Raw genomic sequence first — 72,089 nt, forward strand, 5'->3', positions numbered from 1 at the left:
ATTTGCCTCGACAACATCATCCTTGTCTAGGATAATCTTGTTTTGATTTTTCAATCTCAAGATTTGTTCCTTCAACATAAAGCATTTCTCTATTGGATGGCTGACTATGTGATGATATTTACAAAATTTTGGGTATTCGACCCTGTGCTTTTCATCTCTACACTTGGGCACCGGTAGCTCTATGAGTTTGGCTTTCAAGAGCTGGTCCAAAATGTTCGGTACGTTAGAGTCTGGGAACGGATATTTTTTTTTGCTCCAATTATTGCATCATTGTCCTTGGCTTCTCTTGCCATTTTGGTGGATCGGGCAAGATTGGATTATTTGCCTTCGTCTTTGCACCGACCTTGATGGGTGTGGCGTTGATGATCATTGTTTCCTTGCCCTTGGTGGGCTTTTTGGTCCTTTTGACCTCCTTCTTTTCTTGACATTGGTCCACGTGGAGTACTGGGTCTTTGGCCCCAGATATGGCAATGCTTATCCCCATGTCATGAGCTCGGGTTGCAAGTTCCTCAAAGGTGCGAGGCTTGATACCTTGGCGAATGTAGAGCAACTCCCAATGCATCCCTTGGATGCACATCTCCATAGCGGAAGTCTCTGTTAGGCCATCTTTGCAGTCTAAGCTCAGCGTGTGCCATCTATTGATGTACTTGACAACTGGATCGCCTTTTCTTTGCTTGGTGTTGGTGAGCTCCATCATGCTCACAATACGTCGGGTGCTGAAGAATCTGTTCAGGAAATCTCTCTCAAGTTGTTCCCAATTATCAATGGATTATGGTTCGAGATCAACGAACCATTCGAATGTATTGTCCTTTGGAGACCGAATGAACTATTTCACCAATAGATCATCGTATGTCCCCACATTGTTGCAAGTTTTGACGAAATGGGCTATATGCTATTTTGGATTACCTCTTTTGTTGAATTATTGAAATTTGGGTGGTTGATAACCCAATGGCATCCTTATCTTCCTGATCCTTTGTGAATGAGGCTTCGCATAGGTTTCGGAGCCTTGGTTGAGCCCACCTTGTTGTAGTTTGATGGTATTAGCTATCATATCCTGTAGCTGTTGGACTAATAGTGAGGCGACGGAGGTGGACGATGCGATATACGCTGATTCAGCTTGAAGTCTTTCTATCGTAGGAAGTGTTGGCCGGTACGGCATGTGGAGCGAAACCAGGAGGATGCGGTTGTTCTTCGCCAGATTCAGGATCAATTTGGGTCTTCTCTTTTAAGAAAGCAATCTATCGATCCTTGTCTTCGAGAGCTTTAGCTAGCATTGCTAGCTTATTTTCCAACTCAGCAATCCTTTCATCTGTGTTTATCGCATTTGTAGTCATTACTGCGACGTTGGCATCAACAGATGATCCTGCGTGGAAGATTGGGGTAGTTGGTTCTGTGGTGCCATATTTGCTTTACCTAGTAGAGTGATTTAGGTTTTGCTGTTAAGGGGGGATTAGAGGCAAGTAGTTTCCCCAAAGCTCGAAGTCAGTTGGTGTAGACAATTGTCTTCTCCATGCTTTGAGAGAGTCAGGTGACAGTTCTGGATCTTAAGGGAACCGTCTGTCTTCTACATTCATAGGTGTCATAGAGGCGAGAACTTGGGTTCACCTACGGGTCTCCGGGCCAATGTAACTAGGTAAGATTGTGGCGGCTAGCAATGGAGTGTTGACCTTTCCTTTGTTGGTGCCAGCGGTGACATTCTTCCTTGGTGCCATGTGTTCACCAACTACAACTTTTTTTTTTTTTTTTGTTTTTCAAGGCCCCCCCCCCCCTTTTATGGCCTTTTCTTTTCTTTCCTTTTCTCTTTTTTTAGCCTTTTTTTTTTTTTTTTGAGACCCTTTTTTTTCGAGGCTTTTTTTTAGCCTCCCTTTTTTTTTCGAGGTTTTTTTTTTTTTAAGCCTTCCATTTTTTATTTTTTTTTTAGGCTCTTTCCTTTTTTTTTAACCCACCCTTTTTCTTCAAAGAAAAAGAGATGAGAGGCAAAGTCGTCCCACCGAGCGTGCCAAGAATTTGTTCACTACAAATCTCGCACCCTTTGGACTTTGTAGGGTGGTGAAAAATACAAAAAGAAATAAAAGAAAATACAAACTACAAAATAACACAGTAGAATGTAAATTAAAATTTTACAGGTACAGCCTTTGGTTTTTTCTCAGATTAATCCTCCTTTGAGTTTTCGCCGAGGGTTGTAGTAGTTTGATCTCTGGCGGAGCGATTCTTGTCCAAGTCTTCACCTCTGTGGCCAAAATAATCTTGTAGGCGATGCTTTGATTGTGAAGTTGAACTCTTTTTTTTTTTTTTTTTTTTATTAGCAAAGTAATGGTGATGTTTTGGAGGAGTGGAGGAATGTGAGAGGGAGATAGTGGAGAGAAATAAAAAAGAGTGTGATGATGGAAAGGAAGTGATGGAGAGAGAGAGAGAGAGAGAGAGAGAGAGAGAGAGAGAGAGAGAGAGTGATGAAGGAAGAGAAATGATAGAGAGAGACAGAGAGAGAGAAAGTGTGTGTGGGATAGCCACCAAATTATAGTTGCTACATGGAGGGAGTTATTATTATTATTATTATTATTATTATTTTCTCTTGCTTGCTTTTTTCTTTGGTGTCGGAGAAGATGCAAGTCTTGTGCTTTTGTTGGAGCTGGAAGAGACTTTGGCGGAGTTGTTGGAAGACACTTTCATGGCTGATTGGTTCAGGGTAGTTTTGTGAGGATGAAATCGAAGGCTCTGAAGAATTATAGAGATCTCAAGCAGGCGAAGCAACTGAATTTTCCTAACGATAAGCTTGCAAGCTTTTCTCAATTCTCTCTTTTTTTTTCTCTTTTTTTTATGCTCTCTCTCTCTCTCTCTCTCTCTCTCTCTCTCTCTCTCTCTCTCTCTCTCTCTCTCTCTCTCTTTTGCTCATTGTGTGTTGTGATGCCTTGGCTTGGCAAGAGGCCCGAGTATTTATAGGCGAGATCCAATCTCGCCGTAGTTGCAAATCTGATGAATTTTCAATTTTGGCGATGACTTTCTCAACTTCGGCGGCGGTACTTTTGACGAAAGTTGCAGGTCCGATGAATTTTTAGTTTTGGCGACAAATTTCTCAACTTCGGCGGTGGTACTTTTGATGAAAGTTGCAAGTCTAGTAAATTTTCAATTTTGGCGATGACTTTCTCAACTTCAGCAACGGTGCTTTTGATGAAATTTGCAAATCGGGCGAATTTTCAATTTTGGTGACGGCTTTCTCAACTTCAGCGGCGGTGCTTTTGACGAAAGTTGCAAATTCGGCGCCGAGTGTGATCTTCCTTGAATTTTGTATCTTTGTATTTTTGTATGCTTAGAGGGCGTATTTTTATAAATATGTATTTTTGTCACTTGTACTCCTACAAAGTGTATACATATATAAATTTATTTATTTATTCTTTCTTTTCTTCTTTTTTTTTTTCAAAATAGTAGTGTTTACACCTTGTGCTACAGTCTTACCAATGGTGTGTCCAATTTCATTAAAGACTGTGAACAATAACCTTATATTCTATAAGAACCGATGATCTAATCTTCTGTGTATAAGTCATCACCTAATATATAGAATAAAATGCACACAAGTATAATCATTAAATAAATAATGTCAGGAAAGTATTACTCACAAAGATTCTCATTAAAATGAAATAACTGAAGTTATTAATAAATATTAAAACTGATTGCATAAAACATGTTTTTTAGTATAAATCCCTAACAATGTATACACTATGGCAGTGTTACCAATTATCCCATTATCAATCACTAAGGTAGAGTATATAGCAGTGACACGAGGCTGAAAAGAAAGCTATGTGGTTAAAAAGATTGGTAACTGAACTTGGTGTAGATCAACTAACCATTCACTTGCATTGTAATAGTCAAAGTTTCATTTACTTAGCAATGAATGGGGTATATCATACCAAGACAAAGCACATTGTGGTTAGATATGATAAGAGTTGGTAAGTACTAATGAATTCAATTGGTTAAGGTGGCTACACAAGAAAATGCAATCGATATTTTGACGAAGGTTTTTACTAAGGATAAGTTATTGCATTGCTTGAACTTATTCCACATTACTAGTTGTTGAATCAGTTATGTGTAACTCCAGGTGAAGCTACAATTGCCTACATTCTTATCATTAAAAGTCTTGTGTATGCTCAGTTATAAAAAATAATTCTCATTTTTAATTTTAGTATTTTACATGACTACAAAACCATAACATTATTTTAAATTTTTTTTTTAAATATGTAAAATTTATAATTCAATTAAAAGATATTTTCAAAGTTTCCTATACAAAACAAGAAAATAAGGTGACAATTTCAGATATTGCAAAATTTCAAAATTCAAAATATTTTTTATTAGAGAAATATCTACACTTTCCATTTTTTATTTATTGTGTAATTATTATAGACCATATATTTAGTAGTTATTTAGGATCTTGTTCCTTGACTCATGTATATAAATACACCCTTGTATTGTTGAATAATGAACAATAAAAAATGCCTTTATTCAAATTTTAACATGGTATCAGAGCCAGGTTACGTTCAAAACCTAATTTTTTTTCCCTAACCTTCCTTGTCTCTTCCAATCATCTCAATCTCAGCCTTTCTCTCATCATCTCCAGCTTCTCTGGTTCTTCTTTGTTCCAGCATCGTTCTCTTGGCTCTTTATTTTTTTTTCGTAGTCATCTAGTAGTTTCTCAACTTTGAAGCTTTCAGTCATCTCAGTGCTTCTCCGTTTGTCTTCTCTGGCAACTCTCCGCCTCTCAGTTCATCCTCACATCTCTCTATTCGATTCTCCCATCTTCTCCAGCAATATTCTTCAGCTAGTGCAACTCTGGCATTCGCGTTTTGGTTCGGTGTCAATTCTCAATCCTGGCTCGTGCATCTCCAGCACTATCTATCTCCAACGTCATTTCAGTAGGTTCTTGATTTTCCTGCGGCATTTTTTCGGCGTCATCTCTCTCTCTCCTTCTAATTGTCATCTTCGAAATGCTCATCATCCCTGGTCATCTTCTCCAATGAGAGCAGCAACAACCGTCCCTCACAGAGATTGGATTTGACCTGATTCGGTAGTTTGGTTCATCTGAACTGACCTAACGTTATGTCCAACATCACATCGGCGGAGGTCTCCTCCTCCAATCCACCATCCCTGGATGTGTTTTCTCCATATTTTCTCCATTCTGCTGATCACCCAGGTGCCATCCTCGTCTCCTCTCAATGGTGACAATTATCCTACGTGGAAAAGGGCTATGAAAATGGCCTTGAATGCCAAAAATGAATTTGGTTTTGTTAATGGTACTCTTCCCAAACCAACATCCTCCCCAGTAGAAACTCAATTGTGGGAACGTTGCAGTGATATGGTCTTATCATGGATCCTCAACTTCATTGATCCGTCCATTGTTCACAGTTTGATCTATCATGAATGTCCCCGTGATGTGTGGTTGGATCTTGAGAATCGTTTCTCTCAAAGCAACAATCCTGGAATTTTCAAATTGAAGCGTGACATTGCTACTCTTATCCAAGGCTCCATGACCATCTCTATGTATTTTACAACACTTAAAGGTTATTGGGATGAACTCGCCATGCTTGCCTCCGCACCGCAATGCACTTGTGGTGTCTTAACCAAATTAATCTGAATACAAGACACTGAGCGAGTTTTTCAGTTTTTGATGGGGCTACATGACTTATATGCTTCCATCCGCAACCAAATTTTGGCCATGGATCCTTTACCTTCCATCACCAAATTCTATTCAATTTTGCATCAAGAAGAGAAGCAGCGCCTTTTTCATATCTCTAGTGTTCCAACAAAATCTGCTACCATGGCGGTTCCTCGTAATTTTTCTCATTCTTCTGATAGCAAGGGGTGAGGGCATGGTCATCCAAAATGTGACCATTGTGGTTGTAATGGTCATTGGAAAGCACAATGTTATAAGCTGCATGGTTATCCCAACAACAAGTTTCCATCTCGTGGAACACCTGATAAAAAATTTGGTTCTTCAATGGCTACAAATAATGTCACAGGTTCTTCAACTTCTTCTAAGATTACTGTCCCTGGTCTCATCAGCCAACAATATTGTTAACTCTTGGATCTCTTATCACCCTCAAACACCAACTCTGCCAACTTTGCTAGTAACCATCCCTCTTGTCATTCGGCTTCTTTTTCTAATACTGAATGGATTGCTGATTCAGGTGCATCAGATCATATGACTTCCAATTTGTCTTCTCTTGACAATATTCAACTCCTTAATCGGCCATGCCCCATTAAGCTTCCTAGTGGTGATCTTGTTCCTATAACTCATATCGGCACTATGTGTTTTTCTCCTAATCTCTCTCTTTCTAATGTTCTTTATGTGCCTTCATTTAAAATTAATTTATTTTCCATCAGCAAACTCACCACTGATTTTAATTGTGTTGCTCTCTTCTTTCCTACCTTTTGTGTTTTTTAGGACCTATAAATGAGGGGGCTGATTGGAATGGGTGAAGTACAGGATAGACTTTACCACTACAAACCTCTCTCCGCCTCAATTTTGCACTCTCGGCGTGTTTCTGACACCACTCTTTGGCATCAACGTCTTGGTCACCCTTTTATTTCATGTCTTCCAAAAACTTTAAATATTTCTTGTTCTCATTTGGCTTGTGATGTTTGTGCTAGAGCAAAGCACACTCTTTTACCTTTTTTTCTTTGAATACAGATAAGAGCATGTTTTGTTTTAATCGGATTTATTGTGACATATGGGATGGTTATACTACAGCCTCACTTTCTGGTGCACATTATTTTTTAACAATCGTGGATGACAACTTATGTGCTACATGGGTTTATCTTATGCACATGAAATCTGATACTTTTACTTGCCTTACAAATTTTTGCGCCATGATTAAAAATCAATTCAATTGCACCATTAAGGGCGTGAGCATTGATAATGGTAAAGAATTTCTATCCAATCCACTTCAAACTTTTTTTCATGATCAAGGCATTCTTCATGAGCACACATGTGTGGATACCCCTCAACAGAATGGTGTTGCCGAGCATAAACATCGCTATCTTCTTAATGTGGCTCGGTGTTTACATTTTCAAGCTAATTTTCCCATCTCTTTTTGGGGTGAATGCATTCTCACAACCACTTATTTAATTAACTGCACTCCTTCACTCAGCCTCATTCATAAGTCCCCTTATGAACTTTTTTTTCAAAAACCACCATCATATACACATTTGCGAGTGTTTGGGTGCTTGTGTTATGCCCAAACCGCTCACCAACATCACGATAAATTCTCTCCTCATGCTCGTTGATGTGTTTTCTTAGGTTATCATGCTCATCATAAGGCTTATCGTGTATATGATCTTGAAAACAAAAAAAATTTCATCTCACGTGATGTCACTTTTGAAGAAAATATTTTTCCCTATCATCTCATACCACCAACTCCTACATCTTCTCCCGTCCTTCCACTTCCTATTCCTGATATACACCCATCCTACACTTTACCTACCCAACCAACCATACCTAACCATAGTCCCTCATCTAACCCTCCTTCTCCCTTGGTATCCTCCCCAACACCCTCACCCTCATCCCCTTCCCCACCACCCCCTCCACCTATCTCCTCACAGCCCAAATGAGTTGTCACACATCCTTTTTACTTGGATGATTATATCTGCCCTATTTTACCAAAGTCCCCAACGGCTTCACAAATTTCAAGATTTTCCTCAGGTACGGTTCATTGTCTCTCCTCTTTTTTATCTTATCATCATTTTTCTAATCCACATTTGGCTTTTCTTTCTTTTATGTCCCAACATCCCGAACCCACCTCATATTCTCAAGATGTGCTACACCCACATTGGTGTGATGTCATGGCTTCTGAACTCCAAGCCTTAGAAACCAATCATACATGGGTTCTTCAACACCTTCCACCTAGAAAAAAACCAATTGGCTGTAAATGGGTTTTCAAAACAAAAATTTGGGCTGATGGATCCATAAAGCGACACAAGGCTCGCTTGGTGGCCAAACACTCAGGTAGAAGGTTTGGATTATCATGATACTTTTGCTCTTGTTGCTAAACTAGTTACTATTAGGTGTGTTCTTGCAGTGGCTGCAGCTCGAAATTCTCATCCCCTTCAATTGGACATCAACAACACCTTTCTCCATGGTGACCTCGATGAGGAGGTTTATATGACCCCTCCACTGAGTTATTGCAAATAGGGGGAGACTCGAACCTATCGTCTTCAAAAATCCCTTTATGGCCTTAAACAAGCCTCTCGCAATTGGTTCCCTACATTATCTTTTGTTTTACTTGTTGAGGGTTTCACCCAATCTCAGGTCGATCACTTTCTCTTCACCTGTTCTTGAGGTCAGTCTTTTATTCTCATACTTGTTTATATTGATGACATTCTCATGATAGGCAATGATCTCTCCGATATTAGCACTTTCAAAGTCAAGCTTGCTTAAAAATTCAAACTAAAGGATCTTAGCAAACTAAAATATTTCTTTGACCTTGAAGTTGCTCGCTCTCCCATTGGCATATTTCTTAATCAATGAAAATACACTCTTGACATCCTCACTGATAGCGGTCATCTTGGTGCTTGTCCTACCAATTTTCCTATGGAACAAAATCTTAAGCTCAGTAATACTAATGGTGATCTTTTCTTTGATCCAAGCACGTTTCGGCGACTAGTTGGATGTTTGATATATCTCACCATAACTCGTCCTGACATTATATTTCCAATCAACATTCTTAGTCAATTTATGCACCAGCCCAAACAACCACATTATGATGTTGTTGTACGTGTTCTTAGATACATTAAGGCATCTCCATGTCAGGGCTTATTTTTTCCTACTGCCAACACTCTTCAAGTCTACGTCTATTCTGATTCGGATTGGGCTAGTTGTCCCCTCACACGCCACTCCACCACTGGTTTTTTCATTCAGCTGGGCACTAGTCCAATTTTCTGGCGCACTAAGAAACAACCTATAGTGTCTCCCTCCTTCGCCAAAACTGAGTACTAGGCGCTTACTTCCACTACTTGTGAACTTACATGGCTCAAAACTCTTTTAAATGATCTTGGTGCACCACATTTCTAGCCTATGCTCTTATATTGTGACAACCAAGCAGCTCTTCACATTGCCTTCAATCCTGTTTTCCACGAACGTACAAAACATGTAGAAATCGATTGTCATATTGTTCGTGAAAAGTTATAGGCCTCTTCTTCACTAAGCATATTCCTACCCACAGTCAGCTTGCTGATATCTTCACCAAAGTTTTGGGTCATGAACATTTTCTAGACTTATCACGTAAGTTGGGCATTACGGATCTCCATGCTCCAACTTGAGGGGGAGTATTAGAGAAATATATACACTATCCATTTTTCATTTATTGTGTAATTATTATAGAGCAGATATTTAAAAGTAATTTAGGATCTTGTTCCTTGACTCATGTATATATATACACACTTGTATTGTTGAATAATGAATAATAAAAAATGCATTTATTCAAATTTTAACATTTTTGTTAGACAATTTCCATAAGAAGGATCTTTAGTTAATTTTATGAATCATAACCAACTAAAGATATAAAAAAATAATTCATAATATATCTTATGTCATTTCCACTGAAACAACTGAGCTTTGATGTAAGTACCTTTTTTTTTTCTACTATTCCTTTTGATCAAGTATTAATTATGTGGAAACTACTTGATCTTCTCTTTCATACTCACTCTTATATTTGGTTTAGTGATGAAAATTTTTACCAAACTTGGTTGAGTGGTGAGAGCGAGAGCTCAATCCATCAAAGAGTTACAAATGTATGCATGAAAGGCCTTCATTCAAAGTGAATGTACCTTTAATCTCCTTAATTTAATGTGATACATTCCTTAATGATACATTTTTTTTTTATTGAAATCCATGTCTCTGGTCAATATATCTCTATTGCTCCAAATGAATCTTAAGAGTAGTGTCATAAAATGTGGGTCCGTGACACATTTGCATTTTTTCATTTTAGGAGACTTTTTATTAACCATTAAGGATAGATGATTTTGATCATTATATCTTGCAAAACTGATAAATGTGATACATGAATTTGGTCAATGTACAATTATCAATTCATGAATTAACTAAACTCTTAATTATTTATTTATGCATATACACACCCTATGCAATTATGAAGGTCGCACACATATACATATAAAAATCCAACATTTTAATCTTGTTTTGTGTTTGGATTGTTATTTATAGAAGGTATGTTAATCATTTAAAAGATCAAAATATGCTTGATAAAAAGAATAACATAAAAAATAAAAGATTGTCCCATCCTTTTCATTTTTTTCAGTTATTGTTATTATTTAAACCACTATTTAAACTTGTGTCATGTAAATGGGTTAGAACCTTTCTCTTGGTCCAATTTTATTCTGCACCTTTGTCCACCAAATAAGTTGAGGGAGCATATCCTACTCTAATACTATAGATACCAAACCTAAGTGGTCTATTTATTGCCAACGAGTTTAGTGACCATTTTGAAAAAAAAAAAAAAAAACGAGTAAAGTTTGGAAAATCAAACCATTAGCTTTCTAAGTTGCATCACTTATTTTTGTAAAATAATGGAACACCCTTTTCAAAAAGTTTAGGTTTGAGAGTATCATTATGAATAGGGAAGGTAACTTATTAATTCCTTTAAACGAGAATTAAGAGGCCAACGCCCTATAACACCCATTTTAAAAACAGTTACTACATTTATATTGTGTGTGTGTGTGTGTGTGTGTGTGTTTACAAATATTTAATTTTCTAAAATCAAAATTTTAAAAATTTTTACCAAAAAATCAGAGAAGGTAAGGATCGGTCAACCTCCCATAGAGGCCGATTGATTGTATCTTGCTATCAAGTAAGGCCAATCGACTGTGCCTTGCTCTCTAGTAAGCCTAGTTGACCGTCTCCTTTTAAATAGTCGACCGATGGCAGTAGGCTACCACCCTTCTATTTTTTATTTCAAAAAATTATGTGATCACCCTAACTATTTGAAAACCCATGAAGACCCTACTACTTATTGCCTCTTCAAATCACAAAGGAAATAAAGTAAAACAAAAATGCAAGTAGCACAAACAATACTTCTTCTTTTTAAAGTTATAGTTGCACCTATATAAACATAGATTGCCTAAATACCCTCCTAAAAGAAGGAACAAGCCATTTGTAGTTACCTAAAACATTTTTAAATTTTACTTAAAGATATGTTGGGTTTAAAGAGAAACCTTGAATTTTTTAACAAAAAGGTGATTTTCTATATAAAAAAAAATCTCTAAATTTTCCAAGCCTTGAAATCACTAAAATTTAGAAAAGAAAAATCCACTTTTTCCACCCTAAAGCCGCATCATGGATGATCATTTTGAGAAAAATATTTATTTTCTAATATAAATTTGAATTTTTGGTCTTTTTTGTAGAAGAACCACAAACCTACCTTGAAGACATTGAATATAACCAAGAAAATAACCAAAAAAAAAATTAAAAAGGCTAAAAATGGCCTCAAGTCTGGACGATTGACTGCGCCTCAAAGGTGAGTCGACCATTTACAGACAAATGACTAGTTTGTAATGGCCCAAAAAAATTTATTATAGGAGGATATAGTGGATCCTAAAAAAATAAAATAATAATAATAATAATAATAATAATAATAAATAAATAAATAAATAAAAATAAATAATTTAATTAATTTAAATAAATTATTATTATTATTATTATTATTATATTATATTATATATCAATTTGCAGAGGAGAGCTGCGCCCCCCTCCCCTTGAGTCTCTCTTGTCTTCCCTCCGTCTCTCTCTCCCACTTCCTTCAATTTTACGACTGATTTTTGCCCGATCGAAAATCAGAAAATACCGCTGGACTCCATTTTCCGCCACCGTCATTTCTATCGAAGCGGATTTGTCATAGGAGTGGCGTATGTATATCTCTTGGGGTAAGCTAAATTTCCACTCTTACCTCAATTTCTCGTAAATCTTAAGCCTAATTGACGATCGGACACCATAACGAGAATTTAGGGATAATTCTCTACAAGTCTAGAGGAGCGGATTTCTCGTGGAGTCGTCGTAGGCATAACCCCAAAATTAGGATAAATGAGTTATTAAAGGGCTAATTATTATTTTATTAATGTAGATTTAGAAATGATAGGATATTGGGTATTATGAGGTTGAATTTGGATTATTGAATTCAGGACTCAAGTAAGCGTCGTGGGTGTAATTGCAAGACCCTGCAGGCATAGTTTAGGAAACCAGGCAAGAGTGTTAAATATTAGTTTAAATATTGATTTGGAGTATTTGGACCCTAGGGAAGGTTATATGGGTATTATTTTGAGAAATGAGTTAATTAATCTGGGAAAAACGCAGATTGCAGGATTTGAGTTTCGGGCGTCAGGAGCGTAGGATCTGGATTTTAATGAGACTCTCAATAAGTCAGGTAATGAGAATATATTATAGCAGTTTTGTTAAGAACTGCTGGTTGGAAATTTATGTGAAAATGAATTACAGTATTTTACCTGAAATTATTATGATATAAATATCAGATGAGAAATTATGTGGCTTATGATGTATGCTGAAAATTATACCTGATGATGAGTGTTTTCTGAGAAAGTGATGAAATGAGAACTATCGATGTGTTTACTAGAAAAGATGAAAATGATATTAAAATACGTGTATAGAAATGATTTTTTATGAAAATGGGAAAGTATGCATACTGATTTGAGTATGTTGAGAAGTATTGAAAAATGTGAAATAAGTTATATGCTAGCATGAGAATGAAATGAACGTGAAGTGAGATATATGTGTATTATTATGAATTGAATTTTGAAATGTGAACTCTAAGATATGTAAATTTTGCAATATGAATACTGAATTGTGAGAATTGAAATATGAATATTGAAATATGAGCATTGAAATGAGTATATTGAAATGTGATTTTAGCAAAATGTATGTTGAATTGAGAATGAGAAAATGAGAATATTGCAACGTGAATAATGCAATATGGGAATTGAAATACAATGATTGAGATGAGAATACTAATGATAAACGTTGAGAAATGTGAACATTGCAAAGTGCAAAAGTTATAATGGGATCGTTGATATGTGATTGATGAAATGCCAGTACCGCATAATGATTGCAGGTATGTGGTAATGATAATCCTAATGAATGGATATGGAAGCCCTAATGATGGGTTGTGATATTAAGCACGGTACCATTATTAGTGGTGTAATGCAACCACACAGACTCTTGGAGTGTGTGGCGTGGTAGTCGACTGAACTGTATAGTAGATTTGTTGTGCCCCCTAAGTCCTTCGTACTACAAACGCGAGTTGTGTGATATGATATTTTGATCTAATCGGGTCAACCAAACGCGGTTAGATCCACTTTTCGGGCTACACAACCCTGACTATAGGAGGAAGCATCGTGTGGAAAGAAAGATCCTCAAGGTAGCCATGAGGTACAGACGCAATGTTGGTACTAGATACTAAGGATACTCATAAGCTGGATAGTGAAATGGAAATGGAAAGTGAAAGAATGATAAAATTGGCTAAAATAAGAAATGAACGAAATAATGGACAATGAGAAATAGAGAATGATAAAATTGAAAAATGGATCTGTGTGAGTTAATAATATAAATAATTGAGGCGTAGTGAAACTCTCCACCTAAGAGCTTACTGAGAAAGGTGAGTGCTCTGATAGGTATCAGATGTGATCATACCTGGCTGCATAACGTGTTAGGGCAAAGGGAAGCTACCTATATGAGCGGATAATCTTCCTATTCTCAGGAACTTCATAGGTAAATACGTGTTGAAAATGAATGAACTTGAGAAATGATTTTAAATATTATAAAAACTTGTGTTGTATATCTATATGATTATGAGGATATGTATATCAGTGTATTTTCTCAAATGAAATGATGATTTAAAAAGTAAAGTGTGTTATAACTGAACTCATATGGCCACACACTGTAAATAATTTATTCCTTCTTATTAAGATGTGTCTCACCCAAATTATCTAAACTTTTCAGGAAATAGAGATAGGCCAGGTGATAGAGCTCCGAGATCGTAGGGAGTTGAGATCCTGATACACAGGGTGAGTTTTTGGATTAGGGAGGTGTAATTCCCCTAGAGTTGTGTTGTTTTTGGGTATGTGATGGTAATGTATATATGTGTATGTTTATACTCTGGGTATTGTATTATGATAGTTATGTATATACTATCTTCTACTATTTGGTTGTATAAATGAAATGACTATTTACCCAGTACCCAATGCGGATCGGGTCATATGAATGGTAATGGGGTTGTTGACATGGCTGATTTGTGAATATTGTTGATGATGTGTGAATATTTATTATTGTTTATAAAAAAAATTGGTAAGAAAATTGAGGCATCACATTTTGGTATCAGAGCCTAGGTTTCTTGGTTCTGCAAACTTTAATAGACAGTGAAATACAATACCAGAGTATAGGAGTGGATTTCAACCAAAATAGGAGATAGGTAGAAAGAAATATGAGTTAGTGATTGTTAGATGATGAGGTGAGAATTTAGGGTTCTATCTTACGGCCTAAAGACAGGAGTACTGGGGTTGTTTCTGTGTTTTTCCTGGGGTGACGATTTTAGAAAAACCATGGATACTATCACTAGGTCTTATTTTTGAGTGGTAGGAATGAATCTCAAATAGGAATTAAGTGGAGATAAATGGTCATATAAGAGTAATTTATGAGTTATAGCAGTGTATTGGTCGTGTGATAATAATTGTATGCTAAGACTAGTTGTTAGCTTTGCAGGATGGATCCAGGGAACAATAACACAAGTGCGGGAGGTGATGGAGTAGGACCTTCCAATATGGGTGGCGGAGACCCTGATGCAGTATTGCATAGTGTCATCCAACAAGTGATGGCTGAGATAGCCAGGAGCTCGAGGGAACAGAGCTACACGATCGAATAGTTCACGCATATGCGACCCCCATCTTTTGTTGGAGGAGCAGACCCACTAGTAACAGAGAACTAGGTCCAAGACATAGAGGATATACTAGCAGTTATCTTATGTACAGACGAGCAGAGGGTGTTATTTTCCACATTTAAATTGACTAGGGAAGCAAAGCACTGGTGGAGGTCAGTGAGATTACTGGAGGATCACAGGCCTAACCCTATAACGATGACGTGGAGTCGCTTTAGGGAGATTTTCTTTAAGCGGTACTTTGCCACTATGGTTAGGAGTGCAAAGGTATCAAAGTTTCTATATCTGACACAGAGGCCTTTGATGGTGCAGCAGTATACAGCGAGATTTATTGGGCTATCCCGATTCGCCCTGTATCTAGTGTTAGATGAGGAAAGGAAGGCGAGAAAGTTTGAGGAGGGAATGAGGTAGAACCTGTATGAGCAGGTGGTAGGCTTCCGGGCTCAGACCTTCTTAGAGATAGTAGACAAGGTTGTAGTGATTGAGAGTGGCCTATAGAGAGGCGCAACAGCACAGATTAAGAGGAAGAGACTCGAGCCTCCTGATTTTCAAGTAGAGTCCAGTCGAGGGCTGTGGAGGAGATGTGATAGAAGAGGGGGATGAGGACAGGGAGGAGGAGATCGAGCAATACAGGATAGATAGATGTCCCCTCCTTGTCCTTGATGTTTCAGGAGGCACCTAAAAGAGTGTCAAGTGAGGGAGGTTGTCTATTATCAGTGCAACCATCCTAGACATATCGCAAGAAACTATCAAGCACCGCCAGCGATAGTGGCTGCTCCTCAACTATATAGAGGAGGCTATTAGGCACCTCGAGGCAGACAACAAAGGAATATTGCTTTGGTGCGAGTTTACACACTAACACCGGGAGATATTAAGGCGGCAAGAGATGTGGTGACAGGTACTATTTCAATACTCTCATTTAAAGCTATTGTCTTATTTGATTCAAAGGCGACTCATTCTTTTATCACCCGGGAATATGTTCAGTTGTGTGGGTTTGAACCTTAGCAGTTAGATATTAGTTTGTCTATTATTACACCGACTGAGGTTGTAGGGATATGCAGAATAGTACTCAGGGACTGTCCAGTGGGTATTCAGTGGAGCTCTTTATCAACTAATCTGATGGTTTTAGATATGCATGGATTTGAAGTAATCTTGGGGATGGACTGACTAGCTGCCCACTATGCTGGCATAGACTGCCATCAGAGAGTGGTAGTGTTTAGACCTCTAGAGGGACAGGAGTACAGATTCGTGGGATCATGTGTGCGCACCCCACCTCATTTATTATCTGCCATTCAGGCAAGAAGAATGTCGCTAGAAGGCTGTCATGGATTCTTGGCCTATGTGAAGGCAGTATCAGAAAGGGAGCTGAGGGTAAAGGATATCTTAGTGGTGAGAGATTTTCCTAATGTATTCCCCAAGGATTTACTAAGACTACCTCCTAATTATGAGGTAGAGTTTTATATTGATCTAGTTCCGGGGACAGCACCAATTTCGAAGGCATCGTATAGAATGGCACCGGCAGAGCTGAAAGAATTAAAAGAACAGTTGCAGGAATTGTTTGATAAGGGGTTTATTCAGTCCAGTGTGTCACCTTGGGGAGCATTGATTTTGTTTGTGAGGAAGAAGGATGGATCGATGAGGTTATGCATTGACTACAGGGAAATAAATAAAGTAACTATAAAAAATAAATACTCGCTTCCTCATATCGACGATTTGTTTGATCGGCTACAAAGGACCCAAATATTTTCAAAGATAGACTTACGCTCCGGGTACCATCAGGTGAGAGTCAGGACATAAGATGTTTCCAATATGACATTTAGAACACGGTATGGTCACTATGAATTTCTGGTTATGCCGCTTGATTTGACGATTACTCCTGTAGTGTTTATGGATTTGATAAATAGGGTCTTCCACCAGTATTTAGACCAGTTTGTTGTAGTATTTATTGATGATATACTGGTATATTTGAAAAGCCCAGTGGAGCATGAGGAACATCTGAGGATAGTGCTTCAGGTGTTGCGAGAGAAGAAGTTGTATGTGAAGCTCAAGAAGTGCGAGTTATGGTTGGAGCAGGTTACCTTCCTTAGACACGTTATATTCAGGGGTGGTATTTCTGTTGATTCGAGTAAGATTGAGGCGGTAATAGACTGAGTATGACCAAAGAATGTGCACGAGATTAGGAGTTTTCTAAGATTGGTTAGGTACCACCGTAGGTTTGTTGAGGGCTTCTCTAAACTGTCAAGCCCAATGACCAGATTGACTAGGAAGGGAGTGAAGTTTGAGTGGTCTGACAAATGTGAACAGATCTTCCAGGAGTTGAAGCAGCGACTTATCACTACGCCTATGTTGACAATTCCTTTAGGAGAAGAGGGATTCATAATTTACAGTGAGGCATCCCATAAAGGGCTCAGATGCGTATTGATGTAGCGAGGGAGAGTGATAGCCTATGCCTTACGAGAGTTGAAAGAATATGAGAAGAACTACCCTACCCATGATCTGGAGTTGGCAACGGTTGTTTACGCGCTGAAGATTTGGAGACATTATCTTTATGGGTGTAGGTGTGAGATTTTCATTGACCATGAGATTTTAAAATACTTTTTCACACAAAAAAGTTAAATATGAGGCAGAGGAGATGGTTAGAGCTGATAAATGATTATGACTGCACTATCAACTACCACCCAAGAAAGGATAATGTGGTCGATGATGCTTTGAGCCAAAAATTAGTGGATTCATCTGTATCTGTAGTGGAGATTCAGCATCCGATCCAGATGGATCTATAGAGGCTCGGTGTGGAGCTGGTAAAGGGTAATCACCAAATATTTATTGCTAACCTAGTTTTGCAGCCAACTCTACAAGAGAGAATTAAAACAATTTAGAGGAATAATGCAGAACTAGTAGAGCTTATGGAGAAGGTACATGATAGTCAGGAGACAGAGTTCAGCATCTCAAATAATGGAGCCTTGAGGTTCCGTACCAGGTTATGCATTCTAGCCGACCCTAAGATTAAGAGGGTTATTTTGGAGGAAGCACATCAGTCCCTGTATACTGTACATCCGGGTAGCACTAAAATGTATAGGGATCTTCGGGAATCTTTCTAGTGAAGCAACATCAAGAGGGAGATAACCTAATATATGGATCAGTGTTTGATATGCCAGCAGGTGAAAGCTGAGCATCAAAGATCGACGGGATCATTGCAGCCACTCCACAATCCTGAGTGCAAGTGGGAGCATATAGCCATGGATTTCGTCATAGGAATACCACCGACTTTGCATGGACAGGATGCTATTTGGGTAGTGGTGGATCGATTGACGAGGACTGCCCACTTTTTGCTAATCAGAATTAACTACTCCATGGATAGATTAGCTGAGTTATATATCCAGGAGATAGTTAGACTCCATAATGTCCTAGTGTCCATAGTTTCAGATAGAGACCCACGGTTCACATCTCGTTTTTGGAGGAGTTTGCAAAGGGCCATGGGTTCTCAATTGTCGTTCAACACAGCTTTTCATCCTCAAATAGATGGGCAAATAGAGAGGACGATATAATTCTAGAGAATATGTTGCGAGCATGTGTACTAGACTTTAGAGGTCTTTGGATGTAGTTTTGCCACTGGTCGAGTTTGCGTATAACGACAACTACTAGGCCAGTATTGGGATGGCACCATATGAGGCATTATATGGCAGGAGGTGCCGATCCCCGTTGTATTAGTATGAGATCGGGGAGAGATAGATATTGGGGCCAGAGCTGATACAACAGACTCAAGATAAAGTTAGACTCATCATAGACAAGATCAGGACAACATAGATTCGGCAGAAGAATTATATAGATACTCGCTGGTGAGAATTAGAGTTTGAAGTAGGAGATCACGTGTTCTTGAAGGTGGCGCCGCTAAAAGGAGTTATAAGGTTCAGGATGAAGGATAAGTTGAGCCCTAAGAATATTGGACCATTCGAGATTCTTAAACAAGTGGGTCCAACTGCCTACAGGTTGGCATTACCACCAGTCCTATTTAGGATCCATGACATATTCCACATTTCTATACTGAGGAAATACATCCCAAACCCCTCCCATGTGATCAGCTATAAAGCACTGGAGTTGGATGATACCTTAGCTTATGAAGAGGTGTCAATGCAGATTTTAGATTGGAAGGAACAGGAACTACACACAAAGAATATTCCACTGGTAAAAGTTTTATAGCGCAATCATGTCATTAAGGAGGTTTCTTGGGAATTAGAGGATCGGATGCGCTAGAGATGTCCATATTTATTCAGTGGAGTTTAGAGTTGAGCCTGTTAAGATAAGAGTGAATAATAATGTTGTATTTTGATTTGTATAGTGTAGCGTAGGATAGATAGAGTTTTTAGTTTTGGATGTGAATGACTTTGGGAAAATTTTGAATAGTTGTAATTTCCCAGAACCCTCTTTGTAACTACGGTGTTCCTCCGCCATAAGTGTGGGTAAATAATAAAATTATGCTGTTTTTCTTTAAGGATGAAAATGTGATGAATAGCAAATTTCGAGAACTAAATTTTTTATAAGGAGTGGAGAATGTAATGGCCAAAAAATAATTATTACAGGAGGATGTAGTGAATCCTAAAAAAAATAAAATAATAATAATAATAAATAAAAATTAATTAATTAATTAATTTAAATAAATAAATAATATTAATTAAATAATATAATATAATATAATATAATATAAATTATAATATTTTATATATATATATATACACACTTCAGGATTGAATTTCAGTTACAGAGGAGAGTTGCACCCCCCCTGAGTCTCTCTCGTCTTCCCTCCATCTCTCTCTCCCACTTCCTTCAATTTCTCGACTGATTTTCGTCTGATCGAAAATCAAAAAATACCACTGGACTCCATTTTCCGCCACTGTCATTTCTATCGGAACGGATTTGTCATAGGATCGGGGTAGACATATCTCCTGAGGTAAGCTAAATTTCTACTCTTACCTCAATTTCTCGTAAATCTTAAGCCTAATTGACAATCGGACACCACCACGAGAATTTAGGGATAATTCTCTACAAGTCTAGCGAAGCAGATTTCTCATGAGGTCGTCGAAGGCATAACCCCAAAATTAGGATAAGGGGGTTATTAAGGGGCTAATTCTTATTTAATTAATGTAAATTTAGAAATCCTAGAATATTAGGTACTATGAGATTGAATTTGGGTTATTGAATTCAAGGCTCGGGTAAGCGCCACGGGTGTAATTTTGGGACCCTGCAAGCATAGTTTAGGTAGCATATGTGTTGTGATTCAATTTAAATTTTGCATTTTAAGAAAGTTGATTTTTTGCATTTAAAAAATATTTCTATGATTTATTAATTTTATTTATAACATATTTATAAAATAATAATATGTGCATAACACCATGTCTATGATACTATTTAAATTATGGAATAATTAAGACAAATCAATATATACAGCAAACATTCCATGTTTATTTTCAATATGCATGCATTGTCTTCTTCACCATATATTTTCTTTTTATGAAACTTGCTTTGAATTAGTGTGTGCCACCGTTCATATTGAAACATATCCACTTTATGTTTGGAGAGGTTTTAGATTTGGATTTGGATAAAATGTAATGCAAAATTGTATTAAGATTTTTTCAAATCCACCTAAATCCAAATTTAAGGTTTGACATTCGTCCTGCTAAATGCAGCATTACAAAAAATGAACAGGGTTTGAACATTTTTCACTGTAGGGGTTTTCACTTGCTATCTATGGGCTTAAATTGGAGTTGCTCTCTTGGGCTTGTGCCTCAGTTTCTTGGGCTCTCTCTCTTTCTTGCGCGCGCGTGCGCGTGCGTGCATGGGTTCTATTCATCGTCATCTTCTTCTTCTTCTTCTTCTTCTTCTTCTTCTTCTTCTTCGATCTTATTCCTCCTCCTCCTCCTCCTCCTCCTCTCTTCTCCTTCTTCCTTCTCTTTTCTCTTCTGATTCTGCCTCTCACCTTTGTTTTGGTCTATTCTTTCCTTTATCTATTCTTCTTTTTCTATTTCACCTCCCTACTACTATTGCTGCTTCTCTTCGTCTTCTTCTCTTCTTTTTATCTTCTTCTTCTTCTTCGTCTTCTTCTTCTTCTTCTTCTCTCAATTCTATCAATATATATAAATTATAATATTTGTCCTACATCAGGAACTTCCTTTCTTTCCTTTCTTTTCTCCCAAAGACCCAAACAAATTCAAGGATTCTTGTTTCTTCAGCCCTAACATCATGAAAAAAGCAATAAAGATTTTATGGGTTGAGAAATCTTGTTTTTTCAATATTCTTGGATTTTGAATCTTGAATTTAGATTGAAGAATTCTTGCAATCTCTCATTGCTTAAATATTCTTTAGTTGATTTTCGTTAGCTGCATCAAATTTCTTGTAGTAGAGATGAGAATATAGCAGTTGAAGCCATAGAAAATCAAATCCTGGTTGACCCAAAACTTTATAATTCATTTTTCGATCCAACTCCTATTTTGGGCAGATTGAAGAATTCTTGCAATTCCTCGTTGCTTAAATATTCTTCAATTGATTCTCATTACTAGCATAATTTTTCCTATATCAAAGGGTATTTTGAGTTTTAGCCACCGTTGAGATTTTCTCCTCTCTTGTTATTTATTTTTTTATCTTATTACTATTTTTTTTGTTCAATAGTTGGTTAGTTGTGGTGATTTTGTGCCTAGGATTTGTAGGCTTAATATTTTTTTTTTGTGCTTTCATTTGTAAGTCTTGGAATATAAAATTTTTTTTTTTTTTTTAAAAGTACCATTGTGTGGATTTTAACCTAACTTGGATGCACACTCAAAATTGTATGCTTTAAACAAAATTATAATGCATTGTATTGTATGAGTAGTTTCTACTATTTGTAGGGTGTAACTTAGAAAATTGTCTTTGTGAAATAAGTTTGATAAGAAAAGAACGCAAACTTGTGCTTCACCTATGCAAGTCTTTGTACATACAATCGGTCCCAAGCCTAGATAAAGGAGCAAGCTTGTGTTAGGTAACTGACAGCCAACATAAAACTTTATCAGATCTTTTTATCATGAATTTTCCAAAATTACCTAGATCAAGGGAGTAGACTGGGTCAGTATAAAAGGGAGAGGGTTAATAAATTAGTACAAGAAACTAAGATAAGATTAGCAACTTAAAATATAGGGACTCTTATAGGAAAAAGTATGGAAATAGTGGAAATAATTTTTAGAAGGAAAATTAATTTAGTCTACTTTTAAGAGACGAAATGGCTAGGAGAGAAAGTCCAGAAAATTGAAAAATTAGGATTTAAACTTTAGTATAGTCGCAAAGAGAAACATAAAAATGGGGTGGGTATTATTGTAAATAGAGATATAAAAGATAATGTGGTAGATTTTAAAAGAGTAGGAGATAGGATCATTACAATCAAGTTAGTTTTAGGTTTAGAGATAGTGAATGTCATTAGTGTATATGCTCCCCAAATAGGTTTAGCATAAAATATGAAAAGATAATTTTGGGAAGATATGGATAGTATTTTATAAGGGATTTCGACATCTGAAAAAACATTTATAGAAACTGATTTGAATTGTCACATTGTGAAGGATAATATAGGGTATGAGAGAATACATGGAGGCCATGGATATGGAGATAAAAATGAGTCTCGTGACATAATCTTAGATTTTGTCATGTCTTATGATTTGGTTATATTGCATAATTATTTTATAAAAAAGGATTAGAACGTCTGAAACGACATTCATAGTTGCTTATTTGAATTGTCACATTGTGAAGGATAATATAGGGTGTGAGAGAATACATAAAGGCCATGGATATAGAGATAAAAATGAGTCTCGTGAGACATTCTTAGATTTTGTCATGTGTTATGATTTGGTTATATTGAATACTTGTTTTATAAAAAGAGAAGAACACTTAATAACTCTTAAGAGTGGGTACAATAAAATTCAAATAGATTGAACTGGTCTGTCTATCTTGTAATGATTGCAAAGTTATTCCATGTGAAAGTTTGGCTACACAACATAGAGTCTTAGTATATATATATATATTAAGGAATGGAAGAGAATGATAGCATAAATCAACATAAGAGGACTAGATGGTGGAACTTGAAGGGAGATAATATAGTAAAATTCAAAGATAAAATGAACAAAGTGTAATTGGACAATAGGGAATAAGGTTGATGCAAATTTTGATTGGAATAAAACAATGAATTCTATCGTAAGGATAGTAAAAGAGGTTTTAGGTGAATCCAATGGAAGATGATTGGGCAGTAAAGAAAGTTGGTTATGGGATCAAGAAGTACAAAAAGCCGTTAAGACAAAAAGAAATTGATATAAGATAGGTAAAATTGTAGAAATATAGAAAATCTTGAAAAATATAAAGAAACAAGAAAAATGCAAAAGAGACTATCAATGAAGTTAAACATAGAGTTTATGATACTTTATATACTAAACTAGATACAAAAGAAGGAAAAAAAGACATTTATAGACTTGCTAGAGTTTGAGAATATAAATACTAATATTTAGGTTTTGTAAAATGTATAAAGGACGAGAATGATACTATCTTAATTAGAGAAGAAGATATAAAAGAAATGTGACAAAGATACTTTGATAAGTTGTTAAATGAAAACTAGAATAAAAGATTGAATTTAGAAGTGACAAATGAAGAGAAGATTGAAAATAGGAGATCCATTCGTAAAATTAGAGTCCTTGAAGTTAAGATGACATTAAAAAATATGAAAAAAATGGGAAATCTATAGGACCAAATAAAATACTAATTGAAGTTTGGAAATGTTTAAGGGATAAAGGAATTATTTGGTTAACTAATCTATTCAATAATATTATAAAACAAAGAAAAACTCCATAAGAATGAAGGAAAAGTATGTTAGTTGTAGTGACCCGAAAATTTCAGTGTTCTAATACCACCTGTAATAAATATTTTCATACAATGAAAGACCTCCAATACACATTACCAGAGTACTAAACTTCCCAATATAACAATATCATTTCCAATTTTACAATTAACACCCCTAAAATTCTAAATACATCAAAAACATAATTTAATAAAGATCTATTATAAATAAAACCTTCTATCCCACCCACGCTTTCACTGCGCTACTCTGATTACTATTATGCTCCTCATTGCATTTGAAAAATATTAGATAATGATGGGGTGAGACACCTCTCAGTAAGACAGAATAGATTATTATCAGTGTGTAGCAGATGAGTTGTTACATAAGCAAAACATAGCCTTTAATTTAACTTTAACTGAAAGGGTATCTTTATATATCATAACTTGCACCTATAACATTTAAAATACACCTTTTCTCCTCAAACATACTTTTAGCTAAATAAATAATTCTGTTTCGTAAATCTACATATATACATAGAAGAATTTCCCCTGATTGGACTATCAGATAAACAAATATACGTAATTTCCTTCAAATCATAATTTAAGCCTAATCATAATCACGTAATTTTACAATATGAATAACAAAAAGCCATTTGTAAACTGTACTCACACTTATATACTTGAAAATACATATTTTCCTTCAAACCAAGATTGCGGCTCAATAGAGCACCATATTCATAACCAAGATCGCGGCTCAGCAGAGCACCATGTATGTATCCAAGATTTTGGTTCAATAGAGTACCATGTATGTATCCAAGATTGTGGCTCAACAGAGCACCATGTACGTATCATGATCGCGGCTCAATAGAGCACCATGTACGTAATCAAGATCGTGGCTCAACAGAACACCATATACGTAATATTTGTGGTCCGTACACCACTGTAACCATTCACAGTATATACATTCTTTTCAACCATTCCCAGAAAACAGTATAAAATCATAACATTTTCAGTACAACATCATAAAAATCCCAACAAGTTTAATAACTGAAATTATTCTTATGCCACACGATTGGACTGATAAATCATAATATAATAACTACTCAGGAGAAATATATTTTGTTGAAAACAAGGGTATGATTAATTTCACTTATTATCAAATTCAAGTAGTTTAATTTAATTCCAAAAATATTCTCAAAAACCCAATGTGATCAAATCCTTGCAATTTAATTTAATCCCAAAAATATTTTTAAAATAAAATCTGAAGATAAATATAATGAATTTCACATACTTAATTTAAAGCGGGCATATGTTAAATAACACAAATGTAATTAAATTCACGTACTCAAATTTAATTGGGAATATTTTAAAAATGAACTGACATAATTCATTCCCCTTATCTTAGCTCTGGAGTGGTGCCTATGACGTCCAAACGACGAATCCACTTCTGTTAAAGTATTGAGGAGCAAAGTTAGGATTCAGATATGATGTTCATTTTTAGATTTGGCCGAAAAATAGCCGCAAATTTTAGAGAAAGAGAGACAGAGCCAAAGAGCTTGATGAGAGAGAGAGAGAGAGAGAACCGTACGGCCAGGGGCAATTGAAATGAAATGTTCAATTTTCAATTCAATCAAAACTTCTTCTGTAAGCATCTTAAATGCTTCTTACCTATATATATATATATATATATATATATATACACACACACACACACACACATACACACACAAATAAGTTTTATATCTATGATAATTTTTTTTTACACTTCCATGCATATAATTTTTGGGATCATTACATTCTCTCCTCTTTATAAAAATTTCGTTTTCGAAATTTGCTACATATAGTTTCAAATAAAATTCATCGCTAAACTAACAAGTTTTGAATTAAACTCATAAACAATTCTATTAAAACTGATAACTAATACCAATTGATGAATTATACATCATATCCTAATACCCCTTGTCTCAGTACCAACACTCAACAACTTTAATTCCCATTTCCAATTCCCCAAAGACCTAACACCGATATAACCTTTCTCTTTTAACAGATAGTACATTCTGAATCCTTCTTTACAAAGTGGTACTTACAACATTCATTAAGATGCATTTTTCTCACTTAAAGGATACAAAAACATTCTACAATTAATGGATATCAAATCTTAAGTAGAGGCGCTATTCCTCCTAATTTTTGAAAGTTGACGCAACTCTTAAAAAATATATATATATATATATTTTTTTTTGTCATGAATGCTAGTAAACCTATGTTTTCCATGCTTCTTATGGTAGAAGCAATAAAGTTAAAAGATTTTTTAACTAGCTCTGAATTTTATAAAATTTCAGAATTCGAATTCTTTAAATTATCTCTTGTTTGTATTGCTATTTGTAAAAAAAAAAATGCTAATTATTTAGAAACTAAAATATCCTTAGCAAAATGAGTAACATAAAAAAATATAAATGAAAAAGTTGTCCAATCCTATTTATTTATTTATTTTGGCTATTGTTGTTACTTAACCAATATTGGTTAATGAGAGATGACTTGCTAGACTTATACCATGTAAATGGATTAAAACTTTCTTTCTTGGTCAATTTTATTTTGCTCTCATGCATTACATCACCTTTGTTTTGTGAAATAGAATGAGATAGAAAAGAGTGAAATAAAAATTTGAATGAAAAGCATGATGAAATTAAGTAATAAATTTGATTTTATTTTACTTTTACGCACCAAACATAGAGTAAATATAAGTCAAGAAAACTTAATTTACTTTGATACAAAAATCTACAAATAAAGGAATGGTAAATGTAACATCCTCAAAATTCTATCCATTTTTTTTTAATATGTATATATATCCATACCTAAGCAGCGGAAACACAAATCATTCAACCATTCACATATATATACTATACAATACCAAAATCCAGTGTATATTCACCATAGCCATACAAGACTAACCCTTCCAGCATCATCTACCCAAATATATACATAACTCTATTAAAAACTTACCCTATAACCAAGGTAATCAATACTTTCTCTATCCGCAAGCCTGATCTGCTCGCCTAACTGACTCACCTGAAAAATGTTAAATCAATGGGGTGAGTTGACGCTCAGTAAGTGGAAATATGCTATTACTAGTGTGTGACAACTAAGTTAAAAGTACTTTTAAATAGTAACTGAACTGTAATGAAATGAATAATCTATAAAGCATATCTTTCTTTCACAATTTAAAATATATTGTATTGTCTGTATTTTCTACTTTTCATACTGATAATACCATACTATACTTATCATATACTGTAAAATTGTATATGTATACATAACTGTGTTTTATCCCTGGGACTCTGTACTTCATGATTTGACCCCTCATGATAGGGTTGTGCGGCCCGTAGGCGGGACTTAACCTGGTCGGCCCTCTAGGTAAATCATTATACTCTACAGTACCTCAGCCCGGTCAAACTGCATCCACTCCTAAGCGCGGGACTGGCTGCTACCACGTCTAACCGACCCCCTCAACCCAGCGTACTGGGGAGCTGCATCCACTCCGAGCACGGTTAAATGGTACCCACATATTATCTGAAATATGTGGTTGCACTCTATCTATATATAGCAACGGTACCATGCTCTATAACCGTATCTGTATGTAATCTTTCCACAGGGATCTGATACTATATACATATATACATAAATACTCTTTTACTGTTTTCATCATGTTCCCCAAAATTACCATAATGTTATCTTTATGTACTGTAAATACTGTAATCTCTGTATATTGTATCTGTAGCATCTTGATGCTACCTCTGTATATCTATTTGTATATTCTGTTTATATACTCTGTATGTTATGGTAATAGGAAAAATATGGCATGCTATAACACTGTACATACTGTTCTATATAAAACTGTAATATATATACTAATATGAGTAAAACTGTATATATATATATATATATATATATATATATCTGTATCATGAAACTATTCGTATAAAAGCTATATATGCATGTAAATTTCTCTGTATAATCTCTGTGCATTTAGTATAATATGATACATTATAAAAGTTGTATAAATTTTTCATCACGTGAAAATCTACTCAGGCCACACAAGCATTTAAATTCATATTTTGTAAATACTATATAATAAACTAGTATAAATCTATGTCTATAAAATCTCTGATAGTATTATGAAACTCTTAGCATAGCATATTTCCCTTACCTTAATTTTGAAAAACCCTTATAAAATTCTGACTCTATACTCGCAGGGTTCCTAACTCAACATCCTGAAAACACAATCCCCCAGAACAAAATATCAGTATTTTCTTACCTACAATATTTCTCATAACTGAGGGAAAGACAACTACTGAATAAAATGTATTACCCTAAGATTGGAACGAAATCCAAACCGACTTTTCCAACAATCAGCTCCGGCAAACTTGCAGAGAATTTCGCCAGGAGCGTCGTGGCAGCCTCAGATCTTCGATCCGATAAGAAACAGGCTCGAAAACGAAGAGAGAAGTGAGAAAGAGACGTAGAGAGAGAGAGAGAGAGAGAGAGAGAGAGAGAGAGAAGAGCACTCAAAATGGGTAAAAAATCCGAGTTTTTTTATTTATACTGCCAGATTTGTCAACGAGACACGTCACCTAATCAATGAGTCCTTCGTTAAATTCGTCGATGAAACCCTGTATTCATCGACGAAATTCAGAGCAGCCCATATCTGTCTCTCGATATTTTCTCGTTGACGAAACCCTGTATTCGTCGACGAATTTCCTTATGCACTCGTCGACAAAACCCTCCTGTTTCCATTTTCCTCTCTCTTTAATATTTAAATATCAGTATTTTATGGGTCGTTACAGTAAATGTACTAAGGGATCATTTGAAACTATTTATAAAAAAAGTACTTTGCTAGAAAAACACTTATATGAAAATGTACTTATTTGAAAGTAGTTTGAGATTATTTATTACAAATACTTTTTTAAAAATAAATACTCATTTTATAATTTTTTTAAAAAATTATTTTCTTAAAAAAGTCATTTGAAAAAGTAATTTTTGAAATAAGAACTTATTTAAGAGTAAACAAATACTATTTAGAGATCGTTTAGAATTACTTACGAAGAAATGCTTTTTCTTTTTTTTTAAATGTTGAATTTAATAAATGCTGATAATATATATTGAAATGGAAAAGTATTTGAAAATTATAAATTGATACAAATAATTATAATTTTTTAGAAATACATACTTTTTAAGGTGATTGTAAAAGTGAATTTACCTAGTTGACAAAACATAAGAGAAATGGGTGCATGGATGATGGATGTCATGTTCATAGCAAATAGGGGTGAGCATAATTCGAGGAAGCCCGAATTAACCGACCAATTTCGGTTCGTTTAGTTCAGTTAAGAAACATGGTCGGTTCGGTTCGGTTACGATCTAACCAAACTTCCGTTAATCGGTTATCGGTTTGGTTAAGAGAAATTTTAATTCGGTTAACCGAATTAACCGATTTAATAATTAATTAACATTTAAATATAAATTAGTACAATATATATATGATATGTTAAAAAAATTTGCACTTGCATTTGCATTTCAGAGGATAATCAAACCACATTGTTGAATAAATAGGACGCAGCAACAGTAATGCGTTGTCCCCAATTTGAGACCTTCCTGGAATTTCATTGCCTGTCAAAGTAGGCTATTGTTTGATTTTATATCACCATGAATAGAAGAAATAGAGATGTCAGTATCATTGAAGAAACTGATTTTGAGTCTTCTGTTTTGAATGTGATGGGGAGACAATAACATTAATATATATTATTTTGGTTGATTTTGTGGGAAATTTGTGTGCATCTTTTTTCTTTTTGATGCATACTGTTTGTCTGTATGGGTCACATCCCACGCTTTGGTACTTTTTTTTTTTTAATAATAAAAGAAAATATATAAGTTTGGCAAAACATTTACAATTATATTCTGTTTTTAATAATTAATTTTAAATTATTTTGATTAATTGAATTACTTGAAAAGGTAATTCGGTCAGGTGTGGTTCGAGCCGAGCTCCTTTTATTTGATGGATTTAGTTAACAAAAACCATTAACTGAAAATTTTAATTAATTCAGTTAATTAACTGAATTTGACCATGACCATTTGGTCTTCAGCATATAATTTCTCCTTCAAATCCCATATAGAAGAAGGAGGGAAAAAAAAGAAAAAGAAAAAAAAAGAGAGAGATCAGATGCAATTGGTTAGTTCCTTAAAACTTAAAAGAGCAGTCGGATCCCCCACCGTACTGGATGCCAACCCCATGAGCGCTACCTCTACTCTCCTATCGAACCGGCAAAGCCTCTGCAAAACCCTACTTCTCTTCTTGGAAGACCATCGATCATGCTTCGAATAATTCGTTCTCGTAAATTTTCCTACTTTTGCAAGAACAAACAACGACCTTTCTCCTCAAACATCTCAGCAGACAACGCGAAGGACGCATCCATCCTCTCATCTTCTGCCTCTCTTCTCGCTGATAATGGACCCTCCACTCCTTCGCCTGATCCAGCGACCAAAAAACCATCCAATCTTCTAAAGTTCGTTCTTTTTGGTACCCTCACTGGAACTGCGGTCGCTGCAGGTTACGCCACCTACGGTTCGTCTTTGTTTTCCCTTTGTTTCAAGTGATATTTTTATTGGGGATGTTTGTTTGGTCTTGATTGTTGCATGGAAATAAATTTATGAATCTTTATTTTATGCTCTGGGTTCCTTGGAATCATATAGGACATTGCTGTATTTCTGTCGGAAACAGAGTGTATGTAGCTAGCTTAATATTTATCCCATACTTTTGTGATTTGGTAAAGCGAAAGAACAGGTCCTGGAAATTATTGTTTTTTCAGATTATTTTTTAAAATCATGTTATGCTTACTCAGTTTTTTTGGCAAAGCCTAATGTAGTGTTTGAGAGCTTGAATTTGGGGTATGGATTTGAATTCATGTGGATTTGAAAGAAAGTCAATAAAATTTTGTACTATATTTTATTCAAATTTATACAAATCCAAATTCATAAATTCCATGTTCCCAACAACAGGGTAAATGTAGATTTATCATGCTTCTTCAGTTGGAGACAATTTATTATATCTTTTTATCTTATATGCAATTAACTGTTAGCTCTATCTTGCAGCATACACTTTGGACGAAGTGGATGAGAAGACAAAGGCTTTCAGAGCCTCCACAAACTACACAGTTGGAGACAATGCATCTGCTCTTGATGTACTTGTTAATTTATTGAATTTATCCGATTTCCATCCATTATTACGCACTTTTTCTTGTTCATTGTTCGTATTATAATTGTAATTTTGAACTATGCTTCTTCTGATAGTGTAAACTAATGGTTATTATCTATGTGCATGACAATTGGTATGCATCTTGGGCTATGTTCTCTGCAAGTAATTGGTGGTTCAGTTGAATCAGTATGAAATGATAAATGTTAGGAGATGCCTTTTGAGCATGAAGACAATGGGACATTTGTAAACTGATCCAGCAGAAATGCTGAAACTTGGAGCTTGCTAATTTAATTATTGACCACAATCTGCTTCTTTTAAATCAGTAATCATCTTTTTCTGAAAGATTTATGCAGTCTCTGCAATCTTGCTTAAAATTATAAAACTCTATCAAATTATGCACAACCCTCATTCCTAAAATACAAGTGCTTTTTAGTCTCAACACTTAGAATTGTTTACACTTAATGTTTGTTATTGACAATCCTGAAACTTACATAAGGAGTAATATTTGTCCATATCTTGTTGCAGAAATTCCAGGCTTTGCTTTACTCAGCCTCAATGAACGGTGAGCCTCAGAAACAATGTTCATAATTATTTTTTCTTCAATTGTTTTTATTGTGGGTTCATACTGAAATTATGAATATATTATAGATGGTCAAAATAGTCCTAAATATGTCTGTAGTGATAGTTTTTATTTTTTTCATTTCACTAGCTTTACTTTTCTTTTGCAACAGTTTTTGGAATTCTGATTTTATGAAGCCGTTGATCTAATAGTTGAAAATTACAATAGTCAAGACATAAGCAAAGTAATGAAACAAATAGTGTTTATCAAAATAACAGGAAAAATGGGGCAGAACAACAAGATATAGAACAGTGTACCTGAAACAATGTTTCTTGAATAAAAGGAGGAAAAGTTCTATAAAAGATTACAGGAGTTTAAACATAGGTAATTGGGCAAAAGAAACCAAAACATGTTAGAAAATAAAAGCTTTTGTGTGCACCGATTTGAAACTTGTGGGCTGATCTGTTTGATCTGATTGAACTGGACCTTGTCACAGAGTTTGAGAAACTGCTGTCAACCTAGCCAAATTCCATGACAAGGCCTGATCTGGCGGGTTGGCCATGATGACCCAGCTACTGTACTAAAAAAAAAGCACACATGAATCTAGTTCTGTGTTGGCAAGGGTAGTCAAACCATTGAAGCATTCAGAGGAGAGGGGCACTATTTATCATAATGTAAAACAAAGTCTAGCGGCAGTTAGTAGCTATTAAGCAATCAATTCTATATATAGTTTTTTAGTGCGTTGGGTCTCTGTGTGTGCGTGTGTATGTTTGTATGCTTGCTATGCACAAATTTTCTGGTCTTTTCTTGAACCTATTTATCTCAAATCCAAAAATGAAACAATCTATCCACAGCTTTTTCTGGTTGTATGACACATAAAATTCTATGGAAGTCCCAAAAATGCAAATAAAAATTAGAGTTGTCTAACTTTTTAACTCCACTTTAACCCCTTGTATAAAAAAAATCATAGTCATATTCGTCCACACACATATGTATACATACATATATATATATATATATAATATTTTTCTTGCAATTATAAAATATGGGTACGGATAGTAACATATGACAATGTTATCACAAAAACAGACACAATGACGCAACAAACCTTAAAATATAGTGTATGAATAAAGACATCTTAAATAAAATTGTACAATATCATATTTAAAATGATAAATAGTAAAAACCAATCTCCATATGACACCACATAAAAATCTAATAAAGTGCAAATGCATCTTCTTTGTTCTTTTTACTTTTTTAGAAGTTTTGGATATATGAATTCTTCCATTGAAAATTTCAATGATTTATTTATTTTTCATAAAACTCATAGTTGTTGTAATTTTCTTTTGTAATGATCATATTTTATGAACAAAGTAAAATGGAGTCATAATTTATAATACATTATACATAATCATATGTTTAAAATATATTGAAAACATGTGTTGAAGGAGTGTCCAAGAAGCATTGGACAAAATTGTAAATATGTCAATGAAGTGTCAAATGCATGCAAATAGAAGTATCAGTGTCTTGTTATGGATATAACAAAGTCATAGACATGATATCCTTATAGAAAATTTTTATTTTTTATTTTTATATCCTTGCAATATAGTTATGTGTTAATGTTAGCTCATATGCATTTTAAACAAAAGAATAAATTTAGTATTTATAAATTCTTACTGACTCGTTCTTAAAACTAAAACTATAAAGGAGAAAAGTCATGTGGTATAAATATTCTTAGCAACTTAAAAAAAATTAATAAATTTAATATTAAATCATTGTATAACAATGTATAAATATATTAAAATATTTGAATAAGTACTTCGAAGTAATGTTGTGGAAAGTTGTATATGCATAATAGGTTGTTGCATGAACATATGCAAGGTATTTTGAAAATGTCAAAAAATTACAAAAAGAAAAAAAAAAATATTTGTATTTTAATTGAAACTTAGTAGTTATTTAATTTTTATAGCACATGTATTCCATGTGAACCTTTGATTATTTTAAAAGTCAATTTATTTATTTATTTATTTTTGCATAGGCAAGCTGAATTTTAATTTTTTTAATATGAATAATATTAATTCTTTGTCTTATACTTTGGGTGTCATTTTTTTAATTGATAGATATTGTTGTTCTTCATTCTCGGATATGCACAATGGAAGCACACAATCACACACAAATCAATCAACAAACACCAGTGCAATCACTCGATGATGAAATATACTCAAGAAGCAAACACTCAGTAATGAGAAGAATAAAAAATACAAGCAAAAACGCAAAATTTATGTGGTTCAGAAATTTGCCTATGTCCACGGGAGCATCAACCTCTTTTTCACTATAAACAATGTCAAAGCTTATAATAGCGTTACAAATAAATGATTATATGCGAACCTTAAACGTACAGGAACCTTAGATCCTATCTAAACAATCCTTATAGCAGTCCCTGGAGTAAATCCCTCCAATTAGCCCAATCTACAATCCCCTGAGTTGAATTTATGTGATCTGCGCCGACTGAAACCGTTGACTATTTGGTGGTGAGAAAAACATCCTCTGCATTCTACCTGTAACCATCGACGGTTAGGGCCCAATTCGTTGATGGTTTGCCCTCAGACTTGTAGACTCCTCTCATGCAATTACCCCTTGCTTCATGTAGCCTTCTTCGGTGTATGTGATCCGTTCTGAATATGAGCCACATCCCCAACAATCTCCACCTTGACGAATATTCACCACCTTGGAAATCTGAAAGCATAACCGCTGCTCCATTTTGGGATAGTAGATTTGGGTCCGTCTCCCGTCTAGCACGTGGAGACGTTGATCAAGTCCAAGCAATGCTTGAACTTGTCCGTTGTGACTGGTTTTGTCAGCATATCAGTCGCATTGTCAGACGTATGAACCTTCTCAAGAAGTTCCCCTGAAGCAATCAATTCCTTGGCCTTGTGATACCGCACATCAATGTGCTTCGTCCTCGCATGGTACACTTGATTTTTCGCAAAGTAAATGACACTCTGATTGTCATATTGCAGCCGAACTCCACTTTGCTGGACACCCAACTCTCTGACCAACCTCGTAAGCCACAACGCTTCTTTGGTAGCCTCAGCCACTGCTATGTACTTTGACTCAGTAGTAGACAATGTTACGAGCGATTGCACCATAAACCTCCAACAAATAGGTCCTCCCACAAGGGTAAATATGTACCCTGTGGTAGACCTTCTGTCATCTAGGTCTCCTGCGTAACCAACATCCATATACCCTACTACTGATAGATCACTTTGTTGTGAACTTTATACCATATCCGGTTGTACCCCTCAAGTATCCGAGAATCTATTTCATAGCATCGCAGTGTTGTCGACCTAGATTCGAGAAGAACTTGCTCACCACGCTGATAGCATGTGCCAGGTTTGGCTTCGTACACATCATGGCATAAATCAGACACCCCACTACGCTAGTATAGGGGACTCTCGACATATCACGAACCTCATTGACCGTCATTGGGCATTGGACGTTAGATAAGTTGAAATGACTTGCCAAAGGCATGCTCACTGGCGTAGCATTAGTCTTGCTAAACTTCTTCAACACCTTCTCCATATGGTCGTCCTTAGATAACCATAGTCTCACTGCAGTTTTGTACCTACGAATCGCCATGCCAAGTATCCTTTTGTTTGCACTCAAGTCTTTCATGTCGAATTCTTTTTCTAATAGAGTCTTCGACCGATTTACCTCGGTCATGTCTTTAGCAGCAATCAACATATCATCAACGTATAACAACAAAAATATAAGAGATCCGTCCACAAATTTCCTTACATAGACGCAACAATCGTACTCACACCTCCTATAGGCGATATGGGTCATATAGGCGCCAAACGTCTTGTACCATTGCGTCGGAGACTGCTTTAACTCGTACGGTAGCTTCTTCAGTTTGCTGACTAAGTGCTCCTGTCCAGGCTGGCTAAACCCTTCTGGCTTTGTCATGTAAAGCAGCTCCTCTAGGTCACCATGGAGGAATGCCATGGAGGAATGCCGTCTTTACGTCCATCTGCTCCAGATGCAGGCCATGTTGCGTCACCAGTCCCAACATTACCCTGATGGAAGTGTGTCTAACCACAGGGGAGAAGATTTCATCATAATCTACTCCCTTCCTCCGCACCAAGCGAGCCTTGTACTTCTCTCTTTCCTTTTCTGAAATTGTTTCCTTCTTCTTGTATACCTACTTGCATCCAGTCGTCCGTTTCCTAACTGGAAGCTCCACCAAGTCTCATGTCAAGTTCTTATGCAATGACTGCATTTCCTCCACCATAGTGCCTATCCAGCTACCCTTCTTCTGACTGTGCGTGAGCTCCTAATAGGTAGTAGGTTCCCTGCTGCTAGTGACAAACGCATAAGACACCAAATCGTCAAAACCGTAACTAGGGGGTGGCCTAACGATGTGTCTTGGTCTGTCTACAGCTATGCTACGACGTGACTGCTGGTCATCCGAGTTAGAACTCCTTGTGTCATCTCCACCCTGAATTTCTAACTCCACTTGCACCGTTGGCTGATCTTTTAGGCTAGGACTACTTGCATGTTTGCCCTGAGTCTTTAACTCCATTTGAATCGCACGCTCATTGCTGCTGCGATTTTTTGGCTCCTGTTTCTCTGTTTCTTCCTGAATATGCTGCAACGTGGCTTTCTTATCGAAAACCATGTCCTTATTGATCACCACCTTATTTGCGACTGGATCCCACAGTTTGAACCCTTTTACGCCCTTTTGATATCCCAAAAAGATGCACTGTCTAGACTTCGCCTCAAACTTAGATCTCTTTTTACTAGGAATGTGCACATAGGCCGAACACCCAAATATTCTGAGTTCAGAGTAGTTTACCTTTTCTCTTGTCCACACCTCCTCAGCAACTTTCCCATTCTGTGATGCCCTAGGTGACCTGTTTACCAAGAAACACGCCATATTAACTGCCTCAGCTTAGAAATTCATGGTGAGCCCAGCCTGCAACTTGAGACATCGTGCCTTTTTAGCCAGGGTTTGGTTCATCCTCGCTGTCACACCATTTTGCTGTGGTGTCCGGCGCACAATAAAATGCCTCCTTATGCCTTGCTGCTTGTAGAACTCTCTGAATCCTGAGTTTGTGCACTCAGTCCTATTGTCTGTTATGAGGAATTTTATCTTTCTCCCGATCGGTTTTCTACTTCAGCTTTTCACACTTTGAACCTGGCAAACGTTTCTAACTTGTACGCATGAAGTAAACCCAGACCTTTTGTGAGTAAACGTCGATAAAACTCACGAAATACACATGTCCCCCTTATGGTGCCAATCTCAGCGGTCCCCAAACATACAAATGAATGTAGTCCAGTACTCCCTCCGTCTTGTGCATGACTGTCATGAGTTGAACTCGGTTCTTCTTCTTAAGAACACAGTACTTACATCCAGCTTGCATGATTTTACCCCCTTTAAAAGATTTCTCTTGTGAAGTTCCTTCATCTCACGCTCGCATATGCTTTAGACGCATATGCCACAGAAAAGTACTGTCAGACTCAAACTCTATGGCTGCGGCTCCACCTACAACCATGGTACCCAGCAGTGTGTAAATATTACCTGACAGTCTCTTCCCCTTCATCACGGTCAGAATTCCCTTGCTTACCTTGATTACCCCACTTTCGGACTTGTAACTGAACCCGTTACAATCCAAGGTGCCTAACAAAACCAGATTCTTCCTTGATAGTATGTGCCTCACATCACACAATGTTCTCACCACACCATCGTACATCTTGATTTTGATAATCCCTATCCCGATCATTTTGCACGCAGCATCGTTCCCCATCAAAACGGAACTAGAACTGACCAGTCTGTACATAGTGAACCAGTCCTTATTGGGCGTCATATGATATGAACATACAGAGTCCAAAATTCAAGAATCTGCAAACTCATCCGACCCTGATGAAATCGAGAGCATATTACATTCACTGCTCCTAAAGTCTCTCTTCAACTACATTCGCCGTTGTTGACGGACCTTCCTTACTTTCAGCAACTCCCTTCCTCCTCTTTGGACACTGGGGTTTTATGTGCCCTCTTTTCCCGCACTTAAAACACCGCACGCCCTTCTTCTTCCTAGACTTGGATTGAGTCCTATGGCTGCTCGATCCACCCTGGAAGCTGCTCCTCCCATGATCTTGATTCAACTTTGCCACGTCTCTTCAGCATGTGAACCCTTGTTGCTAGCCTTCTTCCTTTGGTAGAACCTCAGCAACGCACTCGTGATGTCCTCCAACTCTAGGGTTTCTTTTCCTCAAGTTAGCGTCGTAATTAGGTTTTTGCATGTAAGAGACGTCGGTAGGGAATTCAGTAGCATCAATGCCTTATCCTCTTCCTCGAACTTCACATCAACGCACTTCAGATCACTAATGATCTGATTGAAAGTGTTGATGTGCTGAGAAAGGTCCGAACCCTCTGCCATCTTAAGCGACTTGGATTTGTACTGGCTTTCAAGGTTCAACCAAATTGTAGCCGGCGATTTCTCATCCATGACGTTGTACATAAACGTCATCGGCCGGACAATGCTGGATAGTGAACACAACCTTTACTTTAGGCTCCTTTCAACTCACATCATTCATGTCGTCTGGCTTCTTTCCGTACAAAGCCTTTACCATTCCTTGTTGCACTAGGAGGTCCTTTACTCTTTGTTGCCAAAGCTCGAAATTATCGGTTCCACCGAGCTTGTTCACATCGAACTTGATCTATAATTCGTGTTACAAATCAATGATTATATGCGAACCCTAAATGTACAGGAACCTTAGATCATATCTAAACAAACCTTGTAGCAATTCCTGAAGGAAATTCCTCCGATTAGCCCAATCTACTATCCCCTGATTTGAATTTATGTGATCTGTGCCAACTGAAACCGTAGACGGTTTGGTGCTGAAAAACACCCTTTGCATTCTGCCTGAAATCATCAAATAGTTAGGGCCCAATCTGTCGACGATTTGTCCTTAGACCTGCAGACTCCTCTCATGCAATTATCCCTCGCTTAACGTAGCATTCTCTGGTGTATGTGATTCATGGTTTTAAATAACAGCCACGACCGTACGTAACGGTTTTTTGGGCTACCGATACCGTTGCACACCACAAAATCGGTGGGAAGAAAAATCACGGCTATAGCGGCCGTTACGGACCGCGACCATTATGTAAAGGCTTCTATGGCCGTTACGTAACTGCTACAGGATTGTTACACCAAAAAAATTATTTTATTTTTTACTTTTTCTTCTTAGTTTTTTCCCCTCTTTCATAAATTATTCTCAATATACCATGTGGTGGGAGGGGGGAAAAATTATAATGAGGATGACAATGATACCAAATTTACTATTCTTTAAATACTCACAAGAGATGCATTAATTAACAAATTGAAAATAATAACTTGTTAGGAAAATATTTTATTTTGATAATATTAGTAATGTGATATTTATGTTATATATTTTCCAACTTCAACCTTCTTTCTTTTCTAGCTATTTTATATGGCTAGTCTTTTCATTATTTTTTTATATTTCTAACTCTGACTTTGCAGATGGAAGCATGAGATTTGGATTTTACTTTAATTTTTGTGTGGATTATGCATAGAGTTTTTTTCTAAATCCAAAACAAATCCAAATCAAGCCCCAAAATCCATGATTTCAAGTGTTATCTTTTACAAAATTTGGAAAATTAGAAAACAGGTTGCCTTTTTCCTTTTTTTGTGATTTATTTTGAAATCTAGACATAAAAAATGAAAAATTGTTTTGCTCATTTGAACAAACTCTTTATATTGTACTTTTTAAATTCAAATTTTGAAAAATTTAAAAATAAGCTAAATTTTTTATAATTCTCTGGAAAATTAAAAATTGGCAAACGGAAGATTTTTTCCACAACTAAACGGCCCCTAAGCTTTTCACCATAAAAAATAATAGATTTACCTCCTTGGCTATGGATAGCACTGATTCCCACCTTAGAAACATCACATTCAACTTCAAGGACTTGATTGAAGTTAGGTAGAGAAAGGACGGTGTATTTCTTCTTAGTGAGTTCAAAACTCTTGTCAGCTTTATTTGTCTAGTTGAAATTGTTTGGAGCAATAATGGAGCTGAACACCTTTATAAAATGGTGATAAAAGAAGGCCATGAAAACTCCAAATGTCATAGAGAGATGTGGAGTAAGCCAGTTCAGAATTGCTTCAATTTTGCTAGGATTCATCTTTTCTCTTTCTTTGGAAACGACATAGTGTAGAAAAACCAGGTTGTGAGGAATTGTCACTTCTTTATGTTGGCATACAACTTTTGATGTCAAGGTCTGAAACATTGCTGAAAATGATCGAGATGCTCATTCTTGCCTATGTTGAGCATAGGAATGTCATCAAAATGAACAACAAAAAATATGACAATAAATGGTTTAAACACATCACTATTCAATTGCATGAAAGTACCAGGGGATTAGAAAGGCCAAATTGCATAAGCATCCATTCATAGAGACCGTCCCTTATTTTGAAGGCTGTCTTGCATTCATATCCCAGCCTCATTTGCATTTGATGATAACCATTTCTCAGATCAATCTTTGACAAAGTCGTAGCACCGTGCTGATTTAATCATTGAGGCGAGGAATAGGAAAGCGATAACCAATAGAAATCTTGTTTGTTTTGCTGCTATCAATGTTTAAGAGGGTCCATCCTTTTTGGGTACAAGAAGAGTTATCACTTATCAGATACAAGGACTTTTACTTTCTCTCACCAAGCCCTTTGCTGTAAGCTCCTCTACACGCCTCTGCAATTCATCTTCTTTTGGATTCATTGGCTGCCTTGTTTGGAAGCGTAGAACTAGGAATGAAATCAACGGCAACGCAGATGGAGAATAACATCGTTAAATTCATTAAGTTAATGGTAGCGCTTCAGGTGGCTGCTTGCTTGCTGTTTTCATTTTCTTCAAAACAGGTGCATATGCCATCTCTAAACTACCTAAAAACACTTCTAATTCAAAATAAGTTATTTAGGAAAACATTATTAATCTCATCAAGTAAAGGTTGCGCTTTAGGTGGCAACTCATTTATTTATGTATTTTCTTCAATAACACAAACATATGCCTTCTGGAAATCACCCAAAATTTTTATATCCAGAATAATTAATCAAATTAATTTCAGAATCTTCCCAAGGTTTGGAATTGATCTCAGGTTTAGAAGGACCAAGGACAATCTTTACTCAATTGAATTAATTTCATATATGTTCCAAATTATCTTATGGTAAAACTTCGTTTAAAATGATGTGGTAAAAAGCAACGTGAGACTTTTAAGGACATGATCGGCTGTGGATTCTTCTATCATATTTCACAACATAATAAGTTTTTTTGCAACCATCATGATAAACTCTCCTATCATACTGCCATGGACGGCCAAGCAACAGATAACATGCATCCATATGTATGACATTGCCCAGAATCTGATCATTGTAATTCTTACTGGTTGAAACTTGAAAATGAAAAAAGACACCTTCTGGTTACCTTTACTTGATATCTTTATCCAGCAACCTCAATTTGTAAGGATGAGGATGTTTCACCTTTTAAGCTGCAGCTTGTGTACCATTTGTTGTAGACAAAACAATAGTACATGCTCCACTACCAATAATAACATCAAAATCTTCCCAGTAGAATTACATGTGGTATGATGTTGCACCGAAGCCAATCTTCATCTTTTTCAGACAACACTCCAAACTCCTTGAATGAGAAGCAAGTCTCCTCAGTTAATATATGTTACTGCTTCCTTATCTGAGTAAATTGGCGAGCCATCTTCATCTTCCATCTTTTTGTCTATAATAGAGAAGATTTTGTGACTTGGACACTTAAAGCATTTCTTTGAGCTAGCATTTGATGATCTAGCTGATTTAGAAACAGCTCCAACATTATTCTTTTTTGGTGCTTTAGAAAAGAGGATTTTGTTGCTGTATTAGGCTTTGAACTGGATGCATTCCCCCGGTCTTGATTCCAAACATGAAACCATCCTTCAAACTCTAGTTTGTTGTTTTCTCTTCTTTTAGTGCAAGTTTTCTTACACTGTTAGAAGTCCAATAGGGTTATAAACTGTTCTCCTCTTTAAACCCACCTAAATAGTGAGCTATTGTTTGTTCTTGCTTATGGTGTTCTAGCAAGAATCTCCTTTATGATCTCTTTACATCTTGAGATTTTCTTGCCAAAGAGAAGCATATATATTATGAGTTTTACCTCAACTAGCATCACTTTGCATTCATTCAAGTAGTCTTTGAAATCAAAGACCCTCTCAACAGTTCGAAGCCAATGAATGAACTCATCAGGTCGCATTCGTCCTTTAAATTCTGAAATATCCACTTCCACATCAGAATCTCTAGGAAACCTTTGATTCCTTTGTCTGCAGCGGTGAGAAGAGGCATTGCTCGAATCAAGGTCCAGAGCATGAGAGAGAGGATTAGATCACCACCCTCATTGTTGGAACCATTTTCATCACCAACATGATTCCCATAATGTTCAACACATAGCTGGAGTTCTTGGATTTGCTTTCTCATCTCATCTATTTCAAAATCATGAATGTCTCTCTTATGTTTTCAGTAGTAGTAACTGACTTTGTCTGGAAAAGACTCAAAAGTACTATCCTAAATATGATGGGAATACAAATAGACTCATGGGGGGACTTAAACTGGCTGACTATACACTTACTCAAATGACCACAGCTTCTAGTAGATAATTCCAATTAATATGAATTTTAATTTTCTGGAAAGATCTTTTTTTCCAACTTGAAATTCATAGGCGACTGCATATTTTCCAGCTCTGAAACCTTCAAAAAGTTGGGCTCAAATTTGGGACAAAAACTTCATTAACAACTTCAAAAACTGAATTTGGCATCAGTAAATCATATTCCAATAGCCCAAATTAACTTTGAGTCTTTCAGAATTCTGTCGGGTATTGTGACAGCAAGTTTCCATAACAATTGAAAATCATTTTTAATTTTTGTCATAACCTAAAAAATTAACAACAGAAATTATAAAACTAGCTAAAAGTAGATAAATGCGTTTTGGTCACTTGCTTCTTAACTGGACTTCAATGAAAACATAAACCAGATAACAAAAATAATACCAAACAACTCCTTAGGTTCTCTTACAATTAAACCATACATAAATATATTAATACTATATAAAAACCTATGTAACATGCATAAAATTGATACAAATCCGAATTTACATTTAGATACTTATTGAAAACAACAAATTAGCTATATATATGTGGACAAAAAAAATAAACAAATTTTTATAATGTACAAAAGCGTCTATAAAATGTTCAATAACATATACATTATACTTTTAAAAATAAATAGTGATTTGAGTAAATCACTTATGGTAAATCATAAATATTGACTAGAAGAAGCTTATGAAAACCCTTCCTAATGTCATCTCGTGAAAACTTTCCTTCCCTTCTCTCTACCCTTGGAGACTATTGCTATACTGATTTGTAGACCACAGTGGAAGGAGATTGCAGAAGATCGGAGGGAAAAACTTTTGAGATGAGAAGGGAAAGCCTTTGATTTGAGACTAGATAGAGTGGGTAAGAGTGAGTTTCTATTCGTGCTCAAGCATACCTTAAGCGAAATTGATGGCTTAGGTTTTCTTCGTTGTCAATTTGTTTCTAGAGGGGATGTAATTGGTGTTTAGAGGATTGATAAGAGGTTTTCAAAGCATGAGGGTTGGGAAGCTTTCTATTTGTTTGACGAAGATGGGGGAAGTTCTTGGAGATAAGGTTGGGATGGAAGGGGAAAATTTTTCTAAGTTTGTTCTTGGTGGGGCTAAAGGAGAGGGGTGGCAAGGGTTTATTTGAGAATTTGATCTGTTGGCTAAGGAATTTCAAACGAAGTCAAATGATTATGGCAAAGGTGAGGTCAGTGAGGGGGTCTAGAGGAATGCTTGTTTGTGGACAAGTTTGTGAAGGAAGTAAGCAGTTTTGTGATCATTGTGGGAATGTGATGCAGATTGTGACACCTGCACCTACATCTTTTGCTGTTAATCCTTGGCATTCAGGGGTAATGGTGACTGCTGCTGAGGCACTACGGTTTTTGTTAGGGATGCTAGGGTGCCTGAGGTAGCTAGGGTTTCCTCAACTGAAAGATAGGGTTATGAAGGTTGGATAGAGTGGGCCTGGATTTTTGGTGGTTGTCGGGGACTTCCAGATAGTGGGTTTGAAACTGGGCTAATATTATATACAAGCCAAGACCAGGCTGTAATTGGTTCAGATCTGGTCCAATACTGTAAACACGCCCTAGACAAGGCTCTAATGGGTTTAGATCTGGTCCAGGTTCTGGAAAGGAAGGAAGATCAGTTGGGCCATTTAAGTGAGTGAGCCCAAATTCCTTACACTAATTTTAGAGTCCAAGAGGCTTTAAAGTTTGTCCATGGATCCAATTAGATGTATAATAAGGGCTTGCGAGGGGGTCTTGAAGTTCAAGTTCAAGGATCTAACCTGCAGGCTTCTAATGGTGGGAACACGTCTCTTATACAAGAGAAAGGAGACAAGGGTAGCAGGTTAGCTGGGGATACTTATTATCTCATTGGGTTTGTAAAAGAGCTTTCTGGAATGATAAGGGTGGAAGAGCTCCTGTCGAGCAGCAGCTTCCCTGTTGAAGGGCAGGGTGAGAAGTGGATTATGCTCAGAGGTGTTCTCGGGGTAGCAAAGGTGTAAAGGGATGTAACCAGGCTGAGGATATAATGGTATGTAGGCATCGATCAGAGGGGTGAGAGGGACCAGGTAAGAAGTGATGCTTAATAATTGAACTCAAACCAGTACGTTTGCCAATTTTTTTTAAAGAGATTCTGCTGGGAATTTCTTTGTTGAAGAATCTCAATACTGTTCTCAATCAGTCTTTAGATTGAAAAGGAAAGCAAATGGGATGACACATTTTGGACAATGACAGTGAGTTTGCCTTTGATAGTGGATTATTGCTGGAAAAATTCGACAATCAATTTGGTCTTAATTCCAATTCTTCTGAATTTCTCGGGGATATTTATTATGTGCCTCTGCCTCCCCTGGAAGGTTTGAAGGATGTTTCTATATTTGAGGAGGGGGTTTGGGATTGATCAATATAGGGTCAGAAATCTACCTACCCCTGTGGAGGAGGTTAGTGTGAAGAATGTAGAAGCTCAAAAGTTATTGGATGAGACGGATCTGAGCTTGGTTGACCCTGGAGGTAATGAAGTTCATTTGGATGGTGCTAAAAGAAAAAAGAAGAAAGGTTAGCATGAATTGGCGAATGTACAGAGGTCTGTCAATTATGATGGGAAGGGCTTGAAGATGTGTCTTCTTATTTAGAATTTGGTTAGGTTTAGGGTTGGTTTTGTTTTTTTTTTCTTTTTTTTTTTTTCTTTTCCAGACATGTCTTCTAAGCTGTATCTTTTCTGTTCTCTTTCGTAATAATTTTCATTTGTTATAAAAAGAGGTTATATGTAAAATAATATCCAAGATCAAACCATCATTTTCACCGCCTAGTCTCTTATCTGGGTCAAGGATTGATTTGGGTTTTAAGACATTGATTGGAAAACCTAGCTTAAAACTTTGAATATGTACTGTGTATGGATGCAAAACTTGTGTAACAATAAACAGAAATAAATTAGAAGGGATTCATCAAAGGAGAAATCGCATAGAATGTACAGATTACTAAAAATTGGAAAAATAAATTGAAAAAATATATATATTTTAAAAGTGTTGATTTTTCATTCTCGTTAGAATGTGTTTCTCCTGACAATGTGGTGTAGAGGAGCCAATTATAGGGTCTAAGTGGTGAAAGACTTCTAGCAAATCATGTCTTTCAGGTTTTGGTGGGATTTGGGTTTAAATATTAAATGTAAGATCAAAGTGTAAATACCCCCATTTAAAAGAACTGATTATATTTTCAACTTAGCTATAATCTTTTTGTAGAAGACAATTTGAACGTGGGCCCAATGTGCAGTAGTAGTGGAGGCTTTTAAACTTACAATAACACACAACAGGCACTTTCAAGAGTTTGGGGGCAGATTGCCACTCCCAGTCCACCTCTGCCAGTGTTTTTCCATGTTTGTGTTGTCATTTCCTCTCATTTCTATTTTTTGTTATTGTTATAGATGTCAACAGGCTTAATTATTTTCTACTTTTGTATCTCAGTGCCTGCTAAAGCCATTGAGCTGTACTTGGATCTAAGGAGGTCAATTGAAGATCAAGTTCGGGTGATCACTATTTTACTAAGTTAATCTGCTTCATTATATATATGTTTGTGTGCGTGTGCGTGTGCGTGTGCGTGCTTCTTAATTTCCTTTGGTCATTCTAGGGTTTCACTGATCCTTCATCTGAGAAGCTACTTCCAGATCTGCATCCTCTGGAGCAACATGTGTTTACACTGGTTCTGGATCTAAACGAGACTTTAGTATATTCTGATTGGAAGGTAACTCTCTAATTTGATGTGGAATCAGTTTTTATTATCTCATTTTTGTCTCAATATCACAAGAGCTTGGGGTGTTGGTATTATGTATAATTACACAGGCAAAAGCCTTTTGTTTTTATCTATTTAGACTAAAGAGATGGATTTTGGCATTTTGTGTTGTTCTTGATTGCTCATAGTCAATGGGACATTACATTTTAAATGGATGGTTGTTTGTGAAGTTTTTTGATTTGTTCTTTGCTGTGTTCTTGTGCTGCAGCGGGAAAGAGGTTGGCGGACATTCAAAAGACCTGGAGTAGATGCTTTCTTGGAACACCTAGCTCAATTTTATGAGATTGTTGTATACTCTGACCAGCCGAGTATGGTAATATAATTTTTTTTTTGGGGGATGTTTTTATTTATACATTATTATTTATTTTAGGAATATATAAACCTTTTATAATGTTATCCCTTTTATTTTTGTGCAGTATGTTGATCCTGTAATTGAAAGGCTGGATGGAAAAGGATGTATAAGATACCGATTATCCAGAACTGCAACTAGATATCAAGATGGAAAGCATTATAGGGTAATTGGAACTTGCGGCTACATTTCTTTGCTTTCCAGCTTTTTTTTTTAGTGTTTCTCAAAACTTAGGAGAAATGTCTAATGTATGCCTTTAATACAGCACTTTTGTCATTTTTCCATCATGCTTGGTCTTCGGGTAGAGCTTTTCAATTATGCTGCAGTAGATTTTAAAGTTTCTTGATTTCAGATGGTAGTTTAGTGTTCTGTATTAAGCATGTTACATTGATGCTTGAGGATGAATACTTAGCTTTTATCAGAATGAAAATACAATAATGCAAACCAAAGGGAATGGATAGTTTTGTACAGAAGCCAATAAATCGTACATGTTCCCTTGGTAAATTTATGTCTGGGAACGTTCCCATTGTTTAATCTTTTTACTATTATTATATAGAGGTGCATTATCTTTCATGTCACTGGTGCAGTTCCATAATTTTTGTTTTTTGTTTGGGCAGGACCTCTCAAAGCTAAACAGAGATCCTTCAAGAATTCTTTATGTGAGTGGTCAGGCACTGGAATCTAGCCTTCAGTCGGAGAATTGTGTTCCCATTAAGCCCTGGAAGCTTGAAGCAGATGACACAGCTCTAGTAGATCTTATCCCATTTCTTGAATGTAAGCATCAAGCTATATCATTTAAAAATTTTGTTAATATTATTTTCAGTTAGTGTAATCTGCTTGTGCAAATTATAGTTAATTGTTATAGTTTTCGTTGAATGCGAATATTCGTAAACCTGCCTGGTTTGATGCAGATGTTGCTAGAAACAGGCCAGCTGATATAAGGCCAGTTTTGTCATCCTACAAAGGGCACGATATAGCAACTGAATTCATTGAGCGAACAAAGGAGCACCAGAGGTAAATCATTCTCCATATTATGAATTTTGTATAAGAAATATTCTGTTAAGCAGAGAAAAAAGATGGGAGGATATTATCCTCCTGAAAGAAGGGAAATATAAACAAATTTTTATTCTTGAATCTTGATCCAAATGAGTGGTTTTTACAGATAGAACCTTGGGCTCGTTTGACAGATGATTATTCTCTGTTTTCTGGATTGAAGAAAATATATCCCATGATTAAAAACTGTTCTTCAGGAATGTCCTTGAAAACAGGTCACTTTTAGGTAAATGGTAAAATTTATTTTTTGAACATTAAAGAATGGCATCTGCCAACGATTGAAAATGACCCCAAAGTGGTGTTTGTGCATCTTCTCCACACACTCCCCTCACCCCACCACCACCCAAAAAAAAAAAAAAAAAATTCAGAGAGTTAAAATGATTTCTGAGCCACAAGACTATTAACATCTTAAGAGCGAACTCTAATATTTGTTCATTCATAACCCACATAAAGAACGTCTATAAATCATTATGGAATTGTAGTTGTTCCAAGTTACGGTGATGGCATAATTAGTTTGGGCAGTTTTCTGAAAATTCTAAATAATTTGCTGGGAGTCTTAAAATTCTGTTGTTTGATAGTTTGCACAACTGGTAGGCCCAGTAATTTAATGTTGTTTATTGGAAAATATGGGGAAAAAAATCCACTGGCCTAAAATCCTATGGTTTGAAAGTTTGTTCAACTTATTGAGCCCAATAGTTGACTCTTGTATGTTGGACTGTACAAGGGAACTTGATCAGCTTTTGCCCACCTATTGTGCTCGGGATGGGATTATTAGTACACAAATTTGCAAAAAAAGTGGATGCTTCTTTCCTTGGAGTAATTTAATGGCCACACTTTGTTTATATCCTCTAATGTGGCATACTAACTATTCAGGCGGATGCTAGAACAAAAACAGCATGGCTTTTTCTGGCGGCGATGATGCTGGAGAAATGAGGACCAATGCACATGAGGATTTATTTTTTGTAAGAAATGACAAATAATTAGGCAAGCAATATAAATGCATATGTTTTAGAGCTGTAGATTGCGACTCTGTTTATCCAGTGGATTTACTGCATTATCCTAACATCACAGGTCAGGAGGTTTGGATCTTGAGGGAATATATCTATTTTGCAAAGCATTTTTCGGCTCCTTGGGAATGACAATTTTGACGTTTGTATTTGAGTTGTACTGCTGTTTACTTCTCCATTGTAAAAATTCCTCAGAGGAAACAGTATCTTACCATTTGTTGCTTTGCACAGCATCTCTCTTTTCTTGCTCTCATGTTCTGTACTGCCTGCATATTTTTACAATTTCTCTAGTTTGCTTGCTGTTCATTGCTAAGGTACCTGCCCATCTGACAGTGACGTGAGTTCCAATTCACACTTTACATATTGACATATCCAGTTCTACCTTCCCAATCCAAACGCTATAAAGGCAGTTTATTTTCTATGCACTTTATTTTTTTCGGGTGCAAACCTAAAGGGATTAGAACTTTAATGAGACCAGAACTATCATGACGGAACAGGTTGGACTGTAAATGGAGCTGTGCAGAGTTCTGAAAAATCTTCGAAAATTTTGTTGAGAAATTTGAGGTCTTAGAAGATTTTCCATTTAGCTGTCTGGACATTAGCTCCAGTTGTAGCTTGACATGTTTTTCACGACCATAATTGTAGCTTAGTTTGATCACAAACAAATTAATCTTAATTAACTATTAAATGGCACATAATTACCACTTGACCATTCCTTGAAACAGTACTTAGTCGTAACACTTTTTGTCAACCCCTTGCTTAGTGACAAGGGGGATTCATTAGATAATTTGTGGCAGATTATGTGGATAATCACATGAGCAAATAACAATTCATATTTTAATCAATTGATTGATGGTAATTTGTATTACATATTCCATGATAGGCGGCGAATAATTTGTCATTTTTAATAATAATTTTGACAATATGGTTGATTAGTTGTGTAACTATAATTGAAATATTTTGTTATATAATTTGGTAAATCACAAAACATTAAATAACCAATTGCAACAGTAAAAACTTTTTTTGATGATTTAATAATTTCATAATTACGTGTGCTTGAAAGCAAAACCCTATGCAGAATAGGGAAAAAAGTTCCAACTAAATAGGAACAATAACTATTCTTAAAACTGTAGTCATAATTGTCCAATTAGCCATCTAAGTCTAAATCAAACATAATTATTCTTAAAATGTAATTCTCAAACATTGACAAAAATTCACAATTCAAAACCTATTTGTTAGACATTCATTGATTATTTCCTCAATAAGTTTAAACCAAAATCACAAGTGAAAAGCCTCTCTAATAAATTATAGTGCTTTGATTTGTTATGTTATAGCATTCATAAACTTCTCATGTGTAACCATGAAAGAACTCAAAATAAAATGAAGTTTGGCTCATGAAGCGTAAGAAGATCTTATCATTTAATAATTTAACGGCTCACAAGTTACAAAACTGCAAAAATAAGAAATATTTACAAATAATATAATTCTTATTAAACAACAACAATAAGAACAACAAAGTCAATCCTTAAGTACCAATAGGTGAGGTCGGTTACATGAATCCTTTTTCGTCAATTTATGCGATGATGGACAATTTCTTTTGAAAAATTTAGAGTTATTAAATCTTTGCTACATCATTTTAGGTTATTTTAGGTCTACCCCTACGTACTGGTCCTTATAATAATTAACTTATTCTTCCTTATTGGTGCGCTATATGGCCTACGTTGCAAGTGCCCAAATCATACGAGTCACCCCTTACTTATCTTCTACCGAAGTTACACATATAACTTATTGCGAATATGTTCATTTCTTAATTTATCTTTTATGTTATATCATTCATCAATCTAAGCATTCTCATCTCGGTAACTTTCACTTTTTGGATATATGGTTTCTTAGTTGCCCAACGTTTTGATCCATATAGCATAGCTAGTCTTATAGTCATTCTATAAAACTTTACTTCTAATTTGAAGGGTATTCTGCGATCACAAAATACACTTGAAACACTTCTCCATTTTACCCAATGTGCTTTAACTCTGCATTACATTCTCTTCAATTTCTTCTTCTACTTGTATAATAGATCGAAGGTATCGAAATCTACTAGTACTATTTATTTCTTAATCATCAAGTTTAACTTTGGTTTCAATATTCCTTATACTATTATTGAAATTATATTTCATATATTCTGTCTTAATCTACTTATCCTAAACCTTTTATATTTTAAAACATTTCTCCATAATTTTAACTTAGCCTTTACTCTACTCCTACTTTCATCAATCAATACTATATTATCTGCAAACAACATACACCATGGAAGCTCATTTTGGATACTCCCATCACTAAAGTGAAAAGATAAGAACTCAAAGTAGATCCTCAATGTACACCTATTGTGATTGGAAATTCTCTAGTCTCTCCACCTATAGTTCTTACACTAGTCATTACTCCATAGTACATATCTTTGATGGCATAAGTATATCAACTACATAAACTTCTTTTTTAAAACCCACCATAGTAAGTCCTTATCATACACTTGTTCTTAGCCAATATATAACATGTGCAAATCCCTCTTCTTTTCCCCAAACATTTCTATTAATCTTCTTAAAAGATATACAACTTTTGTAGTAGATCTCCTAGTTATAAAACCAAATTGATTTTTTGAGATCTTCATTTCTAACCTTAATCTTTATTCAACTACCCCTTCCTAAAGTTTTATTTTATGACTCATAAGTTTAATTCCACAATAGTTTTTACAATTTTGAATATCTCATTTATTTTTGTATATGGATAGATATTAAAATGTTTTTCCTCCATTCATTTGACATTTTCTTAACTTTTATAATTATGTTAAGGATTCTTTGGAATACTTTAAGGTAAGTTAATTTACATGAGATATTTCACTTACTTTACATAATATTTCTTCTGTGAATGTGTTATTGTATAGTTGTATCTAAATTGCATTTAAAGAAATCCTAAAATATTTTAATGAATACAAAATGGATGCCATAGGGGGGATGCAGTAGCACTCCCTTTCAGTTTTCTTAAGGGGAGGGAAGTTTTGCATTCTAAATCGAAATTTTGTGGAAACGCAAGGTGAAACAATATCTAATGACAAGGTAATATTAATAAAATGAAGAATAACAATGATGGATTGGTAACCATATGAAGGTTAATAGGTAACATTTGTAGAACGGGTGCGTAGGGGATGCTAGTTACTTTCCCTCGCATAAATATACTCCTGAAATGTTGGTTTGTAGACCTTTGACCATTGGTTGTTTAGACCCTAGGGATAGCTAGTTGGACAAATTAATCGGTCATAATTGAACAGGTGCTCTAACCTCACCTAGGTTAATGTAACTCAGTGGCAACTTGGTTGATATAGTATTGACCCACATCTCATCTCCAAAATACCAATTCTCATTTCAAGTTTGCCATTTATATTGAGGCAATTCAAAGATTCACCCAGCAGAGGTGATCCTTTGGAACATGTTGACATATAGCATCCTCTTTTCAATCCTCCAATGAAAGATCATTGTCAAAGAGTTCAAGCAATGGGATCAGAAATCCTAATACACTCTTATAAGAAGAGGGGTGGCCTCACAGAACCTAAATTTGAAATTCAAAAGATCAAAAAAATGAGATTTGATTTGCTTGAAATTGATATGCTTAAAGAGATTGAGTTTTGAAAATCGATATCTTTTTGAAAAATGGAAGGACTCAATATGCTATCAATCAAAGAGGAAATGATTTGAAAAAGAGCTTGATGAGATTTTTTGAAATCTACTAAAAAGGCAAGAGTTTTTTAAAAAACAATTAGGGTTTCATCATTGGTCAAGTAAAGAATGAATTTGAAATCATTTTTAAAAATTCAAAATTTTTAGGGTAAGAAATAATTTCATGTTTTCCACTCATGCTTTAGTTTCATTGGTGAAAGCACCTACTTCTCTTTGAGTATACAATCTTATGAAGAATGTTTTCATCGTACCTAGGGAAGGAGAGAGAAAACACCATATGGTAGGATTTTCTCACCCATCCCATCATAAATTGAGGTGAAATCACAAAAGACAACATAAAGGGAGCTAAAATTTTAAGACAAGTCTAAAAAGACTCATGGATTCGTAACTTAACCAAGCAAAACAAATATAGCACAATAAGATAACCACAAACCAAACAAGTGAATAAGTCTGGAGTGGATATCCATCATCTCATGACATACTTTCTGGTGATGAATTGAGTTCTAAGGTATCCTATTTCCTTTTTGATTGAATTATGGTATTTAGTTAATTTTTGGTTTTGGTTTGATGGCTTATTGCCTTTGGGAATGCTCAGGTTTGATGTAATAGTGATAAACTTTTGATGGAAGTCTTATTTGACTTCCTTCCTCTCGGGTATGCCCAGAGTTTCTGTACATATCCATTTGATTAACATAATTTATCATTTACTAATAAAAAAAAAAAAAAAGAATGCATGCAATCTATTTAAAAAAAGATTTTAAAAAATTGAGTTTACCTTTGAACTGAAACTCTTTTCAATATTTTTTGGCTTTTTTTTTTTTGCATTTTCTAGCAATCTTCTATAAATAAAATGAGAGACTAAAATAAATAAATGAAATAAAATAGAAAAAACCAAGTATTTCTAGTAGTAATGATAAGAATGAAATAATAAAAGTTTATCAATAATGATATGTATGTAATTGAAATAATAATACTACTAAAAATAAACAAAAAATAAAAAAGTAAAGCAAAATAAATAAAAACACAAACCTTCCTTTTATGGAATTTTATTATTTTGTACTTTTTTGGTGTTTTCCAAAATTTTTCACAATTTTTTTATATTTGATTTCATTTAAAAACAAATAAAACACATAATAAAATGAAATACAAAAAAATATGAGACCAATCAATCGGTTTGAGTGAACCGGTGGACTAATCCGGATGAATTGGCTAACCTGTCCGAGGGAATTGGTTGACAAATTCATCCCCACTAAAATGGAGTAGGGATCACGTGTTTTGCCCTCCTTCTTTGTCTTCCTCTTTCATCATGTTAGGTTTCTTATTGTAACCCTAGCTGCTACAACCTGTAGCAAAGCTTGCTACCAACACCACTACAAGTTTCGACCACCACATCTACCATCGTCCATTGCCACCATGATTTTCCATTCCTTGAACCCCATTTCATTTTTCGATTACTTCATGACACCAAGAGCATAAAACCATCCTCTCCTCATTCGTTATCCCTCTCCTTTCACTTTCCTCTTTGTCTATCTCTTTAGGAAACAATGTAATGGCCTTTAGCCACCTTCATTCAAACGCAACCACTGTGCATTGCCATCCACATCATAAACAATAGAATGCCTCCATAAATATCTTTAAAAAAACAAAGTAAAGGAGAAAAAAAGACACCAAAACACACACACACACACAATACACACACACAAACACAGACTATGTGTTTTTAGCTATTCTAGTGGCCTAGGGTTCCTTTAGCAGTATAAAAACCATGCTAGTGACCACCTTAGATGGAAAACTCCCCTTACTTCTCATTCCTTGCTTTCTCTATATCTATTTATCCACCTATATATCTATATATCTATCTATCCTTTCTCTCTTTAGGGTTCTCTTCTCTCTACCATATTGTGTTCTCTCTCAATAGTGGCTATGGCAATCATACTATTACAAGGAATTATCATTTTCACTGTTGCGTTCAAACTTGGGCTACCATCTTCATCAAATCATAAATGAAATATAGAAAAAGAAAGTTACCAAACGGAACGTCATACATAATTAGTAATGGATTTGAAACTTAAGAATTATGAACATGTTCTAGTTGATTAACTAAACCATAATCCTGTAGGACAAAAAAAAATATAAACATATTTAGAACATGATCTCATAATCTCATAAAACATATGATTTGACATGTTATTGAACAGAAAAGATTCAAAAATGGGTCAAGAGCATACAATTTTCGAAAATTCAACCCCAAACCCTAGCTTCTTTATTCCTCTTTTTGAAAAAAAATCCAGCTCCAAACCCTAGCCTTTTTATTCCTCTTTCTCTATCCTAGGGATTTGATGTTCACCTCTTTCTCCTTTTTGTGTACGTGTCCTCTAACTCCTCCTTAGCCTCCTTGTTTATATATATAGAAGGCTAGTGCTTAGCAAAGAACAATAGTTTTCCAAAAGTACCCTTTCGGGCAAGGAAAATAAGGTTATTGGAAGCCCAAATAAGCTTAATATAAACATAGACAACTCAAAAAAATAAAAATAAAAATCAAATAAACACAATTATTGCCCTTCATTCATTTAATTTTGCAATCAAAATCAAAACTTCTCCTAGAAAGGGATTCTGAGTCCCCTACAAAGATACAAATCAATAGTAAAATAAAAACCAATAAAAAATAGGTATTGATAGATGTCCCTTTTTGACCGATGTCTTCACCTAAAGGCATTAAGCAAAGAAGGAGATGTTCATTTTGACTACAATCAGAAAGGGAAAAGTCATTGAATAGATCTCAGGGATTAAGAACCTCAAACTTGTCAATTTAAAAACAACGAAACAAGATTTGGTAAGAGGACAATCCTGAGGAGTTTGATAACCTAAACCTGACCTACTCATAGGAAGAAGGTGACATACCTAAGAGATTGGATGACTTTAAACTGTTGCCTAATAAAAGAAAAAGATGATAGACCTTAGAGATTTGAAGACTTTGATTTAAATTGACCTTTTGAAATACAAGAGGACAAATCTAAAGGATTTGATGATCTTGACTTAACGTATCCCTGACTTGTCTATTTATAGGGTAAAAAGATAGACCTTGAGGGCTTGATGACCTTAAATTAACTTGTATATTTGAAAGTACAAAGATAGACCTCCAGGATTTGGTCACCTCAACCTAACTTATCTATTTTAAGGGTAAGAAGATAGACCTCAAGGGTTTGATGACCCTAAACTAATTTGCCCAATGAAATATATGAGGATAGACCTCAAGGATTTAACAACCTCAAACTAACTTTCCTCTAGGAAGAAATAAGGGCATAACTCAAGGATTCGACGACCTCGAACTGTGTCCAGGATTAATAAAGACCCCAATGGAAAAGAACCCTCCACTTATGCCTGATGGAGGTCAACCTCTTAAGCTCCCTGCACCTTTGGTATCAGCTCAAGAGGAACAAACTGGGGATGAATTTTTTTGTAAATGACAGGATGACCTACCTTAAGGAGCAACTGAGGTTGGTCTATGGCATCCAAGACTATGGGGGAAGCAACTTCAATAAATCTTGCTTCTTTATAGATCTAGATATGCCAACCATGTTCAGGTTACCAGAATTTGAAAAATACCATGGATTGGGTGCCCAAAGGCGCATTTGTAGATGTATGCAAGAATATGATAATGCATGTGAATAACCACAAGTTGCTAATCCATGTCTTCCATAAGAGCCTCTCTGGGCTAACTCTATAATGGAACGCATCCCTAGAAAAGAGCAAGGTGCAAAGGTGGAGAGATTTAGAAGATTCATTTCTAAGTCAGTACAGGTTCAATGCAGATAAAGCTCCCAACCAAGATCAATTTCCAAATACAGAAAAAGGAAGATAGAAACTTTCTAAATATGCTCAATGTTGGAGAGTCGTTGTGGCTTAAGTGTAGCTTTTACTCTCAAATAAGGAGATGGTGGAAACCTTTATTGAAAATTTGCAAGGAATCTACTATAATAGATTAGTGGGACATAGACATCCAACTTTCCAAATATAGTAGTTCTTGACTTTTTGAGTCTGATCCTTGTTTTGATAATGACAAATCGTAAGAATCTTATTTGTGCGTTGAGTGTTTTGAACATATGCATATCTTAGAAGGCACAAATACTGATTGCATTATGGAGGCAATGAGGAACTTAAAGTGCATGTGACTTGGCCCATTCCATGAATATTGAAGAGCAAAAGGATGAAGACACATAAATTTTCAATTGTATTGGTTTAGATTTGATTGTAATATGCATGTCTTGCTTGATATGATGATAAACTAAAAAATGACCATAGACTGACTCTAGGGACTCAACCTTTTCATAAGAAATCATATACACTTTTCCTAGGTTAGATTAACTCATTAAAAGGCTTACTAAGTGTGAAAAACAACGGAATTGTTGACTAATGCATGCCATTCGTCGACTAGTGTAATTTAGTAGCCTTAACAAGTATCTGCTCGGTCACTCATTGACTAACGAGCTTGGCTCGTCGACGAAAGGGGCTGACTTGTCAACGAGTGCTATTGACTAGTCGATAAGAATCTCTAGTAGTAAAATTCATTTTCTTAGTCCAGGTGACTTGTCGACGAAAGAAGGTGACTCGTCAACTAGTGCAGTTCACTCGTCGACTAATAGTAGCTACTAGTCGATGAGCCAAATGGGCAGAACTAACGCAATAGCGCCCCAATAGCCATAAAATTCAAAGATAATAATTTTCTATTGCTCCAACGACCATAAAATAGCTTTATGCCGAAAAGGCCTATAAATACCAAGTTTAAAAGTCATAAAACAACTTTTGAGCCTACTGATTCATACTCTTATAAATTTGGGCATTTTTGCATTCATTCTCTCAAAATCAAAGAGCTTATCTACTCTCTTCTCCTTATTCATTTTGAAAAATATTTTTGAGAGAGTGCATTTACTTTTATTCACTCCCATCATTTGCAAATCATTTATCGCTCTTAAGGGTTATTGAAGAGGCGCACTTAGTTATTTTGCAAAAGTCATTTTGAGAGCAAAAACCCTAACTTCTCCTACATTCATTTTTGCAAATCATCCTTGGAGAAAGTTTTTATTGGGTTTGAATCTTTGAAGCATTCATCTACATATTTATACTAAAAGATCATCTGCTCTCTTTTTGCAAGAAAATCTTATTGAGAAACATCTTAAACTATATTGAGCTCAAAGTCATATCTTGTGAGAGTGTTTAAGTTTTTCATTTGTACACACTAACTTTCAAGAAGCATTTCATTGTAGTCAAATTTTTATTTCCATTGTATTCATGGTTCGGGTATAAAACCGAGCTAGACGTGGCGTATCGTCTAGAAAGGTAGCTTCGCCTTGGGAAGAAGCGGATTGTAATAAGGCAGCTACACCTTAGTTAAGGAGCAGATAGTGGAAACCCTCAAGCGAATTGCTTTAAGGCGAGGATGTAGGCGAGAATAGCCAAACCTTGTAAAATCTTGTTTTTGCTTCTTTTTCCCTCATCTTTATTAATTTCTGCTTGTGTTTATTTATATTTATTTCATATTCATTTTATTGTGAATGCCTTAAATATTTATTGCACTTGAGATTGGCTATGTAATACTGATTGTTTGAGAAATTCTTAGCTTAAATTAGTGAGGTTGTGTAATATTGAAACTTGTATATCTCCAAGCTTGTGATTGTGTGATCACGTTTTCTTTTTAAAAAATAGGGCATAAGTGACCTAAAATTTTTAAAACTTCCAATTCACCCCCCTTTTGGGAATAGACCAAAAATCACAGTAGCCTATGGGGAAAAGATTGAAAGTGGTTTAAAATTTAAAAAAATGGTGGACTACACACTAGCATGGCAAAAACAACCTATAAATGGAATGGTTTCCTATTTCAAAAAGGAAAAGAAAGAAGGAGAAGTCAATATAATAACACACAATATAGGAATTGTAGGAAAAAACATATAACAACTGTAGACTTTTTGAGTTCAATCCCTGTTTTGATGCTAACAAAGCACAAGATCCTTATGTGTGTATTTAGTGCATGAGCAAGTTTACATTTCAGCACACACATAAGATTAAAGGGAAATGGAAGCTAGGAGCAACTTAAAGCTTACACACTCGGTGTATTCCATAAAGAACAGAAGAGCAAATAAAAAAAAGAAGACAAATATTTTAATATTTAAGTGCATTTTGTTTTAAATTTGGTCTATAATAATGCATATCATGCATGATGTGATTTAATGCTCAGAATGGCCATAGACTGACGTTAAGGGACCAACACTTTTATCAAAAACCTTTTTCATAAAAGTTAAAATCATACAAAGGTTTTAAAATAACTTTAGGGTCAAAATCAGTGCTTAATTTAGGTTTTTAACTGACCTCAGTCAACCAACCTATATCAAACACTTTTAGCTCAGTCGACCGACCATACCTAAGGCTAGAATTTTTTTTTTTTATATAGCTCAGTCGACCGACCGTCTTTTGAACTTGATCTTTCTCAGTCGACCAACGGTTGAAAGTATTTGAAATCACTTTAAGGCCAGTCGACTGATAGTTTAACCAATCGACTGAAGTTCTTAATCTGGCTATACTTTATAGCTCAGTCGACTGACGGTGAAGAGCAAATTGTGCTCAGCAGATCATCATTGTTCACTCAGCCAACCGGTCAACATGACAGCGGACCGAGCATCGAAGGCTTGGAAAATCGCCTTAGACTAGCCGATTGACCTTTTCCTCAGCCGATCGAGCCAATAAAAAAATTTGAATTTTTGTTTACCGGCACCTTCACCACTCAACTGAGCCTCTTGAGTTTGACTTAATTTCTAGCGCTAAACGTCATTAATTTTCCAATTAAACAAATTCAAAATGACGAGCGTGTCCCCAAACAGTCATAATTTTGAGAAGCCTATAAATAGCCCCTCACAACCTTATTTTTAATTAATGCTTAGATTATAATTCTCCCAAATATTTTTCTGCTTCAAATTTATACTCTCTTATACTCTTTCCTTTAAAAAAAAAAAAAAAAAAAAAATCCTTTATGAGAGCTTTTGATTTCTCTTTCACTCCCTTACTTGCAAATCCATTGCTTTTAAGGGATTATTGAAAGAAGTTTTTATTTGGGCATTCATTACATAAATGGAAAGCATATACTCTCACTTAAGCATTTATTTTTGAATTTTTTTTTTAGAGTTGCTTGAAGTTTTTCCCACATATTTCTCTTGATAAACATTTTTGGGAAAAAGCTTATTCTAGTTTGTGAATCTTTGCACATTCTATTGCAAGCTTCAAAAGCTTATCTTGTGCTTTATTGCAAAAATCCTTTTGAGCATAAACCCTAAATCTCTTGCACTTTATTTTTAGAATATATTTTTGGAGGTATCATTTGAGGGTGTTTGTGATATTTGAAAAGCACATATTTCATATTTCATTTTATCAAAGATCATATTTATTTATTTTGGGAAAAATAATTTGAAAACAAAACCTTAGGTTCTCCTTCACTTGAAAAATATTTTTGGAAAAAATTTTATTTGGGGTTAAATCTTTGAAGTGCCTATCATATACAATTCATTCAAAGATTGTAAAATTTTATTGAGAAAATCACCCGACTCAACTGAGCATATTTCATATCATATGTGAGTGTATTTTTTAGCTTCAACATGTACATCCCTACTTTCTGAGAAGCATTTGTTTTGTACAAAACTATTATATTTGATATCCTTGTATTCTCGGCATGTGATCGTCGGAAGAGGAGGCAACATCCTGCAAGGTGTGGGTTTTCGCACCGCCCGTAAAGTGTGGCTAGGTTTTGGCTCCACTTGGTAAGTGTAGCTGGGGTATTCCTCGCCTCGTAAGGAGAGACTGTATAGGTTGGACTCAACCCTGTAATGTGAGCTAGGGTATTCCTTGCCCCTTGAAGGAGAGGCTATAATTAGCGTCGCTTCGCCCATTACGTGAGCAATTAGTGAAGTCCTCTTTCTTGTTAGCTTGAGGCGGGGACGTAGGCAGGATTAGCTGAACCCTGATAACAAATACTGTGTCTATTGTCTCTATTTAAATTCTGCACTTGAATGCCATATTTATATTGTTGTGCATGATTTAATTTTTGCATATCTAATTATTTGCAGAATTGGTATTTGCATAGAAAGACCCTAGGTTGCGAAATACTGATTGCAATTTTAATTTAACTTAGGAAGAATTTTTATAATACCCAATTCACCCCCCCTTCTTGGGAATACACCATTCCTATCAGCAACAAACCTATACCCAACCAATCTACCTACATTATTTTTATTCAGTTCCACCATACACTCCACTTGTGTGCTAACCACATCCTTCCATCCCTTATGCCATACTGAACTAGATCAAGACTAAACCTAATCTTGGTAGCCTTGCCAAATCCTCCAAACCAAAAAGAGAAATCAATACTGTCTTACCTATCCACTACGTAAGCATTATTGAGAAATAGTTATTTCTAACCAAAGTCTAGTCCTCCCACAAAACGACACAACCCTTATAAGTTCCACATGAATTCCCTTGGACGCCATCAAGGATTGCATTATACTAAAGCATACGATACAAAATTTTATTGATGTTAATGTCCTAAGGTTCTAGATAGTTAGGGGAGCAAATTCGAATGGCAAGACCAATTCCCTGCCGAATCACAAGGGTCCTTCTATGAGCAATCTAGGGATGGCATAGGTATTTCAATGTGAAAAAGTATGATTTAGTTACCTTTTGCTATATCACACATTTATTATTACTGTTATGTGGTTGTTCAACTATGAACTTTTACTCACTAGGAGCCTAGCCTATGGGCACTAGTAAACTTTTTGTTTTAATAGGCACACATTTTTTCTTTTTTCTTTTTTATTTTTAAATTGAATGAGTTAGATGTTGTTTTTTTTTAATATTTGAATCCAAGTGTCCCTTTATTGCTATATGTTTGCCTATCTTATGGAATTATACCCTAGGGTTGTTCTTTTCTTTTGCATATATGTCTTTTTCCTAACCATTTTTTTTATTTTTTTTTTCCTGTTAGATTGTCACCCCACATCTTATGTGAGATAACATTGATTCTAATAATAAAACCTCATATCATCCTCAATGGAGGGTTTTCTAGAAGAACTCTTCAGCATGGGTGGTAAAATATTGTGTCAAGTTGATGGCAAACCCTAGGGTTCGAAGAATAAGGTTGATGGTATTTTTAAAAGATGTCTTTATAGACCATTTTCATTAGGCAATTAGTAAAGATTTTCATGCATGGAAGTCTGGATTTGGTTGAGCAAGTTGTTGGATCTTATTGCTTTAAAATAAGAATCTATAATGGATGGCCATGTTTGGAAACTAAATTGTCTTGCATCTACTTTCCTAAATTGTGTTTTCCTTTTTCCAGCCAATTGAGTCTTTATGATAATTGTTTATTGTTATTACTAGATTATGTTGTTATTTTTGCATGTGCTCCAACTTTAGATTTTGACCCATAAATGAAAAAGGCCTAAGATGACAAAATGCCCTCTTTTCAACTATCCTCATAATGAAACATCCCACTAATTACCTTTTTTAGCTGAAAATAATTGTTCATGAAAACCCACTCCATGAATCACCCCTAGATTGGGGTATTTTATGCTAAACCTCTCCAACACTAAGACAATTTTTATTTTGGTAAAGAAATAAAGGAATTGAAAAAAGAAATATGAAAATGGATTGAAAAATAGCAAGACAAAAAAGGCTATGAAAAGAAGACCAAAAGAAAAGAAAAACTAGAGATCAAAAACAAAAATGCAAGAGAAAATATGCCAAATGATAAAAGTTGAAGAAGTGGTAGTGAAAAGTGATCTTTGACCATTTTAGCAGCCTTAAAGTTCACTTTGAACCTACAATACCTTTCTTGTTCTACCTTAAGCCTTGGCCTTAACAACAAGTTAAGTCCAAACTATCACCATCTAGGAGCATTATAATAGATAAACATTGGTCAATTTTTGAGCTTATTGTTGGCCTAATAAGGCTTAATCTCGTTTTGATGATAACAAACTAAGGATTCTAATTGTACTTTCAAGTGAAATTGCAAACATTATATTTATTTCAAGCACAATGGTTGAACTTAGTAAAGATTTACAGAAGCTCAAAGTTAAATTCACAAGTCATGAGGAAAAAAAGCTCATTGAAGTATTGGAAAAGCTTGGACGTAGTTAAAGTGTCATTATATGAAGACTTAGGATTTATTTGTATTTAAAGTTTTAAGAGTCTCATGTAAGTACTCTTTAGCTTTAAATTTGTTTATAAAGCTATTAGGTTTAAATATTGGACTTAGAAACCTATTTAAGAACTTGGAAAATATTTTTACAAAGTCCAAAATTCTTTTCGAAGTAATACAAATAAGTTTTGAAATCAAAAACATGAAAACACCGATTTACAGAGTGTTTAGGCGCCTGAGAATATGCTTAGTCGATTGAATTGCTACTGCCAGTGTAAAGAAGCCAGAACAATATGAGTTCAGGCGACCAAATGTTACTCTAGCCACCTGAACATGTTCAGGCGACTGAATCGCTACTGCCAGTTCTAAAGGGCATATTTTAATTGGTTCAGGTGTCTGAACGCATGGTTCTGGCGACTAAAGTGTATGTTTTAAACTTACAAATTGTGCAATTTCTTTCTTATTTTTGCTAGATATGGTTTCCAAACTTGGGGAAAATAGTAAGAATTTCTCCCTAGCTATATAAGACTTATTATAGGTGCATTAGGGCACTAAACTACATTCATTATACTTTGAATCATTCTTTGAAAAGCTGCTCTATGCAAATCGTTGCCCTAAACTGATTTCTGATTCATTCTACTGATTTTATCATTCTTGAAATCAGAAAACCCTTGAATTATTGTTGAGCTTCATTACAAATTTGTTGTTAAGAGTTCATATAGATTTCATTGTTGTACAAATTCGCTGTACTGTGAGAGTAATCTACTTGTACGTAAAGTTTATATTGCTGTCTTGCAAACTAACGATTCGGGGTTAGAATCGTTGTCTAGCGAGAGGGTTGTTTTTGTTAGAGAGGGGTCACCACCTACCAACGAAGAGAGGGAATTTCACCTATTGAATGGAGAGAGTAAGGAAAATCCTCACAGCAAGTTGCTTGGGGCAAAGGGACATAGGTTGGACGCCGAGCCTTGTAAAAAATCCTTGTGTTCTTCTTCTTTCCCTAAAACTCTTGAATTTTCTACACTTATAACTTGCTCATTATCTGCTATGTATGATTTAAATTGATTAGGGAAATTTGTTGAATGCTGAGATTGGATTGGGATTACTTTGAATGAAAAATTAATTAGCCGAGGTTACATTATTTTAGTTGATTGATTGTTCAAGTATAAGAAGGATACTTGCTTGATTAATATTGTTGAATCTTGTTTTATATATATACTTGTTCATTGTTTAAATTTAGAGTGGATATTTAAATTTGCTGAAAATAAATTACAGCTTGTGTTTCAACTTACATATATACTTAGGATTGTTTATTGGTATAGCTGTTCGATGATTAGTTGATTTGTGGTGATTGAGATTATTTAAAAGGTTTAAAATAAATTAAGCTTCCGTGTAATAAAATTTAAATACCCAATTCACCCCCCTCTGGGGACTACACCGTACTTTCAATTGGTATTAGAGCATAGGTTGTAGCAAATCATAATAGGAAGTTGCACAAAGATCGTAATGGCAAACGTAGGTGTATCCCCATTCGGTGAAGGACAATCTTCCACTTGACCCCCAATTTTCTGTGGTATGAATTACACTTTCTGCAAACAAAGAATGAGGATATTCTTACAAACCATGGACTGGAAAGTCTAGAAAGTTTTAATCCAAGGGAATTATGTTCATTCTAAAATTATTGAAAATAAAGAAATCCCTAAGGAAGAAAATGAAATGACTGAGGCTGATATGAAATAGTTACAGATAAACTCTAGTGCAATGAATACCCTACATTATGTGTTAGACACAAATGAGTTTAATAGGATAATGGGTTGTAAGACTGCTAAGGAAATTTGGGATAAACTAGAGGTAACCTATGAGGGAACCATGGATGTTAAAGATAACAGAATAGACATGCTCACTAGTGAGTATGAAGCCATTAAGATGAATCCAGAAGAATCTGTATCGAGTATGTATACTAGGTTCACACACATAATAAACTCCTTAAATGCACTTGGGAAGAATTACCCAACTTACGAAATGATTAGGAAAATCCTTAGAGGGCTTCCACCTGTTTGGGAACCCCAAGCTACTGCTATAACTGAAGGCAAGAACTTAAAGAATACTACCCTAGATGAACTCATTGGGTCACTTATCACATATGAGATGATTATTAATGAAAGATCAACTGAAGTTGGCAGAAATAAGAAATCCATAGCACTCAAGGATCCCAAAGAAAGCTTGAGTGACGAAGAAGATGAAGAGATGGATGATGATGACCTAGCCTTATTCACTAGACGACTAGGTAGATTCTTTAAAAAGAATAAAATAATTGCTAGAAAATTTAGAGGATAAAAAATGGACAAAGGTGAAACTAGAATGAAAGAAACAAAGGTTGAACCTCCAACATGTTATAATTGCAAAAAGGTAGGCCACGTAAAACCTAGCTATCCACAGCTCAAGAAAGAAGCTAAGAAGAAAAAAAAGAAAGCAATGAAAGCCATAACTTGGGACGACTCTAGCTCATGCAACTCGGAAAGCGACTTGAGTGATCAAGAAGTGGAAAACCTTTGCTTCATGGTGATAAATGATGAGGTAAATTCCTACTCAAACTCATTTATTGAATCAAGTGATGAATCTTGTAATGAACCCTATGAAAGCATGCCATCATACATTGAAATGCAAATTGAACTATTTAAGTTGCATAAAAGCTTTGTCAAAGTGTCTAAAAGAAACAACACACTAAAGAGTGAGAATGACGTGTTAATGAAAAAATTAGAGTCAACTTGATCAGTTGAAAAAGAAAAGGATTTGTATATTGTTGATCTGGAAAGTAAAATTAATAAAATGTCCAAAGAACTAGAAAATGTGAAGTTACGGGAAAATTGTGAAAATGTGAAAGACTCATAAATAACTAGTCTAGAAAGAAAGATAGAAGACCAATCAAAAATCATTTACAATTTCATAAGAGGAAAGGAAAACTTTGATAAAATGGTTGGATCTCAAAAGATGTCCTTAGACAAAGAAGGCATAGGATTTAGTGGAATTGAAAACAGGAAGAAAAAGAACCTCTACATGGGGTATTTTGTTAAAGCTTCCAAAAACTATGCTAGCACATCCTCAACCAATGCATATGCACACACCACATGTTTCTTGTGTAAGGAAAAGTGACATATAAAATTTGAATGTCCATTTAAAAGAAAACATGTTAAAACCAAAAAGGTGTGGAGAGTAAAAAATACTTCTAAAACAAACCTAAAAGGACCTAAGAAAGTTTGGGTACCTAAGGTAACATCTTAAATCCTTTTTGTAGGTGTGTTTTTAGGTCCACCCCTTCAAAAGACAAGTGGTACTTGGATAGTGGATGCTCAAGGCACATGACGGAAGATAAGTCCAAGTCTACGTCATTGACCCTAAAGCAAGGTGGACATGTCACTTTTGGAGATAATGCTAAAGGTAAAATTATCAGCATCGACAAAGTTGGTAAGGAACCCTCCTTGATAATTGAAAATGTATTGTTAGTTGAAGGGTTAACGCATAATCTACTAAGCATTAGTCAACTAAGTGATAATGGTTTCAACATAACATTTAAAAAGGACAAATGCATAGTTGAACATACTGAAAAAAACATGAATGTTTATTGCAAACCGGGTTGAAAACGTATACTGCATAAACTTTGAAAACCTAGTATCTCATAATGTAAAGTGTTTCAAGACCTTAAATGAATCTAGTTGGCTATGGCAAAGAACACTAGGACATGCTAGCTAGAAAGAACTTATTTAAGGGTTTACCCAACACAAAATTCACAAAAGACAAAGTCTGTGATGCTTGCCAACTTGGGAAGTAAACTAAGACAAGCTTTAAGAAGAAGCAACCAATCTCCACTAGAAGGCCATTGGAATTAATTCACCTAGATTTGTTTGGCCCCACTAAAATACAAAGCCTAGGAGGAAAGCAGTACACATTCGTCATAGTTGATGACTACTTTAGGTTTACTTGGGTGTTACTTTTATCCTCCAAGGACAAGGTGTGTAAAATGCTCACCAACCTGTGTAAGAAACTTCAAAATGAAAACGGTATGATGTTTTACACATAAGAAGTGAAAGAGGTGGAGAGTTTAAGAATAAAGATGTTGAAAACTTCTACGATGAAATTGGAATTTCTCATAAATTTTCAACACCACGAACACCTCAACAAAATGGAGTTGTTGAAAGAAGAATAGATCACTATAGGAAATGGCTAGGATTATGCTAAATGAGCATAACCTGCCTAAATACTTTTGGGCTGAAGCGTTGAACACCGCCTGTTACGTGATGAGCAGAGTGTCCATTAGGGCTAGTCTAGACAAAACCTCCTATGAACTTTGGAAAGAAAAAAGACCGACCATTTCATACTTCCATGTATTTGGATGTAAGTGTTTTGTCCTAAATGACAAAGGGGACTTAGGGAAATTCTATGCTAAATCAGATGAAAGAATCTTTCTAGGATATGTGGTAAACAGTAAAGCATTTAGAATCTACAACAAAAGAATAGTATCTGTTGTAGAATCCATACACGTAGTATTTGATGAAACTATTCCATTTTCTTCTTAAACTATTGATGTTGATAATCTAGATATAAGAAAGTGTTTAGAAGACCTAACAATTCATGAAAATAAGAATGCGAGCATTGAAACCAAAGAACCATCTAATGATGACTCTCAAGAGCAACCTAAATTGCCTAAGGAATGGAAATTTGTGAAGAATCCCCCTAAGGACCAAATAATTGGATAACCATCACGAGGGGTGTCCACTAGATCTTCACTAAAGAATATGTGTGATCATTGTGCATTCCTATCTCAAGAGGAATCTAAAACATTAATGATGCAATAAATGATGATTCATGGGTAGTAGCCATGCAAGAGGAATTAAATCAATTTGAGAGAAATAAAGTTTGGAAGTTAGTTCCTAGACCCATTGATCATTCAGTAATTGACACTAAATGGGTCTATAGGAATAAAAATTATGAAAATGACATTTTTTGACCTTATGGGTCATATCCCGTTTTGATTATGACAAATACTTTGGTATTTAATGTTTGTCGGGTTTGTGTGCAGGATCATATTGGCAAAGTTATATGAAAGCAAGTGGTGACTTGAAGAAAATAAAGACCCAACATATTTATTTGTTGTAATTTATGTTTCATTCAATTTGGGTCTGTAATATCTATTTAAGCCATGGTCTGTAATAATTAATGCATTGCATGCATGATATGACAAATAAGCTCAATGACCATAGATTGACTTTAGGTCCCTAAAATATCACATTAAAAGTCCCCCATAACTTAAAAATTATACCCATATGAATAGAGGTGACTTCAAATGAAAATCAGGACTTAAAATGCACACTTTAAGTGTGTTCGGTTGATCGAACCCAAACCTACATAGAAGCTTCAGTCGACTGAACCTAATAGAGTCAACCTGTTGACTATTCGGTCGACCATTTTGAAATGAACTTGCACTGCACGGTCGACCGAACTGGTCATTTCAAAATGGTCGATCGAATAGTCAACAGGTTGACTCTATTAGCTTCAGTCGACTAAACCTAATAGAGTCAACCTATTGACTATTCGGTCGACCATTTTGAAATGAACTTGCACTGCACGGTTGACCGAATTGACACGTGGGTGATTCCCAACAACCAGGTCGATCGAACGACTTGTTAAAATATGACCTGGTAGACTGAACCTCATAATTTGGTTAACCAAACATGCCTTGGTTGACCGAGCCTCGGAGGGTTCAAAATCGCTTTAATACGGTCGACAAAAACCTCAGTTCAAAAAGCCACGATCAACCGAACTTAATGATATGGTCGACTGAACCTCAAATATGGTCGACCAAAAACTATCGAGTTGCCCAATTTTTACCGAGGTAAAACAGGGTTTATTTTTTATTAACCTTACTTTAACTTTTCAAAAATACAAGATGTGTCCCGAATGGTTATATTTTTTTGGAGTATCTATATATACTCCCTCATTTGGTTTGATTAGCAACCGATTAGAAAACATTATTAGCAATATTCTCTCTGAATTTTCAAATACTCATTTTTCACCTACAAGCCTACTACTTCCATTCTTACTCATCATCTTTGCAAAAATCATTTAGTAAGAGTGTTTTAGAGATCATATTATAAAGCTTACACTCTTATTGCTTGTATTTGATTGAGATTGATTTTATTTGAGAGTAAGCTTTGAGTTTTTCCCTTGTGACTTTGTTGATAAGTCTTCTTTGGGAAAACTCTCTTGAGCTTGTGAGTCTTGCATTACTGTTGCAAGACTTAAGAGCTTGTATTGCATTTGTTTGTGAAATATTTTTTACAAACTTATTTCAAATATCTCTTGTGGTTGATTTTTGACGAAAATGTTTTTTAGATATTTGCTTGGTGCTTAAGATCTTTGATACTGCACTTTGTGATTGATATTGTTATCTTGATTCAAACATCCTAGCATATACAGTCTCACACTCTGATTTCTATACTTGCATTATTTTGAGAGTAGACATTTAAATTACACCGAGCTTATCATATCCTATCACATTGTAGTGTATTGATTATACTGGTACAAATTTGCTTATTGGAGAAGCACATATTTTTGTACACGAAATTCGTATTGTGAATCTGTTGTATTTCAGGCGTGGCTTGAGGGGGCGTTAATTCAGCCCGGAAGGATTCATTGTAAAGGTTGAGGTCGACCTTGCTTTAATTTGACCTGATTGTATTAGGTGCCACTCCACCCGTTAAGTGAGTCGTAGTGAAATCCTTGTGCTTGTGAGCCAAGGTGGGGACGTAGGCACATTTACCGAACCTTGATAACATATCTGGTGTTATCTCTCTTTACTTGCTTTGCTGTGCATGCTTGAATATTTTACTGGCGCAATTTAAATTTTAGCTGCGTTTATAAATTCATTTCATTATCTACTTTACATTAATCCTAGGTTGTGTAATACTGTTGTAGGATAATTGACCTAGAGGAGAAAAATTTTAAAATACCAATTCACCCCCCTCTTGGGATTACAGTAAAGTCAATAATTGGTATCAGAGCCTAATTGCTTAGACCTAACCATTTTTGTAAAGACCCAGAAATTTAATAATTAAATAAATAAGAAGAAATTTGAAGGAGATTAAGTAGGGTTCGTCGACGAATTTGTTCTCTTTGTCAACGAACCACCTTCTTTACTTCGTCGACGAAACCACATGTCTTGTTAACAGGAAAATATCGAGAGAGGTTATAGCAGAGCCTGAAATTCGTCGATGAAGGTTAGGAGTTCATCAACGAAACTCCTTCCTGGACTCGTCAAAGAGGTGACGTGTCTCGTCGACGAATCCGCCTTTATAAATATGCAAAATTCGGGTTTTCAGCAAGATTTTCATGCAAATTTCTTTTCTCTCTCTCTAAACCTGTTCCTCTCTCCTTCTCTCTAAGTTTCTAGCTTCATATTTTGCCGGTTCGATGATCAGAAGCCACCACGCTATTCTTGGGAAGATTCTCTTAAAATCTGTTGGAGTAGTTCGTTGGTTAGGTCAACTTGGGCACCATCCCAAAATCTGGGTAAGTTGGTTATTTTAGGCTTTATAAGTTATTTGGCGTTTCTGGACTAAAAAAAATGCTTTAGATAGAATAATACTGAAGTGTTGTTGGGAAAAATGCAATTTTAGGGTGTTGTGCTGGGGAACACAAGGGTGTAGATTTGGAATATTTTATGGGCTTCTCAGTAAGTCAAGTAAGGTGATAAATTAAGTCAGTATTTTTCATGAAATTATTATGAACTAAATAGCATTTATTTTCAGGAAAATATGTACGATTTAGAATTGTGTATAGGAATATTGTTGTTGAATAGGGAAGTGTTTTTAACACATTTTATATGGAAATGTGATTTCAGAATTAATTATGAGTTTATAAGGCTATCTACATTTGTGTGGCATGTGTATAATATTTCCATGATAATTATTCTATATTGAAATATTATGAGTTTTCCCAGATAAGCTTGTTATAGCAATTTTTAGGAAAACCCTAAAAACAGTAGAGGAATTATGAATTATGTAAGTATAAATGCCCTAATTCTTATGTTATGAAATATGTCGGTGTAAATGTCATGATTCTTATGTTATGAAATATGCTGGCATAAATGCTGTGACTTTTACATTATGAATTATGCCGGCGTTGATGTCGTGATTACGTACGATATGTAAGAAATCATGAAATATGTTTATGTCAAATATTACTCTAATTATGAAACAATTATGTTTTAATATGGAATGTATTATATGTTATCAGAACTCGGATAGCTTAGTTCAGTTTTATGAAGCACGGTACCGTAGCTATATGCTCACGATTATGAATATGTTAGTGCTACCACACGTCTTATGTAGAGTGTGGGAGATGGCAATTGATGTGGCTTTATGGGAGTGTCGTAGTTCCCCGGGTAATTACAAACCTATGTTTGACTTAGCATGGTCGGCCAGCCATTGCTAGGTCCCGCCTTCGGGCCGCACAACCCTGTCATGTGGGGAGTAAGACATGACAATAGCTAACTAACTATCTATCCTAGGTAATAAATCAAGTATGATATGATTATATAAGATGATTTTCCAAGTATAGAAATTTAGTATGTTAAGCTATGTTATGGTAAACCATGTTTTATTTAGATATGATACAACTGTTTATACTAGTTATGAATTATGTACTATATATATATATATCACGAACGATACTCATTTTGCCATGCACTGATATTAGTTTATCTCCCTTACTGAGAGGTGTCTCACCCCATCATTACAAATATTTTAGGAAATCCAGGTAGGAGGGTGGATAGAGCCCCGTAATAGTAGAAGTGGACTGAGCTACCCTATCTGTGGGGTAAGTGGATAAGCTAGGGTCAGATGAATTTTATGTTTTTCACTGGATCGGTATTAGAGTTGTATGACAGATTTATTCCTGGTACCCAAGGGTCCAGGATGATCATGATTATGACAGTTTAGTTAGATGTTAGAATTATTAATATTATCTTTATATGGGAAAAAAATATATGGTAAATTAGGCAGGTTATTACAGTTTGGCATCAGAGCCTAGGTTGCTAGGTTCTGTAGACTCTAGAGTGCAGCGGAAATAAAACCAGAGTATAGGAAAAGCATTTTAGGTTTTGTTATACAGTTTAGAGGCAGGACTCCTATGGTGGTTTCTGTGTCTTTCCTAGTGTGACGATTTCAGGAAAGCCATGGTAAACTATTGTTGGGTTGTGTTTCTGAAGTGTAGAATTGAATCTTGAATTAAGATAAGGATGTCAAGATAGATGGATAATATGAGTTTTGGTTAGATATGTAAGTTATAAGGATGGGGTGCCTTAGCTATGTTAATTATACTTACAGGATGGACCTGGGTAGTGGCAGTGCTTATGCGAGCGATAGTGAGGGTGTGGGGCCCTCGAGTGCAAGCGGGGCTGATTCAGATGCAATATTGCGTAGTGTAGTTCAGTAGGTTATGGCTGAGATTGCATGGAGCTCCAAAGAGCAAGGAAGTCTGTTTGCAGGCTACGAGTACATGATAGAGAAATTCACAAAGATGAATCCTCTGACATTTTCAGGAGGAGCAGATCCTATAGTCACCGAAAAATGGATGCAGGAAATAGAGAAAGTATTAGCAGTGCTATAGTGCACGAAGGAGCAGAGGGTTTTATTTGCCATCTATAAACTGATAGGAGAGACTGAAAGA

General features: G+C 35.4%; 1 protein-coding gene across 3 annotated transcripts; it reads left to right on the forward strand.

Annotated features, from left to right (window-relative positions):
- The first annotated feature begins 29,917 nt into the window (after nucleotides 1-29,917).
- Nucleotides 29,918-48,712, forward strand: LOC131149524 (mitochondrial import inner membrane translocase subunit TIM50-like). Of its 3 annotated transcripts, none has more exons than XM_058100047.1 (11): nucleotides 29,918-30,390; nucleotides 30,918-31,006; nucleotides 31,546-31,582; nucleotides 45,728-45,789; nucleotides 45,891-46,004; nucleotides 46,261-46,365; nucleotides 46,469-46,567; nucleotides 47,019-47,175; nucleotides 47,313-47,415; nucleotides 48,328-48,416; nucleotides 48,526-48,712. In XM_058100047.1, exons 1-10 carry the CDS (start codon nucleotides 30,138-30,140, stop codon nucleotides 48,371-48,373), a joined length of 1,065 nt encoding a protein of 354 aa, XP_057956030.1. In that variant the 5' UTR covers nucleotides 29,918-30,137; the 3' UTR covers nucleotides 48,374-48,416; nucleotides 48,526-48,712. The 3 variants fall into 3 exon arrangements, 2 of the variants coding, with proteins under 2 accessions (XP_057956030.1, XP_057956029.1); XR_009135238.1 differs by having other exon boundaries at nucleotides 29,960-30,390; nucleotides 48,328-48,438; XM_058100046.1 differs by having other exon boundaries at nucleotides 29,927-30,390; nucleotides 48,328-48,712.
- Nucleotides 48,713-72,089: the final 23,377 nt, after the last annotated feature.

Source organism: Malania oleifera, chromosome 2 (assembly GCF_029873635.1).
Source record: "Malania oleifera isolate guangnan ecotype guangnan chromosome 2, ASM2987363v1, whole genome shotgun sequence".
NCBI lineage: Eukaryota > Viridiplantae > Streptophyta > Magnoliopsida > Santalales > Ximeniaceae > Malania > Malania oleifera.

What these genes read in the sequence shown, in the direction of transcription:
- LOC131149524 (XM_058100047.1), top strand. Translation starts at nt 30,138, where the DNA reads ATGCTTCGAATAATTCGTTCTCGTAAATTTTCCTACTTTTGCAAGAAC. An exon ending in CAATTGAAGATCAAGTTCGG is followed by an intron (nt 45,790 to 45,890) that starts GTGATCACTATT and finishes TGGTCATTCTAG; the next exon opens with GGTTTCACTGATCCTTCATC. An exon ending in CGAACAAAGGAGCACCAGAG is followed by an intron (nt 47,416 to 48,327) that starts GTAAATCATTCT and finishes CTAACTATTCAG; the next exon opens with GCGGATGCTAGAACAAAAAC.